General features: G+C 40.1%; 1 protein-coding gene across 1 annotated transcript; it reads left to right on the top strand.

Annotated features, from left to right (window-relative positions):
• The first annotated feature begins 520 nt into the window (after window positions 1-520).
• On the top strand, window positions 521-28,382 carry LOC116506279 (inverted formin-2-like). Its single transcript, XM_032213939.1, is given in 18 exon segments — window positions 521-1,084; window positions 2,986-3,027; window positions 3,030-3,127; window positions 3,864-3,925; window positions 4,932-5,034; window positions 5,384-5,469; window positions 6,391-6,491; window positions 8,941-9,011; window positions 9,169-9,276; window positions 10,780-10,850; window positions 11,170-11,294; window positions 11,740-11,880; window positions 11,883-11,899; window positions 15,024-15,126; window positions 16,379-16,531; window positions 23,134-23,261; window positions 23,350-23,560; window positions 26,822-28,382. Coding segments are annotated over 18 exon segments (2,235 nt in total). The 5' UTR covers window positions 521-546; the 3' UTR covers window positions 26,899-28,382.
• Window positions 28,383-72,089: the final 43,707 nt, after the last annotated feature.

Raw genomic sequence — 72,089 nt, forward strand, 5'->3', positions numbered from 1 at the left:
GAACTGGTCAGAACCTGCTGAATACCACCTCTGCATTTTTATGGGGTGGTGGTGGGAGAATGGGATTGAGTTTATTTTGCTCTATTCCGTTTAATGTTTTGCAGTACAAGATAACAGTGTGGAAGAAGTAATGGACAGATTGTTGTCTGTCAAGCAACACCGCAAGAAAAGAGATTTAGGTTCCAGAAGAGCAGCTAAGAAGGTGAACGAGAGCACTCAGACCAATGAAGATTTGGGGCAATTTCCAAACATCACCCAGAGCTCTCCTCCAAGAACTTGCTCTTCCAACAATCCACTTAATGGAGAGCCACAGAATGTGTCTAAGGTTGCATCCTCCTGCTTTTTGGTCTGTTCATCTTCACCAGAATGGAATCTGTCTTCAGCTGCTCCGGTGCCGCCACCTCCTCCTCCTCCTCCACCTCCCCTCCCCGGAACATTAGACATGCTGCCACAACAGCCGCCTCCTCTACCTGGGATACAAATGCCAGCATCAGTTCCCACGTTGCATGATGTATAACAATCCCACCCCCTCCTCCTCTGCCTGGGATGACCAGCATTCTTCCCCCTCCCCCACTGCCCAGTATGACAGGGATACCTTCACCTCCACCTCTTCCCACTATGATAGGGGCCCATTCCCTACCTCAAAACTCAGCCATGCCACCACCACCTCCCCCACTGCCAGGTGCGGTAGGGATCCCTCCCCCTCCTCCACTGCCTGGCATGGTAGGGATCCCTCCCCCTCCCCCACTGCCTGGCATGGTAGGGATCCCTCCCCCTCCCCCACTGCCTGGCATGGTAGGATCCCTCCCCCTCTTCCTGGTGCTGCAGGAGTTCCACCTCCACCCCCCACTCCCAGGCATGCCACCTCCTCCTCCCCCACTGCCTGGGAGGGAAGGGCTACCACCCCCTCCCCCACTGCCAGGCATCCCACCTCCTCCACCTCTGGGATTCAACGTAGAGGAAATTGTCCCTGCGTGGGCCAGCAGTCTTGGCTCTGCTGCACCACCCCCTAAAAGAAGGAAGATGCCAACGCTAAGGATGAAGAAGCTGAATTGGCAGAAGCTCCCCTCCAATGTGGTGAGAGGTAAGAACTTCTGAAGTGCTACATCCTTACTCAGACCCTTCCAGTGAGGCTTCAAAGAAAGTTCTTGAATCTGTTCCAGCAGGTTCTTTTCCTTCGCAGTTGAGTCTGTCCCTGTGCTAGATGCTGCGTCTTATGTAATTGAAGCAGGGAAAGGAGCTTTTTCTCAGTGGTACCAATAATGTAAGCCAAGCTTTTACATTCATGTTCCCTCTCGTGGACACTTTTTCGAATGAGACAAAAACAGAATTTGAATATTTTAATGTATATTGTAAATGACATATTGAACACTCTTTTTGAAAGGGAGAAATGTATCAGTACAGGAAGGCTGGGAGGAACGTTGTCCATGGGGTTGCAATGGGTCGGACATGACTTTGCAACTAACAACCACAACAGGCCATGACATAAACTTATAAACTTATCAGTGTTCGATGAATGGTTCTCTTTAAGCTGAAGCACTGTCATTTAAAATAAAATAAAAATCCCTATAGGTGTCGTCTACAAGTAAAAAATGCAGGAAAGAATTTTTCTGGCTTTGGAGAGGCATTATTGTTCAGTATATTATTAAGAGTACATAGGTGTTTGCAATGAATAGACTTTCTTTCTGAGAGTTGCTCACATATTCAGGGAAGTTACATTTCAGTTCTTGCCATTCCGAGAGAGAGAGAGAGAGGAGGGAGGGAGGAGGGAGGGAGAGAGAGAGAGAGAGAGAGAGAGAGAGTGCGCGTGCGTGCGTGTGTATGTAATGAACATAGGGCTCAGCCAGAACCATAGAGGGCTGAGCCAATCATTACACTGAATTTTTATTATTGTAACCCTAGTAATCATCCTATAAACTAAGGAATGTTTGTTTATTTAATTTGTTTATTTAATTTGTATGCCGCCCCACTCCCGAGGGACTCGGGGCGGCTAACAACCAAAAGGGAGGGAGGGGATACAAATCAGATACTGGGGTTAAAGGCAGCACATGGGGAAAAGTCAAGAGAAAGGTGTTCTTCCCTGTTCTGTTTAAGCAAGTGTTCTTCCCCTTTTCTATCAAAAATCTATGTCAACTAAATAATTAACAATTTTAATCCTAGGATATATTTCTGTGCATGCAATTTTGCTATGCATTTTCCGTGTGTGTGTGTATATATACATAGAGGTAGTCCTCAACTTACAATAGTTTGTTTAGTGACTGAAGTTAGAGCAGCACTGGACAAAAGTAACATAACCATTGAGCCTCAGTGGCACAGTGGTTAGAGTGCAGTACTGCAGGCTACTTCTGCTGCCTGCCGGCTGCCTGCAATTTAGCAGATCGAATCTCACCAGGCTCAAGGTTGACTCAGCCTTCCAACCTTCCAAGATGGGTAAAATGAGGACCCAGATTGTTGGGGGCAATTGGCTGACTCTGAAAATCACTTAGAGAGGGCTGTAAAGGCACTGTGAAGCGGTATATAAATCTAAGTGCTATTGCTATTTTTCACATTTACTAATGTTGCAGGATCCCCTTCGTCTCATGATCAAATTTCAGACACTTGGAAACTGACTCATGTTTCTTGCGGTTGCCACATCCTAGGGTCAGGTGATCACCTTTGGTGACCTTCTGAGAAGCAAAGTCAATGGGGAAGTCAGATTCACACAATAACCGTGTTACTGACTTAACAACTGTGACAAGAAAGCTTGTAAAATGGGGCAAAATTCACTTAACAATTATCTTGCTTAGCAACAGAAATTTTGGGCTCAATTATGATCATCAGTCAAGGACTACTTGCATATGTATATCCTGCCGTTCGTTCGGAAATTCAAGACAATTTATTTGTCCAAACATTACACATACCGACTTGGCCGTATCCTTTCCAAGGCATAGATGTGGACTGTGAGATTTTGAGATGTAACTCACCATCCTGCCTTGTGTCTTTCAGAGAGTCACTCTATGTGGGCATCAACAACAAGAACGAGTGAAGAATATATGAGCCAGATTACTCTAAAATAGAACAGTTGTTTTGCTTTCCACAAACCAAGCCCAAATCAAAAGTTGCACCAGTGAAGACAGAACCAAAAGAGGTATGTTTATAATCTACTTGAACTAACCCTATTCATTTGGATGATTGGTTGAACCATCCGAGAGTTCCCGTATATCAGACGTTGAGCTTGCTACAGAAAAACATCCTGTTACCCAACTAAGCAAGGAAGCTTTTGAAGTTAGAAGGAACATGGGGTTTCTGTTAGTTTGAAGATTGCACATGTTTTAAAAATGATTTGCCAGGAATATTTCAGATATTATGTATGGGACAACATGTCACTACTCTTGAATAAAGCTTATACCGTGTACATCTTTTTATTTTTATTATTTTATTTGTGAACATGAAAGCCTGTAAATGATGTGACCATGCTAAATTGCTCCAATACAGCAATTTTAATTAGTTTTATTTAGGGCAAATGCAGGTTATTCATTACTAATATTCCAAAAACAGGATTCTTAATAGAATTCAGAGTGAAGTGATGGACAGCAAGGAGAAAGCAGAACTGCTTAATTCCTTCTTTGCATCTTCTTTATGCAAAAGGAAAAAATAGCCCAACCTATCAAAAGTAGCATTGTCAGGGAAAGAACAGGTTTGCGGGTCAAAATGGACAAGGAATTGTTAATAGATTTGGCAAAGTCCATTTATAATGCCATAAGTCTTCTTATTTTACAAATTTCTATAAAAATAAGACAAAGAATAACTGGCAAGTGGTTTTAATTTATACTTTGTAACAAATTTATAAAACTGACCAAAAATGTTTCAATTTTCCAAAACAGATTACATTTCTAGATTCCAAAAAGAGTCTTAATCTGAACATATTTTTGAAGCAATTTAAGTGGTAAGTGGTATTTTTATATTGATAAAATAATGCTAACATTAAAAATAATATTGTAATAATTAACATTGCCATCCTGTGCTTGTTTTATCTAATTATTATACGTCTACATATCTATTCTCTTAAACTGCACTGAAACACTGAATTACAACAGAGCTTATCATACATTTTAGAATCTTTAGAATTTAGAATACACATGAAACTTCTCCAAGTAGCCCTCTTGCTTTAATGAAGTTTCTTTTTGCATTGAGGCAAAGAGCAAAATTATTTCTATACTCTGGGACCTGCTATCAGGAGGCATCGTCTCAAATCTGATATATTTTTGGCATATGTACTTGGGATAGATGCTACCTGTTGTCATAACATAATAGCCTAAAACTAGACCTGGGTAGCTTTTTTGCCTGAACCTAAAGATCTGTCTCCTCGTGGATCATTTAATCTACCTAGCATCCACATTCATTGATAGCCAAACTCAGAATATACCTGCCATGACTAATTATTACTAATTGTTTTATCTTTCTTAAGTATGCCCATTCCTTTTTAAACCTAATTTAGCTAGCAACCAATACTGAATGTTGTTGTAATGAATTCCAAATGTCAACTGTAGGCATAGAATGAAGAGATCTTTTCCCTTCTGACTTGAACATGCTTGTAATCGATTTCATTGGGTGGACACAACATTCTAACCTTATAGCAATAGCAGTTAGACTTATATACTGTCCCATAGTGCCTTGCAGCACTTTCTGAGCAATTTACAAAATCATCATATTGCCCCCAACAATCTGGATGTTCACTTTACCAACCTCAGAAGGGTGCAAGGCTGAGTCAACCTTCATCCCGTCAGAATCAAACTCCAGACTGTGGGCTAACAATTGGCTTGCAATACTGCCTTCTAACCACTGCATCACCAAGACTCCTTATGAGAAGAAGAGGAGAGAACCTTACCTTTTCCCTCCCCATAATTACATAACAGTGATTGCATCTAATCCACAATCTCTTTTATCCACAGCACTAATGAGGAGGTGGTTAAAATGATTCAGGAAGGTGACAGAACAAAGTTTGATGTTGAAGTGCTCAAGCAGCTTCTTAAACTCCTACCGGAAAAACATGAAGTAAGACAAACAACAACAAAAGTCTGTTATTTTTATTTTTATTGGTATTGTATTTGCTGCATTTATACATCATGATTTAAAAATCAATATATATTGGTCTGTGTGTGAGCGGGGAGAGAGGGAGGGTGTTTTCTAGCCTCTTCATCAGTGTGGCTGAGAAAAGAAGTTCAGAAGCTGTCTCCTTAGATTTAAATTAATCAGAATTTAATATTACATCCAAACAAAAATATAGTCAATAAATTAATGATTTATTAGCTTCTTAACCCATCATGATGCTGAGGACCACAAGCCTTTGTATATGTGGAAACAGCGATGTTACTGGAAGATGACATTTCTCTTTTCTTGCTAGATAGAAAATTTGAAAGCTTTCAAAGAAGAAAAGGAAAAATTATCAAATGCAGATCAGTTCTATCTTCTACTCCTTGGAGTTCCTAGGTAAGAGTAATGTTAATGAGAATACAGTAGTTGTTAAAGAAACATACATTTAATTAGTTAAATTAAATATACATATTTTAAACATTTCTAAAGCAGGAAACATCATTTGTTTTAAATGATTCCAGTGTTATAGTAGTCACAGAAGAGTTATAGATGGCACAAAGGAGAAATCTTTTTCTGATAGCAGTTATCTACAGTTTCAGAAGTACTAATATAGTATAAAGAGGTATACTTTAATATCTAAATGAATGGATTGAAAGGTAATTTGATAAAATAAAATAATGGTTGAATGTATTCAGTTGCCAGTTTAGAATAAGATTAATACAAAATATTTTTACACAAACAATTTATGCCAGCTACATCTTCCTACAGGTAATCCTTAATTTACAGTCATTCATTTAGCACTGTTCAAAGTTACAATGATACTTATATCTTATGACCATCACAGCATCCCCACAGCACCCTCCATCAAAATTTGGATGCTTGGCAACTGGCATATACTTACAACCTAGTCCTAACCCTAACTATTTATTTATAAATTTTATTTGTCCCCATAAGGTAACTCTGGGTGGCTTACAGTCATAAAAATTATCTATATTAAACATAAATAAATTAAAACCAAAGATTACAATCTAAGGACATGCGGAGAGGGTGGGGGTAAAATCGGGGGAACTGGGATCTGTTGTTACTCGATCAACCATATTCACTGGGCTATTAAAGTTTAAATAATATCAATATATTAATAATGGACTTAATATTGCTACTTTTCCTGTATTGTCCATTGAGAAGTCAAGCATTTAAATTTGTAAGATACATTTCACAGATTTGCTCCATACTACTGATTGTCTTGGAAAATGTTCATTCTACCACTGTTTGGGTGCACAGTGTGCCATGTGGTATTTGTATGATTCTCCATTCTAGCTACCAATTGAGGATTGAATGTATGCTGATGTGTGAAGAGACTGCTGTTCTGCTGGAGATGTTGCAGCCCAAAGCAGAAACAATAAGGAAGGCTTGTGAAGGTGAGTGATTGTCTAAGGCCTAAGTACAGTTTGGGTGTTCTGAGTTGTCTGAAGAACAGCCAGTTTCTTTCCAATCTAAAAATCACAATTTGCTGAGAAATCAAAGTCTAAGTACCTTTGAAGAAAGCCAAGACTTAAATGGTTTGGTCAGTGCTTACGTAAATGCATAGATCTGTGTTTTCTCAGAAGATCCGCGTCCACCCTTGCAACAGGTATAGAATATTTGTGTTCTCAAGCTCTCCAGATTAGTTAGCAGTCTTTGAGAATGGAATGAAGCCATTATCAGTTTGGTATGCAGTGTACTAATCCCATCTGTCTAGCAGCAGCTCAAGCGTTCACCTTTGAAGTAATTCAAATATGCAAGGTAGAAAGCAAAACCTCGGTATGTCTGTGCTTTTATCACATTCCATCATACCATTCCCCTTCGGTGTAAATAACTGCAGGCAAAGGAAAGAGAAGGAGCAAGAATGAAACAAGAGATAGAAAAGGAAACAGCTAAACCTCATTTCCACGAACAACAATCACTATATCTCTACATAGCCACACAGACATTTTTTGTCAATTTCATAGAATCATGCCCTAGTTGCCCCACCTTCTCATTGCATTCACTCTTGCTTTGCATATCCTTCCTGCAAGACCCAGGTGGATCTTACTCTGCTGTTGTTCAGAAAAGCAGTGAAGACTTAGCTCTTCATCCAGGGATAGTGAGACCCCCTCACTTCATTCCATCTAGTCTGTCAAACTTCCCATCTTTGATTGGTGTTATTGTAATTTATTTCTTTGTTGTGAGTTTATCCAAAGTCATTGGGTGTCACGCAGCATACATGTTTAATAAATTATTGCTCTTGTTGTGATTTGATCTTCTTCGGTCCTTTTATCTTTATGACCAAACCATTTCAATTATTCTTTCATACTGATCAATCACGTCTATACTGCATGAGACAATGTTTATTCAGCATCCATTTATTCTTGACTGCAGCTCTTCTTGTTTCCCCACACACATTCCTTAAGCAATCCATTCTCACTGTATTTGACACTGAACTTTTACTTTTACAATATACACAGAAAGGTATTTTTATATGCAGCCTTTTAAAAAGTTATTTTGATAAGCATTCCTTCCTCAAAATAGGCCACAGTGTATGAACTAGCTTTCTCTCAACATTTGCACATCATAACGTTTCTACGTTCATTTTCCACCATATTCTGTTACCTGCTTTTTTTTTCCTTTCCACCTCACTTAGGTGCAGTTTTATATAATCAAGTTGGAAGGAGTCTCAGATGACAACTAGTCCAAGCCTTGGCTTGGTGCACAATCTGCTATAACATTTGTCCTCACACAATGTTAATTTCAGTCACTTGCTATCTCTATTGTGACTCTCAACAAACACATTTAGGTTCCATATTAATGCAAAACATACCACTTTAAGACTATTCTTTTTGCCACACACTGTCTCTGGCTTTGCAATAGCAGTAGCAATAGCACTTAGCAATAGCACTTAGCAATAGCACTTAGCAGTAGTAATAGCAATAGCAGTAGCAATAGCACTTAGACTTTATACTGCTTCGCAGTGCTTTCTACAGCCCTCTCTAAGCGTTTAAAAAGTCAGCATATTGCCGCCAATAATCTGGGTCCTCATTTTACAGACCTCAGAAAGATGGAAGGCTGAGTCAACCTTGAGCCTAATGAGATTCGATCTGCCAAATTCAGGCAGGGAGCTGGGAGTCAGCAGAAGTAACCTGCAGTACTGCATTCTAACCACTGTGCCTCCGCGGCTCTTACACATGATCTCTAATAAACTATACCTTTCTCAACAAATGGAGCCAATGATAATTTCTATTTAGAGGTTCAAATTTTGGCAGGTGTGCAGTTTTTGCATTTACTCTTGCTCCATTTAAATTTGCAGAGAAGAACAGTTGCCACTATCTTCTACTCATCAGACCTGGATGTAGTATTTATATTCAGATTCAGATTTTCAGATTTAGTTTATTTGTATGCCGCTCTTCTCCGGGAGGGACTCAGGGCGGCGAACAACTCAAAGCGGGAAAGGGGAACATAAAACACAATACACGTGATTTAAATAAACAAGAATCATACAGCCACACAAGTCGAGAGGGGAGGGGAACTCATCAACCCCAGGCCTGCCGGCACAGCCAGGTTTTGACGGCTTTCCGGAAGGCCTGGAGAGAGGTGAGGGTCCGGATCTCCGCGGGGAGTTCGTTCCAAAGGACCACACTAAACAAACCACACATTCACTCATAAGAAAAAAAAATCTTTTATATTTAAACATTTCTTCAGTTGCTCCAACTAGACCTACAGCGTTCTTCTTCTTCTCAACATTCTTCCAACATTTATTATTTGTTAAAAATTGAAAAGGCTTATTAAATTGATATTGATATTTTCACCAGGCCATCTGTGTCCACCTATTTAACAGGTTTTCTTTCCTCTTAGATCTCCTCTCAAGTCAACGGTTGCCCGTTTTCTGTCAATTGATCCTCAACGTTGGAAACTTCCTGAACTATGTAAGTGATCTTGGGGAAAAATGTACATTTAAAAAAAAGTGGTGAGTAAAACAGTGTTGTTCTTCTTGCCTGTTTTGTAAATATTGTTCAAACCAGCATTATGAAAATAGCAAATATAATATTGTTCATTCTTGTTGTTGTTCTTTTTCTCTGAAAGGGAAGTCACACAGGAGATGCCGATGGCTTTAAAATTGGTACTTTGCTCAAGTTAACAGAAACTAAAGCGAACCAGACTCGCATTACACTGCTCCACCATATATTAGAGGTAGTTTCTGTTGTTTTTCATTGATAAATATAACAATAATGGTAAAATACTAATCGAAAGAAAGTGATGCAGCTGAAATGTATACTAGCCAGAAACATCTAGATAAGACGATATATTCCTTTATTTTGTTTCATTTGTTTTTTCCCTAAAATTTTTATTGCAAAAATATTTGAGGGAGATGGTATTTAATTAAACAGGTGTTGGCCAAAACATACGCACAATATTTTGCTTACATAAAATTTCTTCTTGACTTTTTTAGTGTTTTTCTTGCTCATCTAGCTTTATTGATTTTATTTGCTTTCTTATTAATGCCAATTTTTGTCAAATTGTTATTTATACATTTTAACCTTATTTTCTGGCATTAATTATATGGCTTAAATTGTTCCAACGGAATGTAAGATGTCCTTGCAAAATATCAGGTACAGAAGAAGGGCTTAAATTATGGCCGTTCTCTGTTTTAGAATCCATCCAGCCTAGAGATGATTTTTTTTCCCTTTTATCTTCCAAGTAGATCTTTATGGTTGCTTTTTAAACTGATTCTTGAATTTTCACAAAGTTTAACAAATGCATTTTATTTATTTATTTATTTATTTATTTATTATTATTTATTTTGTTTTTGTTTAGTTTGTCAAACATGTACGAGATAACAGGTAAAAGTATAAACATGGACATGAACACAGGAAAGGGGAACAAATAAATGGGGACAATAGGACAGGGACAGTAGAAATGCTGGTGCACTTATGCATCCCCCCCTTATAAACCTCTTAGGAAAGGGATGAGGTCCACGCTAGACAGTTTAAGGTTAAAGTTATGAGGGTTTGAAGATGTAACAACAGAGTCAAGTAGTGCATTCTAGACATTAACCACTCTGTTGCTGAAGTTGTATTTTCTGCAATTGAGTTTGGAGCAGTTTACTTTGAGTTTGTATCTATTATTTGCCGATGCATTATTGCGTTTGAAGCTGAAGTAGTCATTGACAGGTAGGACATATTTGGTAGAATACAGTCCAGTTCATCCAGCAGCTTCTATTTCTTGGAACAATCTGCCCTTGATATATAACTGACCCAATGCTTTTGGTCTGGATGAGGGGAGTCCCAATTGGTTGAGCTGCAGTATATTTTAGTGTGATCTCCATTCTACTGTTGGGAGATTTTGCAACGACCCTTTGGAAACTTGTTTTTAATTCCCACTCATTGATCCAGATCCATCTATGGTTAATAGTTAAGCTGAATGCAGTGGATTCAAGGCAGACTTTATTAAATGGGGTAGTTCCATTCACCCAACCGCAGAAAATCACATGCCTCCAGGCCATCCATGGATGTTCGGGAATTCTATTCTCTTTGATAGATCTCTGTTTAACTAAGACTGATAGGCAGCCAGTATTACTATGCTTAATCTCTGAAAAATGAGTTGACATACAGAAAAACTGCAGCTATCATAAATCATACATGTGTATAATTGCTTTTTTTTTAATTTTCTCCCCCCTTTTCTTTTTTGGTTTAGGAAGTGGAAAAAAATCACACCGATTTGCTTCAGCTTCCCAAAGATCTTGAATGTGTTTCAAAGGCAGCTGGGTAGGGATCACTATATCTTTTATTATTGGCAAAACTAGTTTTATAGATATACTTCTTTCTTATATTTTTGTTGAAAAAAGTAACCTAGACCATGCTTAACAGATAATTTGATTAATCATACTTTAAAGTATGATAATATTCCGCATCAAAAACTTGTTCACGGCAAGGTAATTGAGTCTCCATAATAATAGCCTAGAACCTTTGAAGTTGTTTTTTGCACAATTAGGGTTGTACAATCCCATCACATCCACAGGATTCCAATTTTGTTCCTATGAATCAATAGATGCAGAAACAGCATTTATGGCTTGTGTCTTTTCAGAATCAATCTAGATGTTATTCATTCTGAATCCAGCTCCAATATAAAGAAATTGCTGGAACTTGAACGGAAGCTGTCATCTTCAATTGAAGAAGTGAAAGCCCAATATGGAACAGCCATTCAGGTTGGTGTAACACAACTCTTAATGCTCTCCTTGGAGGACACCTCCACTGTTTCCATGTAAACAGTTAGCTACTACTACATTTGTGTTGGAAGGAAGGCACTTCCGTGTTGAAAGGATTTGCCAAAGACATCACCATTGCCCAGGGGATGCACAGGGTGCTCTTTTTATGCCCTTGCATATAAGTCCAATAAACCTAAAAACCTAACCTTGCTATTTTTCACACCAAAGTGGTACCTATTTCTACTTGCATTTGCATGTTTTTGAACTCCTAGGACAGCCGGGACACATTGACAGGCGCTCATTTGGTCATGTGGCTCACACTCTAGGGTTATGAGCTTCCAAGCTTTCAACATCTGAATGGACTTCAGGCTCAGTGTCCTAGTCACATAAGCCACAGCGGCCTCTATGAAGTTAGCTTTTAGAATTTCAATTTTAATCTCTTCCAGGAGAGCTTAACTGCAACCAAAAGCTGGAGGATGAGTTTGAACTCGTTGAAGCTAAGAAAACAGAGCTTGCCAACTATCTCTGTGAAGATCCAAACAAATTGTCTTTGGAGGAGATATTTAACACCTTGAAAACCTTCCGTGATCTCTACTCAAAGCACTAAAGGTTTGCATTTGAGACATTAAAAAATAAGATGAGATCTGTTGTGAAACCTCATTCTGATGCACGGCAAAAGTATTGTAAAATCCTTAGGTGGATACAGAGGTAGGTTGCTGCCAGTTTGGACTGGTTCCGGAGAACCAGTGGTAATTGGGTGTGGGTCGCCGAACCAGTAGTGATGGCTGGATGGCCACGCCCCTGAACCAGCTCACTCCGACACTCACCCTGCCTCGTCTTCGCCACATGCATCCACACAACTGCCTCCTAGTGCCTATACACAGCTAAGCAGCATGGGCTGTTTAGGGAGCCCCAAGGCTTCACAACCACCGCCTCCTAAGTGAGATCTAGCCTCTCCGCCTCCTCAATACAGAGGCAGGAGGCGGCAGTTTCATTTGCTGCCTGCGGGTGCCAGGGCAGGGGGTGGCGAGCCACCAAGCGAGCATGCCAGCATCTGCCGTCTGCCTCTAATCTGCAGTTTACTTGTGAGCAAGTTTACTTGTGAGCAGGGTGCTCAGCAGCCAGCGGATTGCTGGATTGCTCGCTTGGCTGCTCCCCCCCCAACCCCGGAGCTCAAAGGCAGCAAACAAAACCACACACTCTCCTGCATTCAGTTCTGCGCAGCTTGGGTTGCTGCTTTCTTTTGCCTTTTTTAAAAAAGTTTTACAGGATACTTTATTTCCCATCTCCAATCTGAAACATAAATTTGCCAAGCCACGCCCATAAAATAAGCCACGCTCACAGAACTGGTAGTAAAAATTTATGAAACCCACCCCTGGATGGATAGTATTGTTTTAGACTATTGGCTCATACATACACACAAACACAGAAACAAACAAGAGGGTTGCAAGCACACAGCATTTTGGATTTGATTCCAAAACAGTACCTTACAGCACAGGGAGTTGCAGGTGTAACACTTGTCCGCATCATTCATAATTTTCGTTGTTTGAGGGAAAAGAAGTCCTAAAATCCATAGCAAATTAAATGGAGTTGGCACTACTGTGCACAGTATAAGAGAATATTTAGGTCCATCTCCTCTCCCCCCGCCCCCACCCCATTCCCTTTCTTGCCATGTTCCGCTTTTCTTCCTACATGCACACAGTGCAGATGTGGACATAAAAATAACACAAATGGAAGGAATTCCTGGAGTCTAAAGCTGTTCTATTTTTACTGAGCTGAGCTTCCATCTCTCTGCATCATCAGAGAGTTGACATTAAAATAATACCAGGACTTTAGTTTCAGAATGATTCTTGGGGAACTGATTGCCTAACCAAAATACACATTCCTTCTTACTGACTCTGTATTTTTCCCGTGCATTTTCCTGCAAGATTTTGAAAGTGTTTAAGCATTTTGGTGTGTCTTTCTTGGTAGTTCAGCTACAATTTGGATCTCATCTCATTGTCCCCTTTTTGTGACTTCTTGATGGGTTTTAGTATCTCACCTCTATTAAAAATATATACAGTATTTTATGTTGCACTACTTCTTTCTCCTTACTTATATGTCATTTTATGTATTGATTTTTTAGTTCTGATTCCTTGAATCAGAATCTCATGATTCCAAAAGACAGATAGGATATAATTCATCTTAATGTTGATCTAATTGTGATTTGTTGTATGGCAGACTTTAGCCACAGTTTCCTTCTACATACATGAGAAGGAATTGTGGTTTAATGAATGAGAAACTCTTTATATACCTGGGCATCCGAAGGGAGCACTTAATACATAGTCCAATCCTGGACCTACAAATAGCAGTCTGGCCTGAGCCAGTGACTCAGTAAAGGGAATTTCTTGTAGCAAAGCTAAAAGAAGACATAACTTTTTTGGACTATATGTAGTTCTTGACTTATTACCATTTGTTCATCAATCGTTTGCAGTTATAATGGTGCTGAATGAAGGGCTTACAACTTTTGCCCAAAGTAATGGTCATTGCAGCACCTCCTTGGACAGGTGATCAAATTTCCAGTGCTTGGCAGCCTGTCCACACTGATGACCAAGGACTTCAACTCCCTCCACCAGCCTATCTTCCCACCATCTACATTCATTTGGCCCCCTGCCACCCTGTGGTCTGCTACCCCAGTTGATCTTCACCATCTTCTTCCTCCCATTGCTGATGTGATATACCTGGCCTGGCATTTGGGTCAGGTTGAGCTTGGTTTCAGCTGTGGGGAAAAGAAGACAAAAGCAACTCCTGAGTCAAAACCAAAAAGTCCCTTTGCAAATGTTTCTGGAGTGCAGTGCAGAAAGGCTTTCTGGCACACCTCAATTCAGGGGATGCTCTTGACTTCTTCTTCTTTTTCCTTCAGCCAAAGGCAAGCCCTCATTGGGCCAGTAGCCAGGCTAGGCATGCAGGAGCAAGAAGACAACAAAGATCAGCTGATCAGCACAGAGTGGCAGGAGGCTTGGAGTGCAAGATGGGGAAGGCAGCTGGGGCTGGACCATGAAGCTGCACAGTTTGCACCAGTTTCCTTCCCTACAAGGCAAGGTGCAGGGTGGCCAAGAGTTAGGGGGAGATAGGCATGTGGGAGAAATTGGCGACGCCTCAGAGTAGGCCCTATGGAATGAGCTGCCCCCAGAGATCCGGGCCCTACCCACTCTCATGGCCTTCCGTAAAGCTATTAAAACCTGGCTTTTCCGGCAGGCCTGGGGCCTGGGGCTGTTGACCTCTTGATTGAGGTCCAGCCCCCCTTTGATTGGGTGTATGTTGTGCTTCTTCTTAACTTTGTTGTGTCTTATTGTTTTAATTCATTTTTAATCTTTTTCATTTCTGTAAGCCGCCCGGAGTCCTTCGGGATTGGGCGGCCTAGAAATTCAATAAATGAAATGAAATGAAATGAAATTGGAGAAGTACTTTATCTTACTGAGGCTCAGGGCATGGGTGGGTACTCACTTAACACACACCAGACACAGATTGTCAGTTGATGATGACAACTGGGACTGCAGGGATGACAGTCATATCTCTTCTTGCTGTATAACCGCAACACTTACTTGCCAAATCATAAGTCGAGAGCTACTTTCATAAGCAATTTCTTTGCAATGAAAATTAAGTAGGCCCAATGTGGAGCATTGTAGTATGACAGGTGAAAATCAGGCAAAAGTTAGAGCCACCTTTTACATCCCATGTTCCACATACACAGGAAAACAAGGACCGAAAGGAACAAGCAGCCAAAGCTGAGAAAAGGAAGAAACAGTTGGAAGAAGAAGAAGCTAAGAGGCCAAAAGGGGAAGATGGGAAAACCGGTGAGTCATGTAGAAGGTTTTCTTTACTTCCATAAGCCTTATCTAGCAACATGCCCATTGAATTCAACTGAAGTTACTTCCTAATGAAGCTGCATGGAATTGCAGTACCTGGGGGGGGGAGTTATTTCATCTCAAATACTGCTGTCACTATGGTTTTGGCCATACCTGTTAGGCTAGAGTAAGCTCCAGTGAGTTTAGTGGAAAGTACTTTTCAGCTAGTATGTTGTCATACTATAATGCTGGAGTGTTTTAGGAATACCTACATTCAAAGCCATCTTGATGCTTTAAGTGAGGCTCACTCTCTCAGTCACCCAATTTCATAATAGGCTTTTTTGGAGGCAGGAAGAAAAGAAGAAAGGAATGCTATGCACCAGCTTAAAAAAATAACAAATAATGTATATATAGTAAATAGCCATAGGAATACCAAGTTATAATGCCAGAAAACAATCAGAATATATATGTATAGATATGTTTCTGTATAAGATAGATGGATGGATGATAGATAGACACAAACAGACATATATACATGAAAGAGATACACACACAAAGGGACACACAATGAAACTGAAAACAGTTTATTGTTTTAATGCTATTCTTATGCATATACTATCTAGCACCTGTGCATATTCTATCTGGCATCAGTACAATAGAATAATGTGTACAGCCTTGATGCAAGGGAAAAATAATCTCTTTATATGAGAATTTGCTACACTGAAGCATAAATATAATCAATAAGGAAATAAAGTTAAGCTTTCCAGGCAATTATTCTCCAAATAATCAGAACTATAGTTGCACGTTCTGTTGTACTCAAGTTTTAGTGAGAGCTACTAAAAGCTATCTAAATGTGTAATTCTGCTCCCTCTCTCCCAGTTATCTGGATTTCCACTTTATGGACAGAGGTGGGGCTAACATCTGGGCTGTTTTTGTAATTCTTCCAAACAGCCAGAAAATAAAGCACAACACCCCCCTAAAAAAAAATGAACCCTGGATGGATGAGATTATTTACATAAATGTGATTAGTTGTTGGTTCACTGCTAGAAATTGCAAGGATAAATTCTCATCAAAGGATGAACATTGGATTGTTTTTTTTTCCCCAGGTTCCAAAACACAATTTGTTTGTTAAGTTATTTTGTATATACAACTGCAGCTCAACGGAACCCAAATAAAATGCACTGAAATGTGGGGCCTCCAGTCCAGCCATATTCTCAATCTGATTGAACAACTCACTTTTTTCTCCAAATTCCAACTCTAGTTAAGAAAGAAGCTGTCAAACAAGAGGAGGTGTGTGTTATTGATGCTTTGCTGGCTGACATAAGAAAGGGATTCCAGCTACGAAAAACAACCAGGAACAAAAATGGCGTAAACACTCCCATGAAAACTACACCTCAGAAGGGAAAAGTGATCGGTAAGAACAAAAAATCAGTTTTTTTTCCACTTACTTAACTTACAAAAGTCCATCTTGTTTCCATCTGTTTCCATTGATGGCCAGTTTGCTTCCAGGTCCAGTTCAAGGGGCTGGTTTTAAGACTGTTTATAGTGTGGGCAATCTAAGGAACCACCTCTCTCCAGTTACATTGTCCTGTCCCATAAGAGAAGGCATGTTGCAGGTACCTTCGGATAGGAACCTTCATATGGTGGTCCGAAGATATGCATTCTCTGCTGCCACACCAACCTTATGGAACAATCTTCTACCTGAAATTAAAGTAGCTCCACTCATTTCCATATTTTGAACACATTCCTATGTCATCACGTCTGGGGCAATTGTAGACTGGCTCAAATGCCTCCATTATTGAGGAGGCCATTTTACTATTCTATGGTATTTTTTATATTTATAATATTTATCCATGTGGATTTTTATATTTTACATTTTTTTTATTTATCTGATGGTTTCTGCACAGTCCAGAGTAATTTTCAATGAAATGCGAGTAATCAGGACCCTGGTCTCAGGCTGCTGTCGCTAAATGCCAGGTCTGTAGTTCACAAGGCTCCCCTCGTCCGGGACTTAATCTTAGACGAGAGGGCAGACCTGGCATGTATTACTGAAACCTGGCTGGGCCCGGAGGGAGGAGTCCCCCTCGTAGAGATGTGCCCAGAGGGTTTTCAGGTGCTTCATCAGCCGCGATCCCATGGAAGGGGTGGAGGTGTGGCTATTGTTATCCGAGAGTCTCTAGTACCTTGTAGGATCCCTGCTCCGGAGCTTGTCGGGTGTGAGTCCTTGCTGGTGAAGTTGGACCTCAAGGGTCAAGTGGGCTTGCTGTTAACGTACCTGCCTCCCAACAGCATTGCAGCAGCCCTCCCCTCGCTCCTCAAGTCAGTAGCTGAGCTGGCAATTGAGTTTCCCAGGCTTATGGTCCTGGGGGATTTCAATTTGCCTTCGCTCGGTGAACACTCTGATGGAGCGCAGGAGTTCATGGCTTCCATGACAGCCATGGACTTGACCCAAGTAATTCGGGGCCCGACTCACTCAGCGGTCACATGCTCGACCTCGTATTCCTCTCGGAGCAGTGGAGTTGTGATCTTGGTTTGAGGGGTAGTGAGACCTTACCCCTGTCATGGCCGGACCACTACCTACTGCGGCTTGACTTTCGGAGACCAAACCCCCACTGTAGGGAGGAGGAACCGATTAGGTGGTTCCACCCAGGCGACTTATGGACCCTTTGGGCTTTCAGACGGAGCTTGGGGTTGTTCCTGATACCCTCGCCCGCAGTCCGGCGGAGACTCTGGTTGCTGCTTGGAATTCAGCAGCGGCAGGGGCTCTTAACCAGATTGCGCCTTTACGGCCGATCCGAGGCAGTGGATGCAGGAGGGCCCCTTGGTTTACTGAGGAACTCCGGGAGATGAAGCGCCGAAAGAGACGCCTAGAGCAACGATGGAGATCCCGTAAGTCCGAGTCAGACCGAGCGCTTTTAACATCCAGCATCAGAGCCTACCTTCGGGCAATTAGGACGACCAAAAGAACACACATTGCCTCTCTGATTGCTTCCACTGAGTCGCGCCCAGCCGCCCTGTTCAGGATAACCCGTTCCCTCCTAAATAGGAGGGATACGGGCGATCCTTTGCAGGGCAGAGCTGAGGACTACGTCCAATTCCTCGCGATAAAGTGGCTCGGCTTCGGATGGACCTGGACTCCAATTGCGCAGAGCCAGCGAGGCACCAGGGGAAAATCTGGAAGGACATCACTGGATTGATTTCCAAGCTGTTACCCCTGAGGACGTGGACAAGGCCATGGGAGCTGTAAGTACCTCCACTTGTGTACTGGACCCGTGCCCCTCCTGGCTGGTTGCTAACAGCAGGGAGGTGACACAGGGCTGGATCCAGGCGGTTATTATCGCCTCCCTTCGGGAGGGGTTCTTTCCCCCCGCTTTAAAGACGGCGGTGGTGAGACCCCTTCTGAAGAAGCCATCTTTGGATCCAGCCGTTCTAAACAACTATCGTCCAGTCTCCAACCTCCCCTTTGTGGGGAAGGTTGTTGAGAAAGTGGTAGCCTTTCAGCTCCGGCGGTCCTTGGAGGAAACCGATTATCTAGATCCCTTCCAGTCGGGATTTAGGCCTGGCTACAGCACGGAAACCGCTTTGGTCGCATTAATTGATGATCTCTGGAGAGCCAGGGATGGAGGTCACGCCTCCGTCCTAGTGCTCCTTGACCTCTCAGCGGCCTTCGATACCATCGACCATGGTATCCTTCTGCGATGACTGCGGGAGGTGGGGGTGAGAGGCACTGTCCTACGGTGGTTCTCCTCTTACCTCTCGGACAGGTCGCAGTCGGTGTTGGTCGGAGGGCAGAGATTGACCCCTAGGCCCCTAACATATGGGGTGCCGCAGGGTTCGGTCCTGTCCCTCCTCCTCTTTAATATCTACATGAAGCCGCTGGGTGAGATCATTCGACGGCACGGGATAAAATACCATCAATACGCGGATGATACGCAGCTGTATCTGTCCGCCCCGTGCCAACTCAGTGAAGCGGTTGACATGATGTGCCAGTGCCTCGAGGCTGTTAGGGACTGGATGGGGCTTAACAAGCTTGTACTCAATCCAGATAAGACCGAGTGGCTGGTGTGTTTCCCTCCTACTAATTGGCCAAGTGCTCCATCTCTCAGGCTGGGGGGTCAAACAGTACGCCCCTCAGACAGGGTTCGCAATTTGGGAGTCCTCCTGGACCCACAGCTGACTTTTGAACACCACTTGTCGGCTGTGACCAGGGGGGCATTTGCCCAGGTTCGCCTGGTGCACCAGTTGCGTCCCTACCTGAACCGGGAGGCCCTCACAACAGTCACTCGCGCCCTTGTGACCTCTAGACTGGACTACTGCAACGTGCTCTACATGGGGCAGCCCTTGAAGAATATTCGGAGACTTCAGCTTGTCCAGAATGCAGCCGCGCGAGCGATCGTGGGTGTACCTCGGTTCACCCACATAACACCTATCCTCCGCGAGCTGCACTGGCTGCCTATTGGTCTCCGGATACGCTTCAAGGCGCTAGTCGTCACTTATAAAGCCCTTCATGGTATTGGACCTGGGTACTTGAGAGACCGCCTGCTGCCAATTACCTCCACTAGACCGATTAGATCCCACAGATTAGGCCTCCTCCGAATTCCATCCGCCGGCCAGTGTCGACTGGCAACTACCCAGGAGAGCCTTCTCTGTGGCTGCTCCGACCCTCTGGAACGAACTCCCCGTGGAGATTCGAACCCTCACCACCCTCCAGGCCTTCCACAAAGCCCTCAAAACCTGGCTGTTCCGACAGGCCTGGGGCTAAAGAGCTGTTGCCCCCGTCTTGAATGGTATGACTGTTGTGAGTTTTAAATTATATATTGTTATGTTTGTTTTTTAAATTTTGTCTGTATCCCCCTTCCCCGGTTCGAGTTGTGAGCCGCCCTGAGTCCCCCTTCGGGGGAAAAGGACAGCATACAAATACAATAAACTGAACTGATAAACTGAAACTGATAACTGAAATGAGTGGCTAAATAAATTTGATTATTAAATTAGTAAATAAATCCAGAATGCGGACAAATAGAATTCATTGTCTTCTTTCTGTTTTTTGTCTCAAAGCTCTTTTCAAAAATTCTCAAAGCAGAACAGCGTGAAGCAGTATCACCTCAGCGTCCAGAAATTGTTTTTCCCTTCTTGTTGTTAATTGCAAATGTTTATGGGAAAAGAGAATAATATGAACTGGGGATAATATAACTCTACCTAGCATAGTTCTTTCTTGTTTTTAACGTTAGAACATTGCTTGGAATATTATTGTTACTGGTTGTACCTGATCCTTTTCCAAATAGAAATGAAAGCCACATTTGGTTGGAAAACGCCCTCATGTGGTCACGTCTAGTGTGAACCGTATTATTAGCAACAGAAATGCCTCCAAAGCAAGCTTGATTCCTGGCAAGTTAAGGGACACGTTTACACCATTTTGGAACCCCCATGGAAATGGTTTAATCTTTCAGGATTCTTTGATTTTTTTTCTTCCCAATCTCACATACAGTCAAAGAATTCTCTAGCTGTCTCCCTTGGAAGTGCAGATGAGGTCAACCAGGTACTTCCCTACTGGGATAAAGCCGTATCATAGGCCTCCCCAAAGTCTCTGTTCCCAATGGAATGACAACATGAAGTTGTTAAATTTTCCTCTCTCCACCGCTCATAAAGAAACCCATGCATGCACAGACGCACACAATAGGCTTGTGAAACAGAGATAGAGAACGAACACAGGATGATTTAAACTTTGTGTTTGGTAGCTTACAATCTAGCTGTTGAGTCCTCTTCAAAAGTAAGGTGTTTTTTCTTCATTTGAACTGTACTAAGGTTCAAGATTACAGGTGGGAGCTCAAATGACAGGAATCTATATGCACAAAGTGTTGAAAAATGCATTTTTGGGGGGGAAACTATAACTGAATACTTCTCCTGAAATGATTGTGTCAGCGTTCCAAATATCATGCAGAATTAAATCAGAGTCAAAGGCAAAACTATGCTTAAAGTTCCAATTTAATAAGGCAGGCATGTTGGCATCATGCTGTGGGATCCCAATTCTGGAAGTTACATCAAAATCCCACCCATTAAAAGTTCATGATCTTGTCCCCACACCCACAGTCCACATGGTCCAAACTTCTTCTTCCACGCTAGCACCTACGCCCAACTGCTTCCGATGAGGTGCAAAGGTTTGGGAGACAAAAGATGACCTTGAGCTTCTAGGAAGGAATTTTTTATTTGAAAACAACACATTCTAGCCCTTGCTACCCCCCCCCCTTAATGAGAGTGTGGCAGGCCAAAGATTCTTAAAGGAACCGCTGCAGGCCTGACAGATTGTTTTATATGTACTAATATGCTGGTATTTGTTTATGAAAGAATGTTCTATGCTCTCAGCCTCGATCTAAATTTGTGTATTTATTTACATCTATTTATTTATGCAAGTATTTATTTATTTATATCCCATCTGAATTATTTTTACAAATAAGGTGCTTAATGCTCCTTTTTCCTCCTTCTATTTTCCCCCACAACCACCACCCCCCTATGTGGTGAGTTGGGCTGAGAAAGAGTGACAGGGCCAAAGTCACCCAGCTAGCTTTCATTCCTGAGGCAGGAACTAGAACACACAGTCTCCTGGCGCTTGGCCCAAAGTCAGCTTTCATGCTTAAGGGCAGACTAGAACTCACTGTCTCCTAGATTCGAGACTGGTGCTTTAACCATTTAATATAATACAGGCCCCACCTTTTGTTTTAGGCCTTAAGTAAGCACAATTGCTTACATATGTGTTCTGACCCCCCTCCGTCTGGTGAGTAACGCCGACACAGCTTACTGTTAGCCACGCTTTATTCACAGTAATTACTTACAGACAAGACGTTGGCAGCAACCCAGACTCTCACAGATAAGAGATACAGTACACACAAGAGCTTCTCCAGCTTGGTATAAACAGTTGTGTCCTGCAAAAAGTCTCCTCCCAAAGTCTCTTCTTATATAGGCTCTTGGGAGGAGCCAAACCACAACCACCTGGGCTTGATTATCTCTTATGAGTCAGTCTCCATAATTGCTGCCTCCGTTTCTTCGCCCTTGTCTGCTTGGCGTCAGGGACAAACTCCCTTTGATCTTCACCATGCCTCAGGCACCTTCTGGTGGCCAACCAGCCTCTCTGGTCCCTGCTCGGAGTCTGAACCCTGCCCAGGGTCCTCCACATCTTCCAGAGCCGACTCATAGGGTCCCTCGCTATCGGAGTCCATTGGCAGCTCCAACAGCTCCTGCTAGGCCACAACACATATGTAGGGCTTATATTTTTTATGTGGGGAGGCTCTTTTAATATTGTGTACTACAGAGGCAGAGAAGTTACCATGACAAGACAAAAAAGGGAAATGTTACTTTCCTTCTCCAACTGCAATTCCTATAAATTCTATTCACTGCTGAACACTGCAATGGAGGGGGGGGAGTTTCCATTATTTCAACATATTTTTTTACTGCTAAGAAAAGGGACAACAGGAAAACTCACAGCCCAGAAGAGAAGAGTAAAAATAATCTTCCACACTGAGATTATAACAATACCCACATTGTCACTATTTTCTCCCTACTCTTCTGTTTTGTTTTTGATGGGGAATTGGGATGATTCAGTGGAAACCTTTTCTCAGTCTAAGCTACAACTATTTGTGTTGGATTTCATTCTTATTGGTATCATTAATTTTCAGACCAAAGCATTCAGGATGTGAAAGACCAAGCAAGAAGATGATTCAAGGACACAGAATAATTTACAGGACCAAGTAGAAAATGCCAAGCCTTCAGAAGGGGCTACCACAAATGAGAAATCTGAGGTGGCTACTGACTCATTGAATTTACAGAAGCCACCTGATGCCATTGGGAATGGCATTTCTTCTCCAGCCCAGCCAGATCCAGAAAAGGCCTCATTACATTCCTTTGCTTTGGAGGAAAATAGACAAGCTCCAAATGGAACAAATCCGCAAGAGGAAAATGACTCCTGTTCCTTTCACGATGCCATTGACCATGATTTAGTGTTGTCTCACTCCATTACTTTTGTAGAGTTTACAAGTGATAACTCAGCACATTCAACCAGCCTGAATATTAAAGCTGATGAGGTTGACTCAGGGGCCCCAGCTAGTAGAACTGAACCTGATGACTCCTGGAACCATTTAAATTCAAATGACCAGGTAAACAATATTTGTAGAAATGATGACCCAGGAGAAAAAATACCTGAAAACACGAAACAGCTCACAACCTCTCAAGAAATGGCCTTGAAACTTGGCCCTGCCAGAAGCATCTAAAGTCAGCGAAGACCCTTCCTCAGAGTCCTTGTTGGACACGTCCCAGGACAAATCCTTTTCAGAGCCGGTAACTGATTCTTCATATTCAGCAACGGTACCTTCAGAACAAGCCCAAGCTGGAAGAGATGGCCAAAGAAGTTCATCAAAGCGCAAGAAGAAAAAGAGACACAGCAAGGGCCATTCAAGTAAGTTCATTTTCATTGCGGTCTTTGAACATTAGGGCCAAATCAAGATGAACCTCCTTAACCTGTATCCTCCCAGATATTTTCACCTACAACCTGAGCTAGCATGCCCAATAGGTAGACTGATGGCAGACATAATCCAAACCATCTGGAAGGATCCAGATTTGGAAATTTCCACAAATAGACTGTTTAATTTATTAAATGATGAGCTGAGTTTTGGGGTGGAGTGCATTATGTTAATGCAAATATTTTACAAAAGTGTAGATGACCTGGATCATTTTTATAAAAATGTTCCCTACTACCTTATCCCAAGTGGAATGCCTTCTCTGTTATAGCGCCTGGTGCACATACATACATTTGATAAATAATGAATATGCTTTTTGTTACAAAGCTATTGTTTATTTCACATGAACATGTGGTTGATCCAAACACTTAATTGACTAAAATGCCATTATCTAGAGCAGCGACCCCCAACCTTTTGGGCACCAGGGGACCATTCCATGGAGAGAGATTCTCCGTGGATCAGAGGGGTTGTGGTTCATGTGCTGCTATATCCCGTGCATGGGCTTCTCTTGTTTGCACGGCCCGGTTTCTGGCATGCTGCGAACAGATGCCAGTCCTTGGGCCAGGGTTGGGGACCCCTGATCTAGAGAGGACCCTTGTGTCCTTGCCCACTGATTGTTATCCCATGACTGTGATATTACAATGGTATTTGCTAATATCTTGTGGCTACATTTAGTTGTCTTCTCTTTTATTTGAAAGCAGTGGTTGACACTGATTTAAAAGCGATGGTTGATACTGGAGATAAAAACAAAAAGAGTTTGTGAGATACAGTGAGGTATGTAAACCGCCAGGGCTGCTGCTGTATGTGACTAACCATTGCGTTGGGATCTTACCCACCTAATGAAGTTGTTGATCATCACTACGTAAAGCTATGCTTCTTGTAGCTAATTATATGCAGTGTGTTATTTCTTTTTTAATACAATGCTTTTTATTTTGGGTGATTTGCTATCTGAGCTCAATTTCTGTACTTCTGGAATCGTCAGCAGACTCCAGGCTTTGGGTCTTTTGTGTCAGCCAAACATCATTTTCTTGGAGGAAAGCATTGTCTCTTGTTAAGTTGTTTAATGTTGTTAGAATGTTGGATAATAGCAAATGTTCTTCCTTTTGTCTGATCCTCATTTTCCATTCTCCGAAATTCTACAAAAAGGCAATTTCAGGTATGGTCATCTTCACTCCAGAATCAGAATAAGGCTGGTCAAGGGCTTTGAAAAAAAGATTCTAGTCCTAACCAATCCTTCAGTCCCATTGTCTTTGTTGAACACTGTTGAAGATGGTGCTGATGTTGTAGAATATTTATTGATGATTCTGCACTACTGTAAAATCCAGTGGTCCTTCAGAAATTGCCATAGGATTTTGCAGATCTCCCTCCCCATGGATGGAAGGAAGGGTCAGCCTTGCAAGTTACGTCCTAACAACTGGATCTGGATCATGTTCTTAGTACCCTAAAAATTCTTAATTATTCCTCAGAATCAGTTTCCATTTGCTTTCAGACAAGAAGTTGGCCATTCCTGCCACTGCATTACTTTCTCCTTTGTCTTCTGATTGCAAGCAGCCATAACATAAACCAATCAAATGACATGTGACTTTCAAATGCTTTATACTATGTAATCAACATGCTTGCTTCACCAATTCATCTATTTTTGTTCTTACAGTGTATTATCAGAAATGAAAATTATGTGGAACATTTTTCAGTGAGGATTCCAACAACTATCCATTATTTTCAACCAGGGCCCCTCTTTCCTCCACTCAACAACAATCTATTCAGATGTTTTCCTTTTCAATACTTCTCTCTCCACAAAAATACCTTCTCATAAAAGTATTTACAACTATACAGTATTCAGTGTTTCCGGGGGACGTCTTCACCTCTTTAACTTTATAAAGTAGGGGTGTCAAACTCAAGACCGACTGGAAACAGTGAAGGATGGCCCGCAACCTGCAGTGCCTCTCCCAGCATGAAGCCCTCCCGAGCTCCATTTTTGCTGACAAAGTTGCAGAAAGCCGTCGCAGCCAAAAATGGAGCTTGAGAGCCCATTTTCATTGGCAGAGAATTCGGGCCACTACAGGCACCCCCGACACGAGTGATGTTGAGCTGGCCGTGCCCACTCCAGCCCCCCAAGGTCAAACATAACCCCAATGTGGCCCTCAATGAAATCGAGTTTGACACCTCTGTTATAGAGGATCTCCAACTGGAAGTGCCAAACACACATGGAGATCCTGGATGGTCTAGCAACTGAATTTTCTATGATCAGTTTTCTGCATGCACACAGTTAGCAAACTCAAAGGGTTGATTATAGAGTATGCAATTTCTAGTGTGTCCATTCCCTTCTTCTATGTCATGACTCTGGTGTCTGAGCATCAATAGGTGAACCACAGTCAGGCCTTTACTTGACCAACTAACCTCAATCAACTCCTTTAATTGATCAAATTTTATCTAGGTCAGTGGTTCTCAACCTGTGGGTCATGACCCCTTTTGGGGGTCGAACAATCCTTTCACAGGGGTCGCTTAAGACCATCGGAAAACATATTTGCAAAAAAATACAGAAAACAAAATAATTTTATGGTTGGGGGTCACCACAACATGAGGAACTGTATTAAAGTGTCACGGCATTAGGAAGGTTGAGACCTACTGATCTAGGTGAACAAGGATAAAGAAACCTAAAAAAATTTGTCTGTAAGTGCTTATAGAATGCTAAATAGCAAGACTGATATGTTGCTGAATATGCAGGATTTGTTCCAAGGCCATAGGAGATGCACAGAATGGCTAGATGGAAAACCCTTAAACTCTTCATTCCTACCTCTGCCAATAGCACATTCATTTGGAATCAAAACTCAAAATTAAATCTCTTCACTTTTCATTATTATTTTCAGTTTGGACATTTTGGGACCATTATAATTCTTAGCTGTGATGAGCCAGAGAATGGTCTAGAGCAGTGTTTCTCAACCTTGGCGACTTTAAGTCCTCTGGACTTCAATTCCCAGAATCCCCCAGTTATGCTGTGGCTGGGGGATTCTGGGAGTTGAAGTCCACAGGACTTAAAGTCGCCAAGGTTGAGAAACACTGGTCTAGAGACACACAATGCAGACACAGCATTAAAGCTAATCAAATTTCCGTTTGAATGGAATCTATAGACAATTCAAATGGCTGTTTGAATGATGTAATCTCAAAGCGGCACTAAAATTGACTTTTCCTTTTCTCTGCAGGTGGTGCAGCAAGACAGAAAAATAAAAAGCATGCTATTCAGCTATTGAAAGGAGCCATAGTAATAGAGTGCAGTTAATTTTTGTCTGGAGGTACTTGATAGAAGTAATTAATACTCAAATATATGATATATATCCAGACTTGAAAGCACCCTTAGACTGTGCCTTATATAACATTCTTATCCCAAAATAATTTTCTGCTACTTTGGGGCCATGGAGTCAACTCCCGATGGACAAAATTGTTCGACATAAGGTGAAGGAGATATGATCTAAGACACAGCTGGAACAAGTTGAAGTTAACACAGAAAATTTTTTAAATATTTTTTAAATAGTTTTATGGCACCAATCTCATGTTTAGACAATGTGTCAGTTTAGGAAGTATGATTCAACAAGGCCTGATTTTGCAAAGATCTGTATTTTTGAGTTAACAACATCCTTCAATTTGATTGTGCTATACTTTATACCAGGTTGGCGCAAGCAATTTTTGTGATACTATCAGATACATATCACATTCCTGTTTTTACGCAAAGACTTGTTACTCCAAGGATTAGACAAGAGAGATTTGTTTTAAAGAAAATTAGTAATTATTCTGATATCACCAGTGTAGTTGTCTGCCACCTAGTGGCAAAGGTATGCAATTACTGTCCATATGAACACATGATAGTCTTCATGTTTATCCCAAACTTTTTCACTACATGCACTACGACACTTCTTTTCAAGAAAACTTCCTCCCAAAGTAATTATTAATGCAATCAATTTTACACTTTTTTGTGATGGTGATAGTAAATGTGTTTGGGGCTAGGTATATCTTTTTGTTGTTGCAGATGTATAACATTAATGGAAATATTTTAGAGTTAATATTGGGAATGTGATTCCCTTTTATCATAAAAACTAAAGTAATTTTTTGTAGTTTATAAATATTATTGAGAGAATTGCAGATTTGTAAATATCTGTTCCCTTTTGTATGTTCACTTATATGAGACTGAAGGTGTAGAAATTACTTTATAAACTGAATTTAGCAGTTATAATTTGGAAAGAAGATATTGACTGAGAGAGATCCTGCTGAAATAAAATGGATGCTGTGTGATAGTGGGATTTGCAAAGCTAACTTTGATTTCTTCTCCAAATCTGTTGGGAGTGTCTTCTGAAAGCTTTTGCCTAGGCAGGCTAGAATAATGGGGAATTATGAACTCCAGAAGTCCAGAAAATGCCAGGTTTAAAAAAAGCAAGCATGGGTATTTGAAACAAAGTTAACTTTACCCATGTTTTAGTTTATCACAGAATTTGAACAGAAGAACTAAGCCAGATGCCTTCATAGCAGGTTCTTCCAGCCTTGGCATCTTTAAACTATGTTGATGGGGAATTCTGAGAGTTCATCCATACTTTTTAAAATTACTAAGATGGAAGAAAAGTGCTCCAGACATATTGCACTACAACACCTTTAATATCAGGAAGCCCAGTGTCCCAGTGGCTTAATGACACTGAAGATGGTCTCGGATCAGGGAGTTCGAGCCCAAGCATTGTGCGGCAGGGTGAACTCCTGTCACGTGCCTCAGCTTTTGTCCACTTAAGAGTTGGAAAGCATATTCTATGCAAATAGATAGGTAGGTACCACTTTGGTGGGGAGATGAGTTTGTGCTCTGTGCAGGAGTCAGATTCCTGATGGTTTCTGAACCTTCCCGCTTGTGGCACCCATTTGTGAGACAGCAATGGAAAGAGAGGCAGCAATGGGAAGAGAGGGGGGCCTTGGGTGACGCTGCAGGAAGAACTCCTCATCTTTCTTTCTGGTGTGAAGCCAGCTCGTCCTCTTTTGGCACATCTTGGAAAGCATGCAAGCGTGTCCTATAATAGAGCTGGCACCTTGGCAAGCCAAACTACTACTCTGCAATAGATTATGGTCTCCTGGCTACTGTAACAATGCCATACACTAATAAAATAATAAACTGTAATAGTATAATATAGTGTCTCTCAACCTCTAGTGCACGGACTTTTGGGGGGCTGTGATGTTATCACAGGGGTTCCACAAAGGCTTGAAGAACTGTTATGATTTAAATCTTGAGTCTTGGTAATCCGTGGCCATGGCCTGTGGCCACAAAAAGTATTTAAAGGGGTCCATGGTGAAGAAAAGGTTGAGAACCACTGGTATAGTACATCTAGAGGACATCAGGTTGAGGGAGGCTGCTGCAATTTGTGGAGATGATTATGGGAGCAATTTCTGAACACTGGATACTACCGCCAGTCATATGAAATTACATAATAGAGCATGTCCTACTTTCACTGTACATAGAAGCAGTGAGTTCCATGGTGTCACAAAGTGATAAATTAAGGAGAGTGGGCTCCTATAGTTGAGCCTTCTTACTTCTGCATGCTGTTGTGGTTATCAAATTTTCCATTTTTTAATGGAATTGTTTTCCCCGCCAACCCAAGTCAACAATAGTAAGTATTTGTCATCATTTTGTTACAATGAAATCTTCAATAAGATTACGTAGAACCTTCTGATGTTCTATGGCATAACATCCCCAAGTTGTGTTTATATTTATGTATTTGCTTAGGTCACATACACTTGGCACAATAAACTTGCTTTCATCTAACAAGTTTACAACATTGGTTTTTATTGTTTTATTGTGTTATAAGTGCTGAAATGTGCAAATCAAATGTTCAGATTGTGTTCCTCAAGTTTGTAAACTTGCCTGAAGCTCTGTTTCTAAATATACCCCATTGCCAGATTTATTGCATTATCCAGGGACCAAAAGTCTTTTAAAGTAATGTACATTCCTGCCCTATATATGTTTTATTAAAATTCACCAAAATGTTCTAAAATGTAGGATCTCACGCCTAAGATCTTAGCCTCCCATAAGAATACTTTGCACAAGATTTCTTGACGCTGAAATATACCCAGTTGTGGTGGTCACGACAGCTTTTAGCTATTTTAATTTTTTAACATTTTTTATTGAATTATTATGTTCAAAGTATGGATTAATCAGGTACAGTTGCACTGAACCATAATCTGGTTTGTGTGGTTTTTGCTTAGTCATTAGAATCATTTTATTCTGCAAATCATGGTGCACAGCATATCATCTGAATGAAGCCCCAGTATTTTCTACAGGAAATTATAGTTAAAGATGCTCTACATTAACACAATGTATGAAGCCATATTGACCTCTATCACTTATTATTATAAAGTTACTAATTAGCTCCCCAGCAGCAGGATTACTCAATCCAATGAGTATGAATCTGCAACATGAAATGATATAGTCCAAGTATAAGTTGATTCTAAGGGCTTTCATTGCAACTGGCTTTTCTACAAAGATAAGCTCCCCTTTCAAATGGCACCTGAATCTATTGGCTTCATGGGCATGCCCGGATAGTGTCTTTACAATAATATATAGATGCTGCATCCTTACAGGAAGCCACACAAAGTTCTTAATGATTTTCCCCCTCTATCTCTGTCAAAACACACAGGGATATGGCCACCTCAGTTTGACTCTGTCAAAGCATAAACACAAAGGGGAAGAATAAAGAACATGCTTTATTGGGGGGGGGGGCTTTTGTGTTTTTATCCCAACTACCAAAATTCCTAAAAGCATTAGCTTGGAATAACCAACACTCCAAAAGATAAACACAAGATACAGAAGTACTCTTCAATATTTTCATCAATGATTTACATGGAGGAATAGAAGGTAAACTCATCAAATTTGCATACAATACCAAGCTGGCAGGAATAGCCAACACTGAAGAAGATAAGCTCAAGCAAGATACAGAAGGGTCTTGGCCAACTTCAACACTGTGCCCTATCTAACAAAATGGAAAATTCAAAAAAATAAGGTTCTACACCTAGGCAAGAAAAACCAAATGCACAGGTATAGACTTTGGAGATACCTGGCTTAATCACTCTCAACTGAATGAGATCTAGGACTCCTAGTGAACAATCCCTTAAATATGAGCCAATACCGTGCTGAAGCCACCCAAAACAGGCAATGCAGTCCAAGGCTGAATTAATAGAGGTATAGAATCAAGATTACATTAGTGTTAATTCAACTTTATAATGCCTTGATAAGACCGCACTTGGAATATTGCATCCAGTTTGGTTGCCATGATATAAAAAGATGTTGAGACTGGGGGAAAAATGCAGAGAAGAATAACAAAGATAATTAGTGGGTTGGATTAGGGGATATATGAAGAACAGTTGAAGGAATTGGGTTTAATGAAAAGAAGGATAGAAAGAAGGGTTGACATGATAGCAGTATTCCAATATATAAGGATCTACCACAAAAGAAGAGGGGGGGGTCAATCTATTCTCCAAAGCACCTGAAAGCAGAACAAGAAGCAATAGACGGAAACTAATCAAGGAAAAAACCAACCTAAAACTAAGAAGAAATTTCCTGACAGAACAATTAATCAGTGGAACAGCTTGCCTCCAGAAGTTGTGGGTCCTTCATCACTGGAAGTTTTTAAAGAAGAGATTGGACAAATACTTGTCTGAAATAGTATAGGGTCTATTGAGTAGGGGTTTGGACTAGAAGACTCTGATGTAGCCATCAATGATATCGAGTTTAACAACCCTGATCTAGCATAATCCTCTGCACTGTGGAGGGAAACCACTTGTCCTCAAGAAGTGGCCACCCTATCTCTTAAAATGCTCTAAAGATCCTTTGCAATGCCAGATGCATGAACATACTGGCATATGACCATACTCGTTGAAGATGGTTGTTGTAATTCAATGCATATGGAAACTCTGGATTGTAAAAATCTGGAATGTGGCATTAAACAACAATGCCTGTGTTAGAGACCTGGCATAAAAGAAGATAGTATAGTATAGCATTTATTCTCATTGTACATCATGTATACAACAAAATTGGTTTTAGCTTCAATGGTGCAATCCATGACAAAAAATACAAACGACATAAATAGTACAAAGAATAATCCTTATGCAAGTAATTAGGAAAGAAAGAAACAAAAAGAAAAACTAGTCATACGTTTCCAGTGATTGTGGTTGTGTTTAAGAGTCTGATGGCACAAGGAATGAAACTATTTTTAAACCTATTTGTTCAGCTAGCTATGCTTCAATGTCTTCTGCCTGATGGTAGAAGTGCGAAGAGACACTGACCAGGCTGTGAATCATCTCTGAGCATCTTCCTTACTCTGCTAAAGCAGCAAGACCCGGCGATGTCATACAGTGGTGTTAAAGGGCAACCAACGGTTTCTTGTGCCAAATTGATCACTCAGCCTTCATGTCTGCATCAGTTAAACCAGCATACCATACTGTAATGCAGTATGTGAGGACACTTTCTATCATGGACCAATAGAAAGAGGTAATCAGCCATTGTTCCACCTGATTTTGTCGCAGGACTCCTTAATGAAGTCTCTGTTTGGCCTTGCCAATCACCAGGGATGTGTTGTTTTTCTCTGAGATCTTGACTAATAAACACTCCCAATAATTCAAAGAGGAAACCTCCTCCACACATCCCCGCTCCATATACAGTGGAGCAGGCTCCTCTCTGTGCTTTCGGAAATCTAGCACCATCTCCTTTGTCTTACAAGTATTTAGATGTAAGGTTTTTTTTGAGCACCATACGGATAAAGATTCTCCCAAATGTGTCAATAGTAAATGAAGATTACATAGCACCTTTAGAAATGCCACATTTCTGCCCTGCATGAATGGCTGAATGGCAATGATCAGAATAAACTACTGTAGCAAACAGATCAACAAAGGTACCTATGAGACCATGGCATCTCTAGCTAACAGTCCTCATGTCACCATGGCTCCCAAGAGAGTAATAATAAAGAGAGTGAGATTTTTCACAGTTCTGCATTTCTTTCCAAATCTTTAATTCTGGTGTATAACATTTGTTAATGTGAAATGCACATGTGGATTTTTTTTGAATTTTTTTTTATTTTAATTGAACAAAAACACAAAAAAAGAATCATCCTTCATTACATCTTGTAGAAAGCGTGTCGATTGGTTACAGATAACTTTCAGGCATTTCTTCCCCAGTCATTACTTATAGTTCATATTAGATTATACACTTTAAGTCAAAAATCTTTGTATATCTTACTATCAATGTACCACAATTCTCATTTGACTACAATTATTTGAACATGTTTTTACCTCAAATCATTCATACTTAAAGACACAACCACATAATGGCATTCATTAGCTATTTCAAAAAATCCTCCAATAACATTACACCTTTATAGCATCTTTTAAGTAAAAGTCAATTAATAAAATTTCTAAGCCTTCCCCCCCCCCATTTTTTCCAACTCACTGACTAAAATTTATATCCAATTACTTTTGCCAATACCATAGCGTGTATATATTGTTAAACAATATCCATTGACATTTCCTTGTTGTTATTATAATTGGCTAAAAATCATTTACTATTTATGCCCCATCTCCTCTCATCAGGGCCCTCACCCCCCCAAAAAACCTTACACCTTTATAACAAGTTCTAAATGAAAATTTGTTAATAAAATTTATAGGTCTTTTTCCCAAGTCACAATTTACAATTTATATCCAAATTTCTTTTACTAAATCAATACATGTATATATCATTACGCTGTATCAATTATCATTTCATTATTATTTATGGTTAATTAATTGTTAGCAAGTAAACATTTAATAACAATCTAAAACAATCTAGGAGTTACAAAATTCCTACTTATTAATCACCAATAATTTTTTAAAAACTATTTTTATTACCAACTTTCATTGTCAACCTGTATCTTTCCAGTAACAAAACAGTCTTATTTCTCTTGCCTATTGTGGAGTCAGTCTTCTTTTTATCTCCTTTATAAGGTTTTTATAGGCTTCTCTCCGCACTTTGCTGCTTGAAGGGTCTCTTAGATAATCTCCTTGCCCACCAGTTTCTACTAAAGTTAACTTGTCTTTATTTGTCAATCTTGCTTCTGAAAAAAATTCTCTTCTTATGTCTATCATCATTAGTATTTTTTTCTCTTCTGTGTCCTGGAATCTGGGGTAGAGCTCCAGTTCATCTAATTCCCTTTTCCATATTCCCTTCTTTCCATTTTCACCCACATTTGCTCCATTAATAAATTCATTTATTGTCTTATCTTTATCTTCTATATCTTCAGTCTCCCCTTTAATTTTGAGGGCTCCAACCCCATCACCTTTTGCTGTGAGGAAGATTAGTCTTTCCAACTTCTTCTCAATTCTCCCATATCCTTCCAATAGATTGTGAATTCCAGCCAAGATATGGGTCTATCAGGGATTTTGCGATATCCCTGAGACCAGCAAGGCTTTGTCTTCCTGATCACCATCCCTACAGGTCAGTTTAGGTCTCAATGGACCCCCCAGCGGCAAAAGTGTCAACGGTGGTCTCATAGTAACGCGACATCACGTTGTAACATCGCAACGTGGATCCTCCTTCTCCCTGAAATGCACATTTGGATTTTGAGGGACATACCAGGGTCCACCTTCAAAATGTTATTGAAACTAGCCAAAAATTACATGATTTAGTTTATATTCAGTCACGTAAATCATCTCATTACTTCTTCTGCCACATTAAAAATCAATCACTTTCAAAGGTGCTCTGGAGGACACTCCCCACTCTACTTGGGAGGTTTGTACAAGCAACTCTGCAACAAGGCTTACAAAACAAAAACAGAATGATGGTGGCGATCTAGTTCACGTTTCCCTGTGACCTATTTCTAAAGGTGTGTCAGATCAAGTTTTGTGGATGATTCTCAAAACCAATACAAGACAAACAAGTAAGAAAGCAAAACAACCCAAATGCAAAAGAGACCATAAGTTTCTAAATATCTGAAGAAACAAGAATATGATTCAGACCTAGGATTTTTTTTTTAATCACTGTATTATGTCCTAAAACACATTGTTAAGGCTGCCCCTTGTGGGGCTTGAGAAACAGATGAAAGCAATGTTACAGGCAGTGGCACAAAACAAAAGGATTGCTGGTGCATGACTGTGCCATCTTTAGGTGCATTTGAAAAGAGGTTCTTAGAGGTACCAGGTTTGGGTTGTGAGATCCAGATAACTATCACAGAATCAAGAGACACATAAAAAATTAACTCTTTGCTACACTGTAGTGCTCTGCTAGATGTATATTCTGGTAGCCCCGTTCCACTGAATTTGCTGTGAAATGTTAACATCAGGGGTGAAATTCAGCAGGTTCAGACAGGTTCTGGAGAACTGGTAGAAATTTTGAGTAGTTCAGAGAACCGCAAATACCACCTCTGGCTGGTCCCAGAGTGGGATGAGAATGGAGATTTTGCAATATCCTTCCCCCAGGAGTGAGGAGAGAATGGGGATTTTGCAGTATCCTTCCCTTGGAGTGGGGTGGGAATGGAGATTTTGCAATATCCTTCTCCCAGGAATGGGGAGGGAATGGGGATTCTGCAGTATCCTTCCCCTGCCACGCCCACCGAGCCACACCCACAGAACTGGTGGTAAAAAAAAATGCATTTCACCACTGGTTAACATGACTATCTACGTGGAAAATAATACATAAATGCAATCACACGGTTTGTCCAGGTGATGGCTCTATGTGCCTTCCAGTGAGATTCTCAAAAGTCATTCTGTAAAAGAAATTTAGACTCTGGGCTGATTTACACAATGCATTCAAGATATAGTGTTGTAATGAATTTACTAATTCTGTTAATACTAGCAGAGGAGAAGGAAGCCGTTTTTACCCCAAAACTGTTCCAGGACCATTATGAATCAAAGTACCTCAACAACCATATTATTTGAATCCCAAAATCCACCTGACTGTGTGGCAGCTGAAGTCTTGGCTTTTCAAAGCCAGAGGTGGAATTATACGTAGACCAGTTGGAATAGCAAGACCCTGTGACAATTTGCTGTCATGGCTTGGGCTATCACAAAATACCATTCCCAAGACTGCCGAAGGCATACCCAGTGATCAATAGGCAAGAGTCTTGGAATTAATGAAATAAAACTAAGAATCTCTTGATACAACAACTTATGGATTACTAGGCAACAAAAGAAACAGGGAACCTTTTCACAAAAATGATGGGTCTTCTGATTGTGTGTTTCCACATCTAATGCAAGGGAGCTAGGACTCCATCCAGTATCCCTTTAATATAATTAGTTTATTAAGTTAAAGAGATAAAAACTAATACAAACCACAAAATATAAAAGAATAAAGATAAGATATAGAACAGAAAAAATAAATAATATGGAAAGAAAAAGAAAATTGAAAGAAAAATAAGAGTATCACAAAGAATAAGAAAAGAATATGTAATATGTATAAACAATCTTAACAACCTCCTATCACCTTCACTTAAAATACAGCAAATAATCTTTTCATCTCATATCTCCTTTCTTATATGTAAACAGATCCTCTATCTCTATCTATCTATCTATCTATCTATCTATCTATCTATCTATCTATCTATCTATCTATCTATATCTATCTATATATCTATCTATATGTATGTCTATGTCTATGTCTATGTCTATATGTACAGCTCTGACCACGCCTTACTCACACAAGCACAAAGCCGAAAACACCAGCCTGAAGATGGCGAGTGGGACCTCGCCGAAACATTGCCAAGACAATCTCAATATTACATGGGAAAAGACCCGAATACAACAAGACCAGTATCTATATCATCTATATCTATATCTATATCTATATCTATATCTATATCTATATCTATATCTATATCTATATCTATATCTATATATCTATATCATATGTATGTGTGTATATATATAATATATATACATACATACATACATACATACATACATACATATCTACATATCTACATCTCTATCTTTATCTATATCTATATATCTATCTATATATCTATATCTATATCTATATCTATACACACACACACACACACATACACACACACGTGAAAATCTATGAGGCATTCAAGGTGGGCTGGCCTTCGATCTCTTGTGGGCGTGCTGAGACTTGTGACTTATTATGTGTTTGACCCCTCCCTCTGGCTCAGCCTGGTCATCTCCCACATTATATTATTTATGATTTCATTTACAGTTGTGTGAATGGTTCTTGAAAATTACTGAAGGGAGCAACCTTTAAGATGTCCCAAGAAACTTTCTTCTGGGCATCAAAGGACCCCACTAAATTGGGTGGGCTGTGGAAGAGTGAAAAGAGAAACCAAGTAGATGAAATGTTAACATGGAAAGGTCACTTTCTGCCCAGTTCTTTCAGCAATTATTTCATTCATTTGTGCGTCCCAATGGCTTGATTTGAAATATAGCAAACCATAACATGGTCTGGTTTTTCTGGCTGGATTCACAAAAAGTATGTTTTGTGAATTCAGCCACTGTGGTTGTAAACTATATACCTTATAATTTAATGTATTGTGCAAACACAACCAATTGTGATTTATTTAACAAATCATGATTAAACAACTATGATCTTCTATGCTGTATGAACACAGTCAATATATGTATTAATTTTTGTTTTCTCTGTGAAAAATCCTTGTTCCTGTCCTCTTACAGTTTCATTTATTTTCCTTCCTTGTACAAGAGAGCCCATAGATTTTCATGGCCCCTGAATGAACATATGCCTAAATTTCTAATGTTACATCTGATTTGATTTTTGTCAGGGATCAAGAACAAAATCTAATAAGCTGCTAGTCAACAAATATAAAATACTTTAACCTTTCATTATAAAATGCTAAAAAACATTTCAAAACATTGCATCAGTTCCAGAAAAATCTATATTGGCTATCCAATACAAAACAAAGCATAATCTTTAGTTTACTGATAAATGCATCAAGCATTAAACTGCTGACATTTAGGGACAAGAATCCTATGGGGAAATTTGGGTCAAAGGTCCTTCAATTCTAAATCAAATAAAAAGCAGCTATTATAGATGGTGGACTGCAAGAGGCTGTGATCAAAGGCACACCTGCTGATTCATAGCTCACCTGGAGCAGCCATTTCATTATCCCAAAGGCATGTTACCAAAGGAGCCCAGAAGGATTTCTCTAAGGCAGTTGTTTGAAGGCAAGCAGCAGAAGGAAGTGGGTATGGGAAGGAGCAGGGGTGGATGGAGCATCTTCTTCCTCATAAGCAGTGGGAAGAGGAAACATTAAACATGATAACAGATTAACTTCTGTCACAGTTCTTTTTGTTTACCTATCATCAAGCTTGAGGTAACAACTTGATTTATGTATAAAATGTTGCAGATTTTTACCTGAACATTTGATGACAAAAACCATCAAATTTCTGGAGATTATTTCCAATTAGAATATTTTTTTATTGGCCAAGTGTGATTTGACACACAAGGAATTTGTCTCTGGTGCATAAGCTGTCCATGTACATACAAATAACAAAATGATAAATCAAAAGATACCAATAGAAGGTAATAGGAAAGATGAGAAGGATAATACTAATGCAGCCCTACTACATGGGTAAAATATCCTTAGGCATAAGACAGGGCTGTGGAATTGGGTGTTTAACAGAGTGATGGCATGGGAGAGGGGAGAAACGGTATCTATGATTAGTTGTTTTAGCATACAATGCCCTATAGCAGCATATTGAGGGGAGGAAGTGAAACAGTTTATGTCGAGGATATGAGGTGTCTGTACATATTTTCTCAGCTCTCTTTCTGACCCATGCAGTAGTCCTTAATGGAAGGCAGGCTGGTTGCAATTGTTTTTTCTGCAGTTCTAAATAACCATTGAAGTCTGTTCCTGTCCTGTTTGGTTATAGCAGTTATAGAAGTAACTTCTGTGCTCAATAATTCTTCTGTAGAACAGTCTCAAAGCACCTGTACTTTCTGAGTTAATGCAGGAAGCTCAGAATATAGTGATTGTAGTGATTTTCAGCACTATAATCACTTAATCAATCTCTATACTCGCTTGATCAATTATAGTGATTAAGAGATAACTACAGTGATCATTTGAGTGATCTGATATAAGGGAGATTCCTATTACTGAGTTCTTAGAATAAGACTTTCTCTTTTTGCTTTTAGTTATGGCAGTCATTTTGATCATTTTTACTGTCAGGGATCTCTTTTACTCTGACAATCTCCTTTGCAAGACTGAAGTGTTTCCTGGGCCTCACTTTATATTGCATAGTTATAGTGTGATAGCCTTCCTTGATTTGAATCTCTTATATCATAGTTCTCATGATTTTCAGCAGGGGTGAAATGCTACCGGTTTGGACTGATTTGCCCGAACCGGTAGTAAAAAAATATGCTACCGGTTCAGGCGAACTGGTATTTCCGACAATAATAGCTAGAATCATCAGGTTTCCTGCTTTCTAGCTAATGTAAATCGCCTGGCACAGTGGATTCCCCCCCCCCTTCTATTTAACTTTTTAGGCATGCTTGGTGGTAGGCTCATCTCGTTTTGACGCTCTGAACATGCGCGGAAGATTCACATTTGCGAACCGGTAGCAAACGTAAGTTTGTTTCACCCGTTTTCAGACAAACGTTTTGGTTTCTACTTTCCTTAGTGACTCCCATGTTGAAAAAGATGATCCTAATATAGGTAGACCTCAACTTGCAATCACAATTGAGCCCCAAATTTATGTTGTTAAGTGAGAAATTTTTTAAGTGAGTTTGCTCCATTTTATGACTTTTCTCTCAACATTTGCTAAGTGAATCACTGCAGTTCTTAAATTAGTAAGATGATTGTTAAATGAATCTGACTTCCCTATTGACTTTGCTTGTCAGAAGGTCGCAAAAGGGGATCACATGAGTCTGGGACACTGCAACCATCATAAATGTGAATTATTTGTCAAGCATCCAAATGTAAATCATGTGATCATGGGGCTGCTGCAACGGTCATAAATGTGGGTAATGGTCCTAAGTCACTTTTTTCAGTGGTGTTGTGACTTTGAACTGTCGCTGAATAAACTATTATAAGTCAAGGAGTACCTGTATATGTCTGTTCTTCCAGTTTGGTGGATGACATAATTTTGGCAAAAACTGGGATGATTAATCCTGTAAAGAGATTTAGGAGGTGGAACTGCAAACAAGCAATTCTGAAGTTCTTAAGCACTGAAGACTTCTATAAATATGGTTGTCAGTATGGATGCCTCTTATGCCTGTATTTCAAGGGCACTGAAGACCGATTGCATATCAATCATCTATATTGTTTTAATAAAAATGAGCTGGTTTGTGTGACATGCCAAGCTTTAGTGGGATTACTTGGCAAGATGTTCCACTCAGACCCTAGGAGGGAGCTTTCAGTCACCAAGAGATCCACTTAAGATTCATCTGAAAGCCACCCAAAAGCAGGAAGTTAAACGTAATTTTTCATAGTGATGTATCTGTTTTAGACTACATTCAAAATAATAGGAAGCTGTGTTATTATTTTTTGTTTATTTATCAAAAGTAGGTACTGCCCATGTCAATCCTAGAATCAGTTTTGTTTTCAGCTAACAGAAAATTCTGGGGCTATAGTTTTCTATATCTTAGGTTAAGCTGTGGTTATCGTATACTTGCCATCTGTTTTTGGCCTCTAACTGCCTTCCAAAAATAACTGGTAATAAACAGTAAATCACACACAGGATTCACATCTGAATATTTTGAATCACCCCTTGCATGTTGCATCCTACAGCCGCCCTCTGCCCAACTCCTAGTGCCATCCCAGACATAAATGCTTGCCACACCTGGATTGGGCATCATAGGACACTATGACCTCCAAGTGCTGCCCCAGACATGTTTGCCATCCCTGGATTGGGCAGCATAGGAAACCAACTCAGATCTGTCATCCCAAGGAGAAATTAAATTCTTTAAAAACCTGGAAGCAGAGAGACCCTATCATTTGAACAGATACCAAGCAGATACCAGATTGAAAATCTTCCTTCTTTAACAAAGCATGAAAATGTTTATAAGAACACAGGGTTGAGGCTTAGACAGTAGTTGACTTTGTGTGCTGCAGAAAAACATTTATTTTTTTTCCTGCTTACTGAACACTAGTGTAATTCATCCATGGAAGTTGGAGGTCTTGTTTATCTGTACCTCCTGATTGATGGCTGAAAGTGGATTCGTCCGAAAATAAAACTGAAAATAAACATGTATCATGGGACTGATTTTTGTGAAAGCAGAAGAGATGGCTGAGTTCATTTTCATTTTGTCTTAATGTTGAAAAGCAAAACTCAACATTGCTGCATCCAAGATTCTTAAGTTAGGGAAATTTCAAATAATGGTTCTTTACCACCAGCTTAAAAATTGATCCAGAGTTCTCTACTCCTGGAAAATGCTGGAGAGCTGAATTGATTAATTTCTGACTCAGCTGTATAGCATGATTGAAACTGCAGTGGGTTTTTTTTACCTTTTACAACACACTGTTGTAAAAATGTGGCAACTTTATGGCGCTCAGATGTCATTCATTTTCTCATTACAGATTAATCTCTACCTCAGTCAACAGCCTGGTGTCTGAATTGCAATTATCCTAATAAATCTTTCACAAGGAATATTAGCTCAATAGCTTTGCAGTGCAACTACTCAATGTTGTGTGTTGGGTTGTTTCACAATATGTTTTGAGGCTATGGAAAGGCAGTTCTAGCCATTTCTTTTGGTTCCTATTTTAACCTTTTTTGGGGGGAGTGGGAGAGGAATCATGACCTTCTTTGTTTATGCTCTGGGAGCTACAACTACTTAAAATGAGACAGTGTCTGATATTCTTTGCTTCTTGTTCAAAGCATTTTGAAGTTGACAGTGGGTCAACTTGAAACTGTTTCTGAGAGTTCCAGGTAGTGGGCGGGTTCCTCTCCCCATCACTACTGGTATGGTGCGCATGGGGCCCGGTGTCCTGGTTGTGCACGCACGCTGCACGTGCATGCGCACTCCACCGCCCCTGCAATACCCAGCTGTTTGTCAGAGATCACACAGGCACTGCATGCTATGCATGCTGACGCAATTAGCCAGTTGCCTTAAAAACAGGTATGGAAGGAGGAGGAGCCAATGTTGTGACGATATGGTTGTGTGGTCTCAATGCTCTGAGACCACAGCCAACACTTTTGCCGCTAAACTGCCTCGAAGAGACAGTGAACAGGAAGAATACGTCTTGCTGATCTCGGGGATATCGCAAAATCCCTGAAAGAAGCTAGAGACGTTCTTCAAGCCGGCGACAAAAAATCCAGTCAAGGATTTTTTTTATTGTTTTAAAAAAGAGACTGTCTATAAAAACTTAAAAATCAATTTAAATTGGACAATAGAAGAACCAAGCGGTAGAATTAAATTTGGAATGGTTTTGGATGGTGGTTATCTTATTTTTTAAATGCTATTTTCATGGATCAAATCTATGCAAACCTTTTGAAATGGGTGGATTAAGTTTTCTTTTTCTACCTTCTCTTTGTGACTCTTTGTAATCTATAGACTAAAGTTTTCCTCTTTTATTGCTGTGGGTATTTTTCTAATTCATTTAAAGATTGGACCTCTTTTTCTAACTTGAAATACAAAAAAGATACAAAAAGAAATTCTTTAACAGTGTTTCCGCTCAGAGGCTGGGAGGTTTTGTTGATCAGAGCTTTGTGTATTCAAAACGGAACTTTTTTTTTCACGATTGTTTTGACTTGGCACCACAAGATTTTACTGTTTGGCTACAGGCTGATAAGAAGGGAAACACACAGATGTCCCTTTGAAGTATATTTTCAATCAGAGAAAAGTGAAAACAACGTACTTTGTGAATCTATGCTTTAATTTTATTAACCTTCCAAGCTAGAGCAGCTGTGTTTGTTAGAATTGCACAACGTCAAGAGAAAATAGAGGTCTTAACTTTGCAAAATATATTTTCAGAACTACAGAAATTAATAGCAATAGCAATAGCAGTAGACTTATATACCGCTTCATAGGGCTTTCAGCCCTCTCTAAGCGGTTTACAGAGAGTCAGCATATTGCCCCCAACAATCTGGGTCCTCATTTTACCCACCTCGGAAGGATGGAAGGCTGAGTCAACCCTGAGCCGGTGAGATTTGAACCGCTGAACTGCTGATCTAGCAGTAGCCTGCAGTGCTGCATTTAACCACTGCGCCACCTTGTCAAATATAGTAGAGAAAAGTAGAGAAAAGTAGAGAAAGTAGAGAAAAGTAGAGAAAGTAGAGAAAAACTGGAATATCTAGAGCACATAACAAGAAAATATGATGAAAAAATTGAGGATGTTCATCAAATGCAAAACGGTGTGATTGAAACTCAAAAAACTGAAGTGGAAAATGAATATAAAGAGATTAAACCTGCTGATATCTATGGTAATTGGTTTGTTCCTGAAAATGGAAAGAATGGAATACTGAAAGAGGAATTAAATGGAGAGGAAATCTATTCCAAAGGTCAAGATATAGAAGATAAAATTAAAGAATCTATGGACTTAAAGAAAGAAATTCTATTAGCAAAAGCATTGATAACACTGCTGACAATCAAAGACAAGCTGAATAAGGAAACAGAAAGTGGGCATCAAGATTATATGAGAGATCTTATAAGCAAGGAGCTGCTAAGAGAAGTCCATATAAAGCTGATCAAGAAGATGATTAGAGGATTGGTACCACAAATGGCAGAAGATATGAGATTGTTTTGTTATTGGAAAGATACAGATTGATAGATGGAAGAATATAACTTAAAACTAGTTAAACTTAGTGAAATTTAGTGATAATAGATATAGTTAAATAAATAATTGATAATGATAATGTATACAATGTGTAGTGTTATGATAAGTAATAATTGGATATGAATATTGAATGGTACCCATGAAAGGAAGATTAGAAATCCTTTTGGATTATATTCAAAGGTTAATAAAAAGAACTAAGTTAGCTACAGCTAAGTTTTGATTATTAGGGGGAAAATGTTGTGATACAGGATATAGTCAAATAAAGGAGGGATAATGAGGACAACCTATATATATATATGTATGGGTACAACATAAGGAAACTGGATGAAAACTGCAAATAGTGATTTAGAAAGGAGGATTAGAAAACTTTTTTATTAAATATTATAGATATTTAGCTAGAATAGGACATAAGGATTCAGTGTTATTGGGAGATTTTAGAAATATTAAATGAGATGCCAGTTTGTGGTTATGTATTAAATCTTGGTATATTTTATGATGAAGGACGTTTAAACAATTATAGTCAAATAAAAATGGAGGTATGATAAGGGTAACATGTATAAATATCTGAGTTAAAATACTTAAGTTAATAGCAATATAGCAATAGCAGTAGACTTATATACCGCTTCATAGGGCTTTCAGCCCACTCTAAGCGATTTACAGAGAGTCAGCATATTGCCCCCAACAATCCGGGTCCTCATTTTACCCACCTCGGAAGGATGGAAGGCTGAGTCAACCCTGAGCCGGTGAGATTTGAACCGCTGAACTGCTGATCTAGCAGTAGCCTGCAGTGCTGCATTTAACCACTGCGCCACCTTAATATGAATTAAGCTTGATGACTGTGGAAAAGATGCACGAAAGCCTTTTGTAACCAACTGATACACGTTCTACAGTATGTAAAGAAGGAAGATTTTATGTGTTGTGTTTGTTTTGAAAATTAAAAATAATTTAAAAAAAAAAAAAACAGGAATGGAACACGGGTGGGTGGGCCAAACGAGCCACCGTACCGGTATGGTGGCCGCTGCTCCTGGCTACTACTGGTACACCTGTACCAGCCTGTATTGGCCAGAACCCACCACTGGTTCCGGGGGGGGGGGGGGGAATGGAGACAATATTGAATAGGAATTTTTGTTGCAGCTAGTTTACCACCCATATATTTCAATGGAATTGAAACCAGTATGGCTGCACAAAGAACTCTCTGATAAACTGAAAGACAAAAAGGAGAAGTACAAAAGGTGGAAAGAGGGGAACATAACTAAGGCAGAATATCAACAAATAGTCCAAATGTTTTAATTATATGATGAGACAGGCTTATCTCACTTCAGGGAAGACTCCTGTGATCAACATAAATTCTAATAAATGAGTAATCACCAAGCAAGTCAACGTGGGCTGTTCCTGCAGTAACTCTGGTCTTCTCCAGTCCTATGGCATCAGCAGGTTTTGATGGATGAATCAGCTTTTTTTCTGCTTCTGCACCATTTTATTCAAAACCAGAAGAAGCTGGATTTTGTTTTGTTTTTTCAGTGCTGAGCTTTGCGGGCAAATCATTTTTTATTGGCTTTGCTCTTGCTTCACAATGCTTTCCAACTCCTAGACTCAAGTGAAATGTGACTTCCAAGTCTCTACTGCAGCTTACCTATGCCAAGAAAAGGAAAGGAGAATGCAGAGGGAGGGTACAAAGGGGACCAACAGAATAAGCCAGATAGTAAGAGGTCAAATTTCTGGCTGAGGTAATCAGGTAAGCCTTATATTCTGACTATCTTCCTTCTCTTCCTCACCATCAATGCTATCATGGCAGCTTTCCCAGAACCACGTATTTCACCCTCCATGCCCACCCAATGCCTAGCTCTATGCCTGAATGCTGGGCAATGGCTCCATGCCCAGCTGCATGGTAGCAGCTCCATGGCTTCAAGCTAAGCTAATTTCCTTTACTTCATTGCTGCCCTCTCTATTCCCCATTCTGAGTCAGCAAGACTCATAGCTTCCAGTAAAGCTTTAAATACGAACCAAGAGAAATGTATAATATTCTTATTAGGGTATCCATTGGGAGATAGGGGTGGGTGGATGGGTGTGTAGATGTTTCAAAAACAATCAAGATGCAATCAGAATGGAAGCAAAGCCCTTCCCTTTTTTTGCATGCTTTAAGCCAGACTTCAGTCACAAAGTTGTAGCCTCAATTTTCCTTTTTTTTAAACATCCTCGTGGATATCCCTAGTTCTTGCTATGTTAGTCATTGGACTGGGCTTTTACCATGGGTGAAATTCAGTAGGTTCTGACAGGTTCTGGAGAACCAATGGCTGAAATTTTGAGTAGTTTGGAGAACCAGCAAATACCACCTCTGGTTGACCCCAGGAGTGCGGAGGGAATGGAGATTTTGCAATATCCTTCCCCTGTCATTCCCACCAACCCACACCCACAGAACCGGTAGTAAAAAAAATTGAATTTCACCACTGGTTTTCACTTTTCTCTTTTAGAATACAGAGATGGCCTTGAAGAAAGTATTCAACAGCTAGATAAACATCAGCTTAGCCCTGAAAGAGAGTGGGGTTACATGGGGCTATCCTTGAAAAAGTATCCAGAAGCTTCCATTGATTAAAAGTGTAGCTACCTGCGTACTTTTGTATAGGCCTAGATGTGCACATGTCATCTCTCCTGTCAATTTTTCCAATTTGCTTCTGGGTCCAAGTCAAGGTGTTTGTTGTCCTCTTCCAAGCCCTCGTGGCTTGGGACCAGGTTACTTGAAGAATATCTTTTCCCAGGCACATCTACTTATCCACCAGAGTGGGGAGGCAAGGAATGCTATGGGTCTCCTCCATTTAAGAAGTCCATCTAGCAGGACCAAGAAGAAGGGCCTTCTCCATGCTGGATCCCTCCCTCTTCATCCTCACAGAGATAAGATTGGGGCCCCACTGTGAATACTTTCCCAAGGTCCTGAATACCTAGTTTCACCAATGACTCTGAGGAGCCCAGAGTGGGATGGAGTCTATCAAATGGCTTTAACTGTTGTCACCAGGGAGATGGGAGTTATTGCTTTTTATTTATTTATTTATATTGGGTTTTTATCCTGATAAGCGACCTGGAGTCACTGAGAGCGAGTTGAGTATCCATATCAATTTTCTTCAATAATTAAATAAAGTGTTGAAAGGGGAACCTTTCTCCCTCTGTAAGGCAGAAATGGATAGGGTAAGCATCCTGGCATGCTAGCTAGTGAGAAACATTCCGGGTTTTTTCCATCTCTAGGCATAGTAAACTGAGGGCAAACATGGCTAAATTACAGTGCCCAGGAACAAACCTACGCATCTCCTTCCAATTGTTTTGTCCTCCTTCAGGAAGACAGACATTCATTGGCCATTCTTTTGGAAGGCCAGAGGTCCGTTGAAATTGCATTAAGATGCATGTCTATTCTTAATCCACCCCATACATGTCTTCCTAAGACAGCTGGCAGTAGCTATGCTGCTGCTCAGAGCTTAGCCATAAAATGCAGCACAATAAATAATGAATTAGACCAGCTGACGTCTTCCAGTAAACCACACACCGTCTGCTAGCATTTTCCGGCCATAAAATTACCTTGAGATCAGACTTTCTGCAGCATTTAAGACAAGAATTTCACATGTTTGTGCTCCACTTGCTCCACTGCAGCAAAATGTCTTACAAAAACTGAGATAGACATTGCAAGAAGGCAAATAATTCACACAAAAGAAGTACTGGATAAAAAGCATCTTTCAGTTTTCAGTAGAATTTAAGCATTCGTTCCAATTGCATTTATATCATTTCCAATATTCTTGGTGCCATATTTCTGTCTTCTCAAACCCGAATGTTTTAATAAACCTAAGAGACTCCTATGGCTGATCTTCAGATCATTTTCATTAAAGAAAAACTTATGCTCTTCTTCTGAGCTGCAGTCTTTTTCCTTCTTTATTGTAGCTTCATAGCCCTTTAGCCTTATGAAACAATTCACTGGCTTACTCTTATTGGCTGAAATGATCCACGTGATTCTGCTGATGCCATCCCGGGCTATAGGTGGTGTGATGATGCTGCACATGCTCAGAGACAAATCACATAATTCCCTGCAGCCAATGGGATGCAAGTGCAGCTGGGACAAATGAAGCCAAGGTCAAGTGGTGGGGAGAGAGAGAAGAGGAAAAGGCTTGAAATCAAGAAGAAACAACGTCCAAAGGGCTGTCAGCGTTCAGGAGGTTAATGTTTTTAATGTTCAGCTCTTTGGAGACATCATTTGCTAATTTCAATATTACGCAGACAGACAGCGACATAAAAGAAGAAATAAAAATCAGTAATTATTTTGTCTGCTGTAGCTCAACGCACTGCGTGAAAATTAAAACAGCGCAAAATATTGCCATCGGTTCAATCCTCATGTTTATTGAACACCCACACGCACGCACACACACACACAAATCCTATTCTTTGTCATGACCATAAATCACATACAGTAATATAATGAAACTTCTCCCAGCCTGGTGTGTTGCTGGCATCCAAATTTCCAAGGTTAGGACAGTTGCCTGTGTGGGGACCTTATTACTGGATAAAACAATGATCACCTTGACAACCACTGGACACCCTCAGAGAGCCATGTTATTGCAAAATCCACCTGTCCTTTAGCCAAGAGAAGATTATATCGGTCTAAACATTTGCTGCTCCATCTGTCCTATTGTGGATCCAAAATGAGGCTGCTAATTGTTACTGTCCTTACAGTTTGAATATGCTGCAAGTCAGCGGTGGGTTTCCATTTTTTTTTTACTAGTGTTTTGCTTGTGTGCAAGTGCGTGCAAGCGCATGACACTTCTGCACATGCGCAGAAATGCCTGGGCAGGTGGGCGGAGCCTCCCACCACCACTACTATGTTTCTGTTTCTTAAGAGGCCATGGGCAAATAGGCAGCAATATAAATTCAAAAAATAAAATAAAATAAAATAATAATAAAATAAAATAAAAATAAATAAACCGCTATATGTAGTTTGCAAGTCATTCTTCTTGTTCAGTTCTTGTTACATATTGTATCAAGATGTAACCCTTGCTGTCAGTGCCCTCAAGCCATTTTTTATTATTTTTACATTAAAAAATATTTTCTCACTATGTACTGGTATGCATAGAGGGAAAGGTAGGTTTGTTCATCCTGTATGTTATTATTGCTAGTATTATCAGTATTTCTGTGCATATATGAGAAGGAATAGATTTCCATATCCCTTCAAATTGGAAGAGGGCCTAAATAGAAACATCTGCAAAATTCCAGAGTCCAGTAATCATCAATTGAAATTGAAACAAAACATCTATAATTTTATTATAAAATCAGAGTAACTTATTTTGCTTCAACAATACATTACTTTGACCAAAAATGTCATTGTTGTACTAAATACTGAATGTTTAACTATGTGTGTATGATATTCACCAGCAAAATATGTAATAAGAAATGTTTATTGTGCATAGGAAATTTCAATTCTAAAACTATTAAACATATATCTTATTTTTAAGAGAAGTTCTACATCAAAAGTGCCTGTTAAATAACTTTCACTTTTAAAAATACTGCTCAGATTTGGGCTCTAAAATGACTATTTCAATGCCGTTTTCTTCTAAACATGGGCAATAAAGATAATAGTGACCCCTGTTAATTGCCTTCTTCTTGATCTCCATTGCTTGTTTTACCTTTATTTGTGACTAGAGAGTAACTGAAACATGGAAGATGCTTCAGAAATTTCTTGGATTATAACTGAGACAGATGCACTTGTCTAGTAGAAAACTCAGCTGACATCGAAGTACAGCACTCTCTCACCAATTGCAAAATTATAAAGTTTCAAAAGAGTTATGTAGAGTGCAAATTCATCAAGTGAATGAAGGATGGTAAAATTATATGATAGAAAATGGTCATGATTAAAATACCAGTTTATTATGTACAAATGAGAAAATATGAAAGGTGATGAGGAAGCCCACATAGAGAGACAGTCTATTTACTGAGTTAAATTCACTACACATCTTTCTTTGTCTTGAAGAGGGAAATGGCTGGATTAGCCCAACATGTTTAACAATATACAAGGATTTGGAAGACACTGCTATGTTCCCAGAAAAGTATGGCCAACTGCTTAGCACAATATAGTAATATAATTGCAGTGTTTGCACAAACAAGCTAAATATTAAAGTGCATATAATTCAACACAAGGGCACTGAACTCCAGCCAAAACAATATTTAAAACCATGTCTTGCTGAAAATAACATCTGCTAAGAAAAAAAATTCCATCTTACTAAGAAACCCTTAACATATGCAAAATATTTACTTGCAAGTTGTATGTCTGTTGGTTGGCAGAGTTTTGGTTTGGCTATAATTATGAATAACTTTTCAACAATAATGTTATCTGCAGATATCAAACTGCATGGATATAAAACTATGTAATTTTGTTGAAGGGTGGGAAATGAACGATAATATTCTATGAATGTGCTATGTACTCTTAATTTCTGTTTTAGATTCATAACCCACCTTTCTCTCTGATGAACTACTGAATTAAATCATTTTCTGGAATCTCCAAATACATTGAACCATAAATTAACTACATGGTTGAATTTACCTGATTTACTAAACTGCCAAAATCCTACTAAACTGCAAACTTTATGAATTACCGGTAAACATAATTCAGTGTGTTCTATGAATGTCTGCTTTCTGGGATTATAAAGTAACCGTTTCTTCCCATTCAAACTTCTATTGTTAAGGACAATGCTATTGTAGCATTAATTTGAGTCCCATTCATTTCCAGTAGATATCACTTTACTTGTTCCTCCTCACTGAGGATGTCTATGTCCCTGATTACAAAATGAGCTATGCATGTAACATAAGCCATTTGTCTCCATAGCATAAACATGGAACAGTTCTTATCCATAACAAAACAAAGGGTAATAAAAACATACTATTTTCTCAGTTCCTCTGCTCTGGGGAAAACAACAACAATCCCCAGATGCAGAATAGCTTCTCTGGAACCAGAAGTGAAATTAAAGAGGAAAAAGAAAGAGTAGAAAAACATAGAGGAGGACTATGTCAGGACTCCAGCAATCTTTTCTTTTGGGTCTTTGGCTTGCCATACTTTTTATTATTCTACTATGCATTTTCTATTGTGGGAAAATGGGAGTGGGGGTTGTAGGAGTGTGATGCGATGTAGCCATAACAAAATTCTTTCTAGAAATCCAAGATCATCCTTTGTCTCTGCACCTGACCAGAACTGGATGGCATGGCAGTGGGAGACTGGACCATGTGATGGACTTGTGGATGTGGGGGCAAGATCTTGAACTTTCAACTGGGTGGGGAAAACCGGGAAGCTTTCAGATTCGGGTTTTCCCAGATGTGCCAACATGGCTCTCTTAATAAATTGGAACTTTGAGGAATACTTTGCCTTGGACTCTGATTTACTTTTGGATGCTATTTGGAACCCTGACCGCTAGGATATCAAAGATGATATAGAAACTATGGAGTTTCTATCTGGAAGGAATAAAAATAGTATCCGCATGGCACATTTCTAATATATAATGCAGAGAACCGAAAAAAAAAGAGGTTTGGTTGAGGCAGGTTAATAGAAGGGTCAAAAGCTTGCATCATGGCAATATAAGAATTATGTAATCATTTCCCAGCAAGAATTACACCATAATGCTTATTACCATCTGTCAAGGAATCTTTTTTCCGTAATGTCATTTTAAATGACAACTCTGATATCTCTGTTATGTATACCAAGTGAGTTAGAGGGGGGGCGGGCAAACACCAGAGAAAATAAGGGCCCTACAGAGAGAAAGCAATCTTCAACCAGCAATAACAGCTATAAAAAAAATCTATGCTGGAAAACATATAGTAGATGTTACTCAAGGGCAACCTGGAAATAACTATGCCTTTCATTGTGAATATAATTATATTATCTTGTAGAAACCAAATGCTGTTTTAGAATCAAATGCTTTCAATAACCACAGTCACATCTTGGAGCCAGTATGTCCCAAAATAATACAGTCCTGAGATTGATGTGCTTCAAATAAGAAACAGCCTCTGCACTCAGTATAAAGATCTGGGGCAACTATCCATCTGTAAATCATGTTTTCAATATAGAATCTTCAGTTAATATGCTTTCCTGATCATGTTTCATGACGATCAATAATACCTGTTTTCAAAGTAATGGTAATTTCTAGTTGCCGTCCAAGTACTTTGTTTTCCTACAAGAAATGAACAAACAACACGGTTGCCAGAACCCTAATAATGAAATGAATGTGACACTAAAAGATCTGTCTAGTGATGTAACCATTGTTGCACAAAGATTGCAAAAGAGTACACTCTGGACTGACACCTTTCTGTAATAGTAATTTATAGGCTCTTATAGTACCATACAGCTATCACTGTGTCAATATATCAGTAATGAAGATAGGCTTTATGCTGTCACATATGTCTGGCTGATACTATAGAAGCCTATAAATCACAATTGTAGAAAGGTGTCAAGAAATCACGATAGTTATTATGGACCGAGTTAATGCTATCAATGTGAAAGGCGCATAGTAAACGCATAGTTCAGAAATGCTAAATTGTGAGAGAGGTTTTTCTCCATTACCATTAATAATCATCCAACCATAACTGTGGAGCTATAAAGCTTGACTACATCTGATTTTTCATAGTGATAGTACACTAATTTGCTGCTATGGCTGTGTTCAGGGTTCTTTAAGCGTAACAGAACATAAATGAAATACAAAGCAGAGACGTCCATCAGGAAACGAGTAACAAGAAGTATTCTATCTGTATTATTATTTAAGTAATGTAGCAGTGGATTAGGTTTTTCATCTCTATGGATATTTTATAGAGGGCATAACAATGTTCTAATTAGGGAACAACTGTCATGTAATCTTGCTTTTTTTTTCATTTCAGAGGCTCTGCAATTTTCATAGGTATGTAATTATTTTTAGGAGTGGATATTGTAATTTGGATTCAGGTAAAGTCCACTTAGGTCCATTTAAATCAGGGGTGTCCAAACTTGGGAACTTTAAGACTTGTGGACCAGGCTGGCTGGGGAATTCTGGGAGTTGGAGTCCACAAGTCTTAAAGTTCCCAAGTTTGGATACCCCTGACTTAAATTCAATTATACAATTTGTGATATTTCTGAACCATCACTGCCAGGACTGCTTGAATCTTACCCAGTGGTGGGTTCCGGGCGGTACGGCCCAGAACAGCCGTACCAGTAGTAGCTGGGAGCAGCTGCCACCGTACCAGTATGGTGGCTCATTTGGCTCACCTGCCTGCCCGTGTTCTGTGCATGTTTTTAAAGCAATCAGTCAATTGCGCATGCGCACACAGCATACAGCGCCTGCATGACCTTCGACAAGCAGCTGGGTGTCACAGGGTGTGCATGTGTACGCAGTGTGCATGTATGACCAGGATGCCCGGCCCCATGCGCAGTGTACCGGTAGCAACTGGGAGAGGAACCCTCATATATGTGCTTTGAAAAGGTCCTTTCTCTACTATTTTGTACTGTATCCTATTCACTGCTGTTCTGTTATACTACGATTATTCCTGAATATGTGATTTTGAGTAGTGATTGAGCAATAATAGTAGTCATGCCCTCATCTATAGTTGAAAATTGAGTGAAATGTCCAATGAAATGTTTTTCGAGAATACTTGCAACCCAATCCATAAATGTAGCATTTGACTATAAATCTTATAAAGATGCATTTGACTCTATTATACACTTGAATTTAATCCTGGAAATGTTATAAGAATCTCTGTCAATCCTATCTTGACAATTCTTGATTTGGTTTGCATTAACTTTTTATCATCTCCTTCCATCATTTCACATGGTGCCTCTTTATATGCATAACTGGATATCATTTTGATGGAAAGGAGGAGAATGAAGAATATTTCTACTATTTTCTGAAACCCAGATACATCTACAGTTTTAAACTTCAGTGATGAAATTAGTTTAGTTTAGTTTTAGTTTTATTAGAATTTGTAGGCCGCCCTTTTCCCTGAGGGGACTCAGGGCGGCTCACATAAAACCGGGAAGGGGGAATACAAACATTGAGATACAACATATAATAAAACAATAAGCAACATACACTCATCATTCGGGAGGGGTGACTATCCTTATCCCCAGGCCTGACGGGCGAGCCAGTTCTTCAAGGCTATGCGGAAGGCCTGGACGGTGGAGAGGGTACGAATCTCCACGGGGAGCTCGTTCCAAAGGGTCGGGGCTACTGCTGAGAAGGCCCTCCTCCTTGTAGTTGCCAGCCGACACTGGCTGGCCGATGGAATGCGGAGGAGGCCTAACCTATGAGATCTTATTGGTCGCAGGGATGTAATTGGCAGGAGGCGGTCTCTCAAGTATCCAGATCCACTGCCATGTAGGGCTTTATGGGTGACTAATAGCACCTTGAAGCGCATCCGGAGATCGACAGGTAGCCAGCGCAGCTCGCGGAGGATAGGTGTTATGCGGGTGAATCGAGGTGCACCCGCGATCACTCGCGCGGCTGCGTTCTGCACTAACTGAAGTCGCCGGATGCTCTTCAAGGGCAGCCCCATGTAGAGCACATTGCAGTATTCCAGCCTTGAGGTCACAAGGGCCCGAGTGACTGTTGTGAGAGCCTCCCGATTCAGGTAGGGTCGCAACTGGCGCACCAGGCGAACCTGGGCGAATGCCCCCCTGGTCACAGCCGTTAAGTGGTGGTCGAATGTCAGCTGTGGATCCAGGAGGACTCCCAAGTTGCGAACCCTCTCTGAGGGGTATAAAATTTGGCCCCCCAGCCTGAGTGTTGGAATATCAGTCAAATCTTTGGGAGGGAAACACAACAGCCACTCGGTCTTTTCCGGGTTGAGTACAAGCTTGTTAACCCTCATCCAGTCCATAACGGCCTCAAGGCCCCGGCTCATCACGTCTACCGCTTCATTGAGTTGGCACGGGGCGGACAGATACAATTGAGTATCGTCCGCATATTGATGGTATCTAATCCCGTGCCTGCGGATGATCTCTCCCAGCGGTTTCATGTAGATGTTGAATAGTAGGGGGGATAAGACCGAGCCCTGAGGCACCCCAAAATTTAGGGGCCTAGGGGACGACCTCTGCCCCCCCACTAACACCGACTGCGACCTGTCCGAGAGGTAGGAGGAGAACCACCGTAACACGGTGCCTCCCACCCCCACCTCCCGCAGTCGTCGCAGAAGGATACCATGGTCGATGGTATCGAAAGCCGCTGAGAGGTCAAGGAGGACCAGGATGGAGGAATGTCCTTCATCCCTGGCTCTCCAGAGATCATCAATCAATGCGACCAAAGCGGTTTCTGTGCTGTAACCGGGTCTGAAGCCTGACTGGAAGGGGTCAAGGTAGTTTGCTTCCTCCAAGGACCGTTGGAGCTGGAAGGCCACCACCTTCTCAACAACCTTCCCCAGGAAGGGAAGGTTGGAGACTGGACGGTAGCTATTAAGAACAGCTGGATCCAAGGATGGTTTCTTAATAAGGTTATAAAAAAACAAAGCACATGGCATATGGAAGGGGTATGTCTAAAAGAAGCAGAGGCTATTTTTTGTATATCAATTTACTCAAAATTAGTTCTGAAACTGCTACTCAAAGATACATTGCAGAATTAATCAACATTACACAAAATGCAGTCTGCAAAAGTCAGCACATTAATCCAACATAATATGATATTATTTAACCATGTATGAGAACTCAATTGTAATTAAAGATTTCACATGAGAAAATTGATATTTATACCTAGGTATAAACTAGGTATAAATATCAACTAGTATGACAATGAACACTTAATTTTGTTACTCAGAATGTAGGTGTATTGAATATTTTTCTACCATGACTCACACTGAGACAAATTTTCATAAGTTGGTATTTTGCTGTGTGTTCTTTTTTTTCAATGTATGCATTCACAAAACAAATTACAAGCAAGCAATCTATAGCTAATAGCTAAACCAACAATATTATAACAATTGGTATTAATATTTTATATACAGTATGTATATATATAATGTGTGTGTGTATGTATGTATGTATGTGTGTGTGTGTGTATGTATGTATGGATGTATGGATGGATGGATGGATATATATCCATACACACACTCACACACACACTTTCCACAATAGGAAGCTTAAAAATGCATCATCACCAATTATTTCCATGTTGTCCTGTATATTTTCTCCATCCTCTTGCTCTTTAATTATTGAAATCTGTAAAAAAAATACTAAACATGTCTAAACATGAAAAATTATTCTCTATGGTTAAAACTCCAATAATTAGAAACAAATCAATAATTTAGCCAGCAAGGTTCAACCAAACGTATCTCAGACAACCTCAGCTATGACCCCTGGATAGCCCCCTGGGAGTCTGACAACCAAAAGAATATATTTCTTGCACAGGAACAGGAAGCTCAAGGGCAAGGCCCAAGAGAGGGTATAAATACCTTTCTCTCTCTCCTCCATGTAGTCAGCTTCCCAGGACCTCAAACCCATGTGGTCCTGTCCATCAATAAACTATCTTTCCAATCAGCCTCCATGTTTCTAGTGTCTTTCTCCCCATTTGGAACTGAACCAGATGGATATTTCTTCCAACAGTATCTCCCTCTACTTCATCACCCAAGTTCAACTTACGGAGGCCAATGGCATTTACGTATTACTTCTCCACACACTGGAATAATGAGACATTCCCCATACAGCAAAGGGGAAATAATAGGACTGGGAAACAGCGTATCGTTCTCTGCATAATATCCATCCTTGAATTCTTTCTTCCTTCTCTGTTTTTCTGGTCCTATCAGTGCCTCTCAACTGTGACCTTCTCTATCCTTAGCTAAAATAAATGTCACCGAGTACAAATGGCTGGAAACAATGATATTGTCATAAGGGGGCATTCATTCTAAGATTTTGCCTATGGGTTTCCTAAAAGCACACCACTATCTCTTAAAACCTCTTTTTACACGTGTCATGCAGGAAATTCTTGGTGGCCTTTTGCTCCCTGTGCTCACTAAGAGGATGTAAGAGGCCTCATCTATTGCTTTTGACAATAAATCCATAGGTAGCAGTACTGCAAGGATTACAGGTGAAAAATCAGTTATTATATACAAGGCAGAAGATGTGTCAAATGATAAGGGAGAACAAGATCATGCTAGCAAAAACTTCCTAAGTGGTGGGAGTGGCAGGCATTCAACCTTAGGAGAAAAACATTTTGCTATCCTCCCTAATTGAGAATTCTGCTTTGCCACTGACTCTGTTTTATCAACTGCTTAATATGTGATGTAGTTTTCTTTTGAGTGGAATTGGATTACCACTTCTATGCTCTTTAGGAAGGATAAGGATCATGCTGCTTTTCACTCTGCAGAAGATAATTAAAGACAGTGCTATATAACCTTTCAGTACATCTGCTCCATTTAGATGCATCTGCTAAATTATATCTCTTGCCCCACTCCACCCTCTTTGCATGGGAAATGCAAGCCAGTTTTAGGAATTATGATAACAGTAATAATTTTCTTAGATTTCCTTGGTTTCTTTGATCCTGAAAGATCTGATAGAACTTGAGAAGAACATGCTTAAATCTCTCCATTATACAAAATAATAATCTGTTAAGCTAGCTGGACCAATGCCAATAGTTAAAGAGGCTGGGCTTTTTTTCTCATGAAATGATGGGTCAGAATGGAGAATTAAAAACTGCAGTCTCTGAATCATCTCCAATCTTTTCCACTCTTAAAACCTATTTTAATGTCTATATATGTGTATGCAGATGCATGCTCTCTCTCCCCTTCCTTCCCTCCCTCCCTCCCTCCCTCCCTCCCTCCCTCCCTCCCTCCCTCTCTCTCTCTCTCTCTCTCTCTCTCTCTGTCCCTCTGCCTTCCATCCCTCCCTCTATGTTCTGTATGTATATAGATACTAGCCGATAACCTGGTGTTATTTATAGGGGGGAAATGTCCAGACCAAATGTAATTTCTAATGTTGGATTTTCCCCCTTACCAGAGGGAGCCACCTTGTGGAGTATTGTGAAGCAACTGCACTGCACTGAACAGTAGAAGGCAGTATGGCAGTATGGCACAACAGGCTGTATCTTAACAGAACACACACCCCAAGGGATGTTAGGGATGTCTTACCCTCACAATATTTTTCTCCAGAGGGTAAGTTATCTGTGTACCAGGTATGGTTGAAATTGCTTGAGGCAATCAAGAGTTATGCTGGAACACACACACACACACACACATACACACACACCATATATATTTATTTTTGTCACCAAAGTAAGTTGGTGCTGAAAGTGACCAAAAATAATAGACAACTGAGTAACAAAAAAAAGTGAAGCAAAATAACACAAAATTAGAATTCTCACCACTATAAATTTAAAACCATTAGCAGTACCAATGCCATTGTTCAGTCTTAGTAGAGGAGGGAGTCAATTGTTGTAACAGTGTCCTTTTGTTAATGACCCAATCTGTTACAAATTTGGGGGAGATATATGTAACTACAGGGCTATGAATACAAAGGGGATAGAGCACCAGGTAGCTAATTATAAATGACATCTATTACAGTTAGGCCAATGATAAATTGTCAAATTCAGTACATTTGTGTTGTGACCTTTCAATAACCAAGGACACAAACATTTGTTAATTTGTTTATGAGGACCAAGAGCATCAGAATGCCTGTAGAACTGGGGGAACATTTATCAAAGTCTCAGGAAGCAGGATTTCAAAATATTGGAGAGGGGAAACTGTCTGCATGTACATATTTATGCGAGGCATAAACAAAGATAAGAACACTTTGTTCTTTTCTTTTCTTTTTTTTCAGCCAGAAGATCACCTTCATATATGAGCAATTAAAAGCTGAAATACGGAAACATCATTTCTGGGATCTCAGAGTTTCAAAGAAAAAAGCTGTTCAAGAAGTATATGTACAGAATTAAATCAGGACATATTAAAGGAGAGGTTTAATTTGAGCAACATTTTCCCAGTCTAAATGTCCTATTTTCCCATACAAAATAAATTTCAACAGTGGTTGAAATTAAACGGTGGTAGAGCCACTTTCAACTAAAAATAAAAAAAAACTCAGAGAAGGTTTTTCTTCTAAACCCAAGCAATGTGGATTTGGGCCATAGTTGCTCTGGGGAAAAAGAAAATTTTTGCTATGCCTGTTCACCAATTGCTCACCTTTTTTTCTCATTTGGGATTGATTCTTATGCAAGATACATATAGAATGACAGCCAAAGTCCTGAAATCCTTTGATTTTATGACGTGTAAGCTGACTTTTCAAACTTCTAGATCACTGCCTGTTGAAAGTTAAAAACAGGATAACCACATAAATTCAGTTATATGCTGCAAGGGATGTTTACTTCTCTTCATGCTTGGTCTGTTTTTAATGGAAACTTTTACTTCCACTGCTTAATTTCAAGCCAATTTCCTTGCTCCAAGATTTCTGACTGTGGGCGGATGTAGGTGTGGGTCTTAATTGTTACAACCAATTTCCTGAAATTGCTGACTCAAGAGGGGGTATTTTAATTGTTAGCTACCGAAAGCTAACCTACTACAAGACAATGCTTTTATTTGGATGTTAACTGAAAGATGCTTTTGTAGCACTGGCCTGCTTTGGGGTCTCAACTGTGCTGACTGCTGACCAGCATGGCAAATCTAGTATATTGTTGGCCATATGCCAATCTCTTCATAAAAGAAACTTCTGTAAATCAGATTACTCCCTCAAGTCATTTGATGCTTCTATGGACAGTGTGGACAGAGTCACAAGGACAAGGTTATATAGTGTCAAGTCAGCCCAGGCAAAATGAATTATATATAAAACATTTGACTTTCAAGATTAGTTTGGAACCACCCAGATTCTGGGTTGGGTACTCATGCAATCACATTTACATTGTCATGATGAACAAAACATAATCACATGCACCACACACACATCTCTTCACATCAAATAACTCGTTTCCAACTGGGTTAACCCCAGACTTGTCAAACTAGAACTTCAACCATTCCCATCCAGATTGGGGAAAGCTATATTATTAATCCTTCACATTCCCACTTTCTGAAATATGGAAAGCAGAACAATTTAATGTGGAGTGTTGAGGGTGTCAGGGTTCCAAGTAACAGCCCAGGTGAAACCCTCGCTGGGACAACCCTGAAGACATTCCAAGATGGTTGACAGAGTGTGCTAAAATGTGTGGTTTCATCTGTGTTCCGACTAGATGTGGAAATGTTGCTCTACTCTCTTAACACCATATCTATCAGCACCACACCCACTGTTGGCATGCAACCCCTTCCAACACGCTTGCCAACATCAATTGTGACCCATGGGCTAAAAATGCTTTGTCACCCTGGCATTATACAAATGGCAACCATTTTTTTCTGACTGCTAGTGTTTCATGTACTTAAAGCAATATTATTGATGCATGAGAATTTTCAGAAAATCAGAGAAATGCAAAGGTTTGCATTCATTCAAAACAATATATAAGTTTAAAGCAACACACACACACACACACACACACACACACACACACACACACATTTTAGGACTTGGGCATGTTCATTGGTTCTCAGTGTTAAATAACTATTGAGAAAACAAAATTAAAATGTGAAATGATGTCATGTATGGCTATCACTATCTGTTTATTTATTGTTTTGACCACCAGATATTGAAAGTAAGATAAAATCTACACAAAAGGACCCAAAGCATTAAGAGAATAAATTAATGCGTACAAAAATTAGTAAAACATTCAAACAGTGTTATTACAACAACTATTAGAAAACATTAGAAACTTTCGATAAAATGTTGTCTCTGGTTAGCATTTACTTGATATTCAATTTTATAAGAATTAGATCAAAATGCTTTTCTTACCAAGAGGGGTTCCATAATCATCAACTTGATCTTTTCAGCCCCCTTCTTCCCTCCCCCCCAAGACATTCTTGATGGAACGGGAATAGAGTATAATTGACAAGGGAAGGGTTGACTGACAAGCTAGCTGGAATCAGGCCAGGGGTGAAATGCTACTGGTTTGGACCAGTTTGCAAGAACCGGTAGTAAAAAAAAAATGCTACCGGTTCGGGTGATCAGCTGTGACGCATGATTTATATTAGCTAGAATAATCAGATTTCCTGCTTTCTAGCTAATCTAAATCGTGTGGTACAGCTGATCACCAGAAATACCGTGGATTTCTCTCCCCCTCGCTGTTCTACTTACCTTTGCAGGCGCACTCTGTAGCAGGCTCCACCACCCACCCGGACATCATCACGTCATTTTTGATGCTCTGCGCATGCACGGAAGGTCCTGTGCATTTTGAGAAGTGGTATGCCCACGCGCTCCCATTTGCGAACCGGTAGCAAAGGTAAGTTGATGTCACCCCTGAATCAGGCCCAAAGGTCCTCTCAAAGTTCTTCACCAAAAACATGTACAATGGAACTGGATAGTCCATACTTTTCCAGGGAAAAGAGAACTTCTCCAACTATTTCTCTATGGTGGGACTCTTGTTTAGAAGAGGCAAGAACATTGATATGGAAGAAGCCCAGTGGACAGAATTCCTCTTTTATGCCTTTCTCTGGAAATCATTTCAATAGAAGATGTCAAAGGGTTGCAATCTGCTGCAGAAAAACAACCCACACCCATTTATTAACTAAATGTAGAAACACTAAATTTGACCAATGAGAATCTCTCCAAAATTCTCTCCTCCATTGGGGAACAAAAATAGGCAATAAATCAAATTCCTCTTCCATCAAATCAAATCAGAAGGAATGCTCTAAGCTACGCCATTTTATTGCAGACATTTTTACAGCACCTACAGCTGTTTCTTGTAGCTATATATTAAAACAAACTAATGCAAACATGTACAAAAAAGTCAGGTTTCCGTGCCATGTTTAATATTAGATGACATAATCTTTGGGCTGTCTGCCCGAGAGGAATTTCGTTTCCATCCACCTGGTATCTGCATTTAAGACATATAAAAACATTCCATATGTGCAATATAGGTAGCACTGAGGAAAGAAATGACTAATCAAGAGGAAATTCATTTCTCTTTATGGTTTTTTTTTAAGTCTCTCTTTCCCACCCCATCCCTAAGGCAAACTCTCAGTGCAAAGCAAGTCTGAGCAGCCTAGAGAATATTTCCCTCTGTGATGCCAGAATCCCCCTCCAGAGAACGGCAGTTGGAGGAGAGGAATGCCTTAAAAATGATTAAAGGTCTGTGCATTCTGGTAAAATTAACATCCATCACTGCCTGAGCCAGATTTAGATGATGATCTCCTGGGGGCAATTGCAGTACTTTTCTGGTGCAGCACGTAGGAGTACAACCTTGGCATGAAATGGATTCATAATTCATTGGATGCAGGCGTGCTAGTGGCTATTAACGGTTTCCAGCACTGAAACACACATTCACAATAAGTTGCCATCCCATTCTTCTGAAGTGGTGGTTAGATGACCAAAGATAGGAGAGAAACCTTGCTTGGACCAGAACAGTGCTCTCCAACAGCATCGGGGTGGGGAGGAATTTAATCCATTCTCCCGCTACCATGTTTTTAATCAAAATGTTCCCCCAACACTACTGAAGGCTTCTTTTTAATAGACTCATTTTACCACAGAAAAGAAAGCTAGAAATGCATAGAAAAACAGACAAATCCCATCTCTGCAATAGGAATTGAAGTGATGGGCCAAAACAGCCTTGCAGTTTTTCAGAAAATGTTTTCCCCTGTCAAAGATACTTTTATTTATCTTCTAGCTTGTTTTCCGAATGCTCAAGAAATTTCAGATTTCAGGTGGTATTTTTGTGTTAACTAACGAGAAGTCCTGATTTTATTACAGAATCTGGAGCCATGCTTATGTTAATGGTGTTGGTTGGTTTGTTATCACAGCCGCTGGATATCTTATTATTTTGCTGTGTTGTTTTTATCTTGCTTTTATTTATTATTAGCTATCTAGAGTCTTATATTTCAGATGGGCTGTTGTATAAATTGACTAAACAATCAAACAAACAAGCCTTATGGGTAAAATGGCAAAACTGCTGAAAAGCTTCCTGTTATACATCTCCCCATCACATTGAAGCCGTCCAAATTGCTCACACTTCAAAATGTTAAAGAAGTCCAATGGTAGTAGTTCTCTACTTAAGAATTAATGGAAATGTAAGAAATCATGATTATATTATCAAAGTCTGAACATACACACATTGCCTCTCTCCTATTACATCCACCTGGTTAATCAGGAGGGGAAGACAGAGTATGATATGGGTCCCATCGATCACGGACGTATATCTAGTGGGACCAGAAAAAATGGCCTTTTGGTGGTAGTCCCTTCTCTATGGAACATCACTCCTCCTGAAGTACAGTTGGCCCACACTGGGTGGCCTCTCTGAAAGACACAAATACTCTGGCACAAATAATAGTTTTTATATTAGTGTTGTTGAACTCATTTTGAAGAATATCACTAAAAATTATCATGGCTAAAAACAGAGGAAAGGGCATTAGTTTGTGTGCCTAACTCAAGAGAATTATGCAGAGTGGCAGCAGTCTTCCAAGGTTCAGCAGGAAAGGTTTGCCCATTTTTTGTGTGCCAAAGATTGCATTTAATCACTGGGCGGTTTACCTTTTAAAATGGGCAGTGCCAGGCCAAACTCCAAATCCAATTAAATTTAAATTAATTTATTGCAAGGGGACATTAAATGCACTTGTAGCCCTGAGGTTTACATTGTGCACATCTGGATTATTTAATGGGAGAGTGCAGACACCAAGCCTGTGGGAACTTTTGCATGCAAAGCAAGCACCCAATCTCCACTGAAAATTATTTATTCATCTGGACATTAGTGCAAATCAAAGGTTTATAACAGAGATGTAAAATATACACATTTTTTTCTGCCACCAGAGATACTCTGAAATGATTGTTCCATACTTCCTTTACTTTTTTTTTCATTGGGATAGGATAGGGCCATGATGGAGAACCTATGGTACAAGTAGCACAGGTGGCACACGGAGCCATTTCTGAGGGCACGCAAGGTGTTGCACTGCACTGCTCCAGCTTGCATGCCAGCTTATTTTCGACCTTGATTTTTGGCAAAACCTCAGAGGGTTTCCTAAAGCCCCCAGAGGACGAAAAACCACCCAATGTGCAAAGTGGAAGTTCGAGAACACAGTTTCCCAAACAGTCAATTTCCAGCCTCCAGGTGCAGTTTCCAGCCTCTGGAGGATCTCCAGGTGGGTGGGGGAGGCTGTTTTCGTCTTCCCCAGGCTCTAAGAAAGCTGTCCACACATGTGCAGGGCAATGAGGGGTGGGTAACACATGCATGCGCAGGGGACACAGCACATGGGGGCATTAAATTATGAGAGTGGGCATGCGAGCATGTACGATAGTGTGCATGTGCTTTTGGCACCTGAGGCGAAAAAGGTTCGCCATCACTGGAAGTGGGGCTAAGTAGGTGCCTTAAGCTTTGGAAATCCTGGAGGATCCCATTTTGATCTTTAGAGTTTGTGAACCTATTTCCAAAATGGGCCCAATCCATATAATCTCAACATCCCACACCTGATATGGCTTTCAAGTTACAGCAAGGATGCACTCTTACTTTACAGATCATGCCAGAATATTGTTCAATCTATTTTTTTGTATTTTATAATGCTATGGCTCATATGGTTAAAATGCTGGGTTGGAGGCCCACATTCAAGACCTAAGGGCTGCTGCTGCATGGTGAGATGATTTGCTCCAGCTCCTTGATGGGGAGATGAAAGGTGTCCCCACGGACACCCTTTGGGCACTGGCTAATACTTTCAACCTGGAAGTGCTTTAAACAGTGCTTCTGACATGAATGGGAATGGGGGTAGGTGGGAAGCAGGAGGGGGTTCCTGCCAGTTCTAACCTCTTCTATAGAAGAGGTTCCACAAATACACAGTGCCGTTTAGAACCGGTTCCAGCTACTTCTCCCAGCCCATCCGCACATTATCAAGATGAAGAGCAAGAGGAGGAATTCTGGGAGTTGAAGTACACAAGTCTTAAAGCTGTCAAGTTTGAACACCCCTGGGGTTTTTTTTCTAAAGGGTTAGGGGTGCAAGGGTCTTGTAACTTGACAGTTTTAAGACTTGCGTGCTTCAAATGCCAGAGTTTCTGAGCCAACATTTTGGTTGCTAAGCAAGAGCGATGTTAAGTGAGTTTCACCACATTTTACAAGTTGGTCACGCCCACGCAGTCACATAGCTGGCAAGCTACTCCCACCCGGTCACATGGCCGGCAAGCCACTCCCATAAAGCAGGCCACACCTACAGAAGAGGTTCGAAAAAGTTTTGAAACCCACCACTGGTGGGAAGGGATCTGTATTAGGGAATTTTGCAATATACAAGGAAAGAAGAAAGCATCTTGAATAAAATCAGATCAGACCAGATGTACAAGCAGTTCAGTATTCTCTACTCTGATTATCAAGTCATCTAAAACTTCTGAAGGATACTAGGTTTCTCATTTATTTTATAGAACTTATCAAGCTAGCTGTACCAATGATCTGGTTCAACATATAGCAGTTCTCTCTGTTCCTTTGTATCCAAATTGTGCATTTGATTCGTGACTTCAATTTTATCCCCTAATGTAACACCAACCAAAAGGCAAATTTCAGAGATATATTTTCTAGAAAGACTGCCAAAATGCATTTACTTCTTGAATACGCAAGGCAACTGGATGGATGTTATGTGAAAGGCCCTAATTCTGCTCGTGGAATTGGCCTGGTAGACCAATGGCTGTCACGCTTTGTTGTCATGCACAAGAGAAGCATATTGTGTTACATGAGCACTTCAATAAAGCTGATTAAGTCATTATCCACTGATCCCTTTGGGGATCTGAGATGCATTTATTGGCAGCCCAGCATCTTTTTTCAAGACAGACTTCCTAAAGAGATTTAGATACCAAATGTGAAAATTGTATGAAGTGGTGGTGCTGTACAAACTGACACAATCAGAAAATGATGTGTGACTGAACAAATTGGACCCGAAACTGAAGGCAGCTTGAATGTTTACAGAACAGTCAAGTATATCAAGAACAGATTTTATAGGTATCAAGTAGGGAAGTAGTCACAATCTGGTTATGTGGGACACAAAAGCCTTAGGTATGGCAGATAAAAGTGACATTTTTAATGTGATAAATGGGGTTGATGGTTATATACAGGGAGAATATCCATACAAATCAATTTGTTACAATTGTCAATTTATTTTGTACTTGTGATTTTGATCATTTCTTTTAGATTGTAGTCCCCATAATATTTGGTACTTCTACCCACATCACCAGAAGATGATTGATCAATTGTGTCCTACAATCTAAGTGCTTCACATAGTTTGATGTGTAACAATGAAGTCATTCTTTGGACCAGACGCAATAGAATTAGAATGACAAATTCTGTTGAAATTCAAAATTACTTAGCTCATGAATATGCTTGTAATTCCTGAATACATAACTAATTATGATTTTAATCCATCACTATTTGATGATACAACTAAGAATGATGATCCGTTTGTCTGTTCTAGATTGTGCAGTCTGCAGGATTCACATATAGCCAACTACCGCCTTAGTGGTATGTGTCAGTTCCTATAAACCTTACATTTCCAAAAGAAATTAAATGAAATATATATATATACTGTATATGCTATGCAAATGCATGAAATGATTTTGCTTTGATCCCTTGGCACTGTAAAAACTGATTATTTTAAGAGTTTGGATTTGAAGCCACAACTCAGTACATTAATAGCCATTCAGAGAACGCTACAGTGAAAGAAATTGCATTGTAATACAGTCAAGGGAAGAAAAACAGTACTATATGCCATATTTTCAAGATGTACTTTGGGAATAGTTGGTTAAGTGGTATTGAGTTGGGCCTAACTCCAGGCAATTGTGTAAACAAATGCAATCTAAATCTATTCCAGCAAACATTTATACTCTTCTAAGGAGCCTCTACTGATCTTCTTGATCCTATTCAATCTTCTTATTTATTGTCTTCTATGGGCCTCAAGCATAGTCCTTTACAGTTAGTCCATCTACTCAGGCTGGTCTCTGGTTCACCCAGATAAAGCAAGGAAGAAAGAAAGCACATTTAGACTTGCAAGGTCTTAAGAGTCCAGGAAAGCTGCACTCTTAACACTCTGAGTTTGAGTCCTGGATGAAAAGGATCTAGATAATTCTGTTTCCACCTAGAATCTTTTTCAGCTGTAAACTGTAGTTCCATAACCTTCTTCCAAATCTTCCTTAAAAGGAACTTGGAACCTGAAATAAGTTGTATAACACTATAGGGCAGTGTTGGTGAACCTTTTCGGCACTGTGTGCCAAAAGCAGGAGCGGGCGCATATGCGCATGCCGGAAACTGAAAGAGCAGCCTCCGAGTGGGCATGCACATGATGGGAATATGATCTTCCAGTTTCCAGTGCATGCATGCACACTGGCCAGCTGGTCTTCCTATGTGTATTTGTGCCAGAAACCAGAAGATCGTCTTCCCAGTGCGTGCATGCGCATAGGACAGCTGCTGTTCTGGTTTCTGGCGCTCCCGTGCATGTGAAGACCAGCTTGCCAGTGCACCGGAACCTGGAAAAGCAATGGGCGATGGCTTGCATGCCACTTCCAGCACACATGCCACAGGTTTGCCATCACAGCTATAGAGTCAAGAATTGTTGTCTTGAAGACTACTTTCTTCAAAGTATTCACTACCTTCAGAAGTTCCCTCCTTTCATCTTGGTTGTAAGCTAAACATGTGTAATAAATGATAGATTTACCTCTTTGAAAGTTCTACTTTTTGCCACCTTTTTAAAAAATGGTACCGTTTCAAGATACTCACCTGGGCTTCTTTCATGTTCAACCAACTTTTACAACATATAACTGCAAGCAGAAATATAATTAAGTTGCTTGTAATTGAGCAGCATGTTTATATCATCATTTCCCCCTAGTAATCAAATGAAAATCTCAAAATATCATTTACACATCTAAGCTAACTGAAACATAATAGATTGTAATGTTGCAAAAAATTTTTGTGGGAAATGAAAGAAAAAGAAAACAGTTTTGCTAAGAGGAAATTCCAGTAATAATGAACATAGCAAAACAATGCTACTACAGCAACCAAGGTTGCCTACTAAAAATACCAAAGTTAATAGCGGCTCTTCCCATCATCTTGTATTGTTACTGACTTTATCCAGAAGGCCACTACTTCACATTATATCAGGAACAGGTAAAGGTAGATACTTATTGAAGTGCTCCAAAGGTTTCTAGGGTCCAATATTGAGAGCAAAGCAAGCAATTTTGCCATGTCCTAAATTGGAGGAGGTCTTTGAACTATGGGGCTGGAGAAGAATCCTGCGAGTCCCTTGGACTACAAGGTGCTCAAACCGGTCAGTCCTAGAAGAGATCAACCCTGACTGCTCTTTAGAAGGCCAAATCCTGAAGATGAAATTCAAGTACTTTGGGCACCTAATGAGAAGGAAGGACTCACTGGAGAAGACCCTAATGCTGGGAAAAATTGAGGACAAAAGAAGAAAGGGAGGACAGAGAACATAGCTATTCAGGAGAGATTTTTATTGTTTCAGGATGGAAAGTAATACTTCTAATGTTTTTTTTTACTTTATCTAACACAGCTGCAAATGGAAACTCGATACATTTTTTTCAGTTCCAGAGGATTACTTAGCTATCTGTAGCAAACATGAATATTCATTTTAAAAATGTCACAAAAAATAAGTCAATTAGATCTCATGACAATAAGCACGGAATAGAAAGAGATAGAGAGTTTAGAGTTTTTTGAGTTTTATTGGGATTTATATGCCGCCCTTTTCCCTGAGGGGACTCAGGGCGGCTTACAACCACAAGGGAGGGGGGTGCAGTGTCAAAAACAGAACAGTATGTGAACAAAGAAAAAATAGTAAAAACACAACTTTCATTCAGCAATCAAACACTCGGGCGGGTAAATTGGGAACCTATCCCCAGGCCTGCTGGGAGAGCCAGATCTTGAGGGCTGCGCGGAAGGTCTGGATAGTGGTGAGGGTACGGATCTCAACGGGGAGGTCGTTCCACAGGGTCAGAGCTGCAACAGAAAAGGCTCTCCTCCGTGTGGTTGCCAGTCGGCATTGACTGGCAGATGGAATTCGGAGGAGGCCCAGTCTGTGCGATCTAATTGGTCGATTTAGGGAGGTAATCGGCAGAAGAGCAGGGTCAACTGTTCCATTAAGCAATGTGAGAAGTTCCTCTTATGGAAGGAAATGGCGAGTGAGAACAAGAGGAAAATAGAGACATTGGGCTAGCCTGTTGTTCACTTCTCTCTCACACACACAGAGACACACTCACAAACTCAAACCCATACACACAGTGCTGCAGTGAAGAACTGTCTCCCATTGCCAATATTTACTACCCAACTATTGTAGTTGGCCTCTGTATATGACACTGAAAAAATTATCTTTCAGCGTTGGAAGCAAAATGTGATTAATGCTAGATGTCAGAGGCTCCTTCTGCCTCCACTATCAGACTATCTACTCAGTGAATTCTTATATTTCTTTGTATAATTATATTAAATGTTCTTAAAAGGAAGATAAAAGAAAATACAAACTAATACAAGATAAGGGGGAAAAAAGAAAGAAATCAAAGAGAAAACTAAAAGTGCAAGAAAGGAAAAAGAAGTAAAAGAAAAATAGAAAAAAGATACAAAGTAGCTTTTGATTTTCTTTGCAACAGTTATAAGTACAATTATGAGTTTACTACTTATGTATGGTTACAACGTAACTCTTTTCATTCCATAATTTATCCTGTCTAATCATCCAAACCATAAATCATAAATTCATTTTTCTGTTTTACACAAAGGCCATAAGCGGTTTGCTTAGTACATTCTTCTGGGACTTATGGCACACGTAGCACAGGTGGCACGCAGAGCTCTCTCTGTGGCCAAGTGAGCTGTCGGCCCAGCTCAGTTCCGCCACGCATGCACGCATGCTTCCCACCAGCCAGCTGGTTTTCAGGTCTCTGCTGCACATGCGCAGGTGCAAGGGGCATGCGGGAGATGCGCACTGAAGCATGGAGGTGGGTTGCACATGGGGATCACATGTGCATAAGCAGGTGTCACACATGCATGTGCAGGGTGGGGAGCATGTGGGATGTGTCATGCACACATGCATAGGGTGGAGCATTGGAGGCTTTCACATCTGCGTTTTTGGCACTCGGCACCAAAAAGGCTAGCCGTCACTGTTCTAAAAGTTATCTTTCAGAGATGAAGTGTGCAGTTAGCCACAGTACATTGTAGCAGAAGAAATTTAAGAGACTAGGCTCCATTATCATTGGGGTTTTCAAATTTGGGAAGCCCAGCCTTACAGAGTAGCAATGGGAGCAGAAGGCTGGATTCTGACACTGGAGTCACCTCCAATGTTGGAAGTTTGTCTCTAATTCTAAACAAATTAAACAACTTGGAAACTGTTCCAGACCATAGCATCCTCTAACCAATTTTGGGAGAGTGCAGGCAAACATCTACAACTGGAGCATGCTTATTCAGGCTGCCATTGCGAATGTAGTCAGTCAGCAAACACAGACAAACTAGAATGCAAATTGATGAGGAGATTCACACATCCATAGTATTTTATCTTTAAAGGGTTTTTTCCTCCTACCTGTAAGTGCACATTTCCAAACCAAACATTGGATTGGAGTGCATCATGGGATTTGCCAGCAGGAATATGCACCTTCAAGCACCTATACCTGGGCGGTGAGATTGCAACTAAAGAGTATCTGAAGCAATCTCCTCTTCATTGTTTTGTTACCTCCCAACAACCTGGTACATAGCTCAATAGTATTGTTCCAATTTAAACTGAGAGTTTGAATGCTATTATTGTCCTTCTTGTTTGTGTGGTATTTTGAAGTTTGCCTCCTGCACCAAAATCCCTGTGGACCTGTGGTGGATCAGCATCACATGATATGTAAACCAAGTTGAATTTTTGGAAAGAGTAATAACTGGCAGACTTCTCCCAGGAGATTGGGTGTGATTCAGCCTGTAGGCAGAGGGACAAGCAAAAACATCCTTGGAATGCCCCTCCTCCAACCTCAGAATTAAAATATTTCCTCTCTGTCATTGCTGCAGTGCTTGTTGTTGCTGTTTTTTTTAAAGTCTCACTGGATCATCTATGGTGCTGAGAGGCTGATTGCTTAAGCCTTCTTCTCTTGTCTTTTAAATCCCTTTATGTTCCCTGTAAACCAACGAGATTTGTGCCAAGTGATTTTTATTGGGAATGAGAATTTTTGCAGTTTAAGTTTAAGAACATATACATGTCATTTTGAGTATCATTGTATAGCCAATGGCCTTATTTGCAGATTAGATCTCCTATTCATATATCTCTGTTCATAAATGCATGATGCATAATGATAATAATCAATTATGTATATATAGTCCAGTATTTTATGTTTACATGCTTGTCAGTAAGGTAGAAATACATTTCCCCAAGGACCAGCAAATATTTTCCTATATCCTTTTCCAGCTCTTCCTCAACTTCTACTTTGGGAAAGCTCTTTGTACTATTTGAGATCAAATGACATTTTCCCCTTGCAGACTTTAATGCAGACCTTTGGTAGACTATCGCACAATGTCTACAAACAAAATTACATTAATTCTGATGGTATTCAAAATTATTACTTATTATCTGTTGACAATGTAAAGTTACAACTGCTTTTAGTTTTTAGCTAGTGTTGGCCTTTATATGCATTAATTTCTTCCCAATAGTTAGTTCAACACTTTCTCAGACCTAAGAAGGGAGCACCAGCAAACTACCTCTAAAAAAATATTGCCAAAAAATCTGTAAGGACTTCTCCAGACAATTGGCAGGAGTCAACAGTGACTTGAAGGCGCAAAAATGTGGAATGTACTGAACCCTAGCACTGCGTAATGGAGTGAGCTCTCATTACTTGTCCCAGCTTCTGCCAAAATAGCAGTTTGAAAGCATGTAAAAATGCAAGTAGAAAAATAGGGACCACCTTTGGAACGTAACAGCGTTCCGTGGACCTTCAGTGTTTAGTCACGCTGGCCACATGACACGAGACATCTTCAGACAGTGCTGGCCTTTCTGTTTTGAAACGGAGATGAGCACTGCCCCCTAGAGTCAGGAATGACTAGTATATATGTATGAGGGGAACCTTTACCTTTACCTTACTGAAACTTTTTTAATAATTTGAATATTTTGAAAAGCCACGTTTACCTACTTCGGGTAAATCAGATCTTGCTGTTAAAACTAAAGGTTGTTTTGGTCAATTGACAATCTTTATTACACATGCCAGAAGAAATAATGATAGACAATCAAGCTGAACCCACTCCCACAATGACAGTTACATTTAACACCTTCAGGATGCCATATTCTGGTTCCTGATGTCTGTCCTGTGGCACCCTAATTAGTTTTTGCATTCAGTGTCCTAACTCTGAAGTTATAGATGTAACACATGCATAATAACTAAATTAGATAGTTTGTTATACTGGTTGCCCTGTCATTGTGCTGCTCTATTTGCCACAAAGGGGGGGGGGGATAACAAATAACAATGGGATCATGAATTATAAATCAACACAACAAACTAAGAAACTTTCAGTATCACAACCAAATCAACTTTCAGGCCCTCAGCCTTTCCATTTCTAAATCCACTTCCAAACACAAAGTTGATCTACATGTTAAATACTTTTGGCTCTTTTCAGGCATCAAGGCACTATTTGAGAATCTACACAATCTTATCTGTTTTACTTATATTTATTTATTATTAAATTTAAATTGTCACCTATTCGCCCATTCAAGGTGGCGGCTCAAAGTGGGTTACAGT

The sequence above is a fragment of the Thamnophis elegans genome, chromosome 1, assembly GCF_009769535.1.
Source record: "Thamnophis elegans isolate rThaEle1 chromosome 1, rThaEle1.pri, whole genome shotgun sequence".
NCBI lineage: Eukaryota > Metazoa > Chordata > Lepidosauria > Squamata > Colubridae > Thamnophis > Thamnophis elegans.